The sequence below is a fragment of the Amborella trichopoda genome, chromosome 7 (genome assembly GCF_054954075.1).
Source record: "Amborella trichopoda isolate Santa Cruz 75 chromosome 7, AtrichopodaSantaCruz75HAP2 v2.0, whole genome shotgun sequence".
In the NCBI taxonomy this organism is placed as follows: domain Eukaryota; kingdom Viridiplantae; phylum Streptophyta; class Magnoliopsida; order Amborellales; family Amborellaceae; genus Amborella; species Amborella trichopoda.
The window spans coordinates 10,740,355-10,801,302 of NC_142342.1; the positions used below are offsets into that span (position 1 = coordinate 10,740,355).

Here is a 60,948-nt window from a genome sequence, read left to right on the forward strand (position 1 = left end):
CACCACACACCGAGTCACCAACATCCAATGGCACGGGATCAGCGGTCTAGCTTCAATCTCGAACCGGAAAAACAAATTTCGGCCATACTTGAGTAAGCACCCTTAATTTTCTACAAAATTCTAACCCCTAGAATTTTCTAGGCTTATCCCTAAATTTCCCAACCCTTGATATTTTAGAACATGAGAGAGAAAATGGTTGAGCTAGGGTTGGAGCATACTGCTCTAGGGACTTTAGGAGAGAGAGGGTTAGAGAAAGTTTGTGAGAGAGATAGATGTGTAGAATTGAGGGGGAGAACACCCCTATTTATAGTATAAAATTAGGTTTAGGGTTTTTCATAGTTTGCCTCTTTCTGGATATTGAATATGAACCGTTGATCAAATTGACTTGTGGGGTAAGAGATCTTAGTCATCCACTCCATAGTTGGGCCATCAATATTATGGAAGGTGCATGAACCATTATTACCCTTTCCTTAAACTATTTTCTCATCAATATATTTAAATAAATTAAATATATTAAAATATCATGCATTCCATAAAATTGTATAATCCATCTCATATATTCCATAAGAATATCCACTCCATAGTTGGGCCATCAATATTATGGAAGGTGCATGGACCATTATCTCCCTTTCCTTAAACTATTTTCCCATCAATATATTTAAATAAATTAAATATATTAAAATATCATGCATTCCATAAAATTGCATAATCCATCTCATATATTCCATAAGAATATTTCAAAAGATATCAATTTAATATTTGCTATCTCAATTAGATAATATATGGTCAAAATATAACCTATAATATTTGACCACATGCAACAAGATCAACTTTCCAAATTTAAATAGCTTGATCACAAAGTAATAAAGGGGCATGCAAGTGGTGGGGTGTGCCACCCATTTGTGGCATGTGTGGGCCCCATCCACTTGTCACATGGTGGGCCCACGTGCACTATGGGGCCTCATGAGATTTTATAAATAGTTTAAAATTAACAAAATAATTTTAAAATATTATTTAAATTTTATAACTTTGTAAAATCAATAACTTTATTTTTATAAGTCCAAAAAATTATAAATAAAATATTAAAATACTTACAAAATTCAAATAATAAATCTAAAATAATTTTTATCATAAAATAAACACAATTAAATTAATACGATAGGAAATGGATCCATAAGGTTTAGAAAATCAACCAGCGATCATGGGGCACTCCATCTTCAACTGCGGACTACATACCACACTTGCTTTATCGAACCGACCTAGTGTATCCCATGACCCACAGTCCAAGCAGGGGGCTAATTAGCGAGTCACCAAAGTCTGGTCGATGAGCCAAGGGGTCGCAATCCCAGTCTGTGGATCACAGGTCCTTCCCTAGAGACCAGTCAAGGTCACCATGACTTGATATGACCACAACTCTATGGTGCATAGGGGTATCTCTCGCACATACATATGCTTTATCCCAAAGGGTGGATATTTGATTTTTCCAAATGATTTATCGATATACAAGTCGTATGTTGGAACATGGATGAAGTTTTGGCCCCCGTCTCTGTAAGCCTATCATCACACGCAAAGGTCACACACTCCCTCAGTACACTCATCCAGACATAAGCTCCGACCTCAGCAAGGGATAACCCAGAACCCTTCTCGGTTATTCTTTATGCCTATGTACCTTGGGTTTTCCAACAGACTGACCTAGATCAGCAAGCACAGGCCGGTATCAACAAACATCATTTGCTTAGTATTGTCCTCGAGAGACCACACTCCTACTGAATTTATGTTTCACTATATATTTTATTTTACAAATACTCATAAAGCATTTAAAGGCCACATAAACCCAACAGAATGACCAAAGGAATTAAGAACAGAATCAGATAAGGGAACCAAGAAAGAAAGGTGAGAGGGTGAGGAATTAGTTTTATTGTCAAACACCACATGTCGGGATACCCAAAGTCTTTTGGTCACAAGGTCATAACACTTATATCCTTTTTGATGATCAGGGTAACCGATAAAGCAACATTTGAGCATCTTTGGAGATAACTTATCTCTTTCAGTTGGTGGTAACAAACAATACAAGTGTAGCCAAATACACGTAGGAAGGAATGATCAGGTAGTCGTGTAGATAATTTTTGGAAAGGTGTTTCGTCAGATAAAATGAAGGATGGCATGATGTTAATGAGAAAAATTGATGTGCGAACATCTTCTGCCCAAAATTCTTTTGGGACAAATGTAGAAAAACGAAGGGATCATGTGGTTTCGAAGATATGATGATTTTTACGTTCGACAACACCATTTTGTTCTGGTGTATAAGGACAGGTTTTGTGGTGTTGAATGTTGTGATTAGCCAAAAATTGTTGAAGCAACCTACTGGTATATTCCCCTCCAGAATCTGAGCGTAGAGCTTTGATTTAAGTGAAAAATTAAGTTTCTAAATAAGAATAAAACTGAGTGAAGATTTTAAAAAATTCAGTGCGATTATTTATAAAGAAAACCCATGTATAACGAGTATGATCATCAATAAAGGTTACAAAATAGTGTGACCCTACTTTAGATGGTATAGGTGCAGAACCCCACACATCAGTATGAATAAAATCAAACATAAAACGTGAAATAGAAGTACTTCGAGAAAAAGGTAAAGCATGAGATTTAACGAATTTACAAGTTGCACAATGTTGGACATCAGTAAAACTGTTATTTCGCATAGTACCAAGCACATTGCGGGAAAATAACGAGAAGAAGAGATGTGACCACGACGTTGATGCCATAGAGATGTGTCATCAATAGTAGAAACAGCATAGACAAAAGAGATTGGCATATGCAGATAGTTTAGGTAGTATAAATTTCCAACTTTACGCTCAGTCTCAATCAATTGCCCTCACTGTCGATCCTGTATGTGGCAAGAAGATGGAGAAAAAACAACGTTAGAGTTTGAAGGGTAATCTGACCAACAGACAATAAATTCATGGCAAGGGAAGGAACACGATACCTAATTCTCTCAGCACGCAACAATTTAACTTTGCTATTTAATTAAGAACTTAATTTGAATTTTAGCCCAGTTTCCAGTGAGGACGAAGAGGCATCGACTTAAAAATTAAAAGAAGAGAAATTTATATTCACGTCACCCTGAAACAATATACCTTAATTTTCGTTTAATTAGAAACGAACTTTCAACATTCATAAACCTAGTCCACAATTTTTTTTTTTCTAAATTTTGACATTTTATTTACCAAAATAGCCTTTACGGTAGTCGTATTACCGTAATGACTACCGCATTACGGTACTTTATGATAGGGCATTCACGGTAATACGACTACCATTAAGATTATTTTGGTAAAAAGAGATGTCAAAATTGAAGCAAACGGTGTGGACGAGATTTTTGAAAGTTGAATGTTTTTTTCTGATTAGACAGAAATTAAGGTTATTTCTAATAATTTCCTTATTATTAATAAAAATCTCCTTGATTTTTTCTACTTTCATTCTTTTAGGGCAAACCTTCTATGCTTCTCCTACTATGCTTCTCCTTCTGCATAAAACTTTGAGGGCAAGCCTTCTATGCTTCTCCTACTGGATAATTTTTACGGCAAGCCTTTTATGTTTCTCCTACTACATAAAACTTATGTACTTCCCCCTATCCAACCGTCTATTTTGAATGGACAACTAAGATGGCCCAAAATGCAATGCCACGTATCTATACTATTTTATTTTAAATTTTTTTCTACAAAATATTTTGACACCAAATTTTAAGCATCCACTTCTCTCTTGAATTCGCACTTGAAGAAAAAAAAACGAAAAGGAAAAAAAAACAATAAGATAAAATAACCAAAATACCTTGAAAATTTCAAGGGGTATTTTAGTCATTATATTTTGTTGAAAAAAAATTTAATATTTTTTAGGTGCACTCCATTGAGAACATGGCACATAATAAATTTTATATTCATACAATTTGTAAAAAACAATAAATGTAAAATACTCTAGGGCATCAGATCTAGATCAAGTGGTCAGTGCCTAACTTGATCTATAAATTGGATGGCTGGATAGGGGAGGGGAAGTATATATCTTTTATGCTATAGAGGGGAAGTATAGAAATCTTTCCTATTTTTTTAAGTTTTCTTTTAACTTTTTTATTTTTCCCAAAATAGCCCCACTACAAATCATCAAGGTTTGAAGAGACAATGACTGAGTCCAAGTTAAAAAGAATTTTTATACTGTGACTTCAAACTTTCAAGTGAAAACAACTTCAAATCTTCAATCGCTGAATCCATTTCGACAACTCTTGATTTTGGACCTTGAAAACCCTATGTTAAAACTTGCTGATTTTAATATTAGAAAACCATCTAATTGATCATCTCTAGAGATGTATGGATATAGAAAAAGAATATTTTAAATCTAAAAAATAGTACCTTTTGTAAGAAGTGTTGTCAAATTCACTCTGCTTCGGCCGAAAAGACCGAAGCCTTCGGATTTTAGGCCTAGACCAAAGTGAAGAGAAAATTGGTGTTGCCGCTTCAGTCAAATTTGGGCTACTTCGAGTCTACTTCGGGCAGATTCGAACGAAGCTTCAGCCTAAGCAAAAAAATATGTACTAAAAGTATATTTTTTATTTTTTAAAAAAATTTACTTTTAATTTTTTTCATTATTTTTATATATAAATATCTAATTTATTTATATTAAATTAAAAAAATCCAAAATCTACCCTCTAATCGGCCGAAACACCGAATTGCTTCATTTTTTTCACCAAACCAAACAAATAAGACTCCAAAGCGAATCTAACAACATTGCTTGCAACACATTATCTGGACTGTCCATTTAAGATTTTCATGCCTTTATAGATCTGATTGATTTGAACCATTTTTTAAGTTTAAAATTTTGCTATTAGAGATGAAAATAACTTCTCGGGCCATCCTAAAATTTTTAACACCAAAATTGTATCTAACGACAAAGTTTAGAAGCATGCCTTATTTTGATTATTTAAGGTTGTAATCTTATGCAAATCACACATATAGTGCTTTATAGATAATGTCATCTAATTATTTAACTCTTTTAATGATATTGGTTATTTTTGGCTAAAAAGTCATGGTTTCCAGTAAATTATTTTAAATAGAGCAAAAAGAGCTTTTCAAAAAGCTAAACATTTATCTAAAACTACCTAGAAGTCCATCTCATATAACTTTATAATACATACTACCAAACAACAAATAATTCATTATCAGGATTAACTTTATAATACATACTACCAAACAATAAATAATTCATTATCAGGATTAACTTTATTGAAACAGTTAATTATCAGATACAATGTGTGCATCTAATCTCACCCATAGTATATAATTCTATGTGCTAATGTTCCTACACAAGTGACCAGAAAATTATAAAATTATGTTATCATTCACAGTAAACGTTTTCCCGCTTCACCAAGGATGTGAGGTTGATAATTAAAGAAGACTCGAAGAGAATTTTGGGGAAGCTGATTCCTCTCACCATCTCACATTTATAAAAACGGAAAATGTTTTGAAAGGGATGCATTCCTATCAAAATAAATAACGCCTCACATTAGTTTTGGTACTGAAAAACCTTTAAATCGATCATCTTGATCTAGACCATTATGGTTAGTGAGAAAAAATTTAGTATTTCAAGCCTTTAAAATAATATATATCATAACATATTATCTAGACTATCTATTTCGTTCTTAAAAATAAGTATTCATGGTTTCACAAGATCTATTTTGAACTTTAAATTTTATAATCAGTATTCAAAATTGATTTCCGAAATGCTCTCTAAATAAGGATTCTAGATCAGGCTTTAGTATTTTCCAAAAGCCTAGGTCTCATAAAAAGTGCATCCTATAAAAAATATAAAATTATTTTGAAATACATAAAATAACCAAATGCCCTTAAAATTTTGAGATTCCTAAAGGTATTTTGTCCTTTTCTGTACTAATTTTAAATTTCAACAGGTAAATAGAGATTCTTTGGTTAATTGGGATTTTGAGATTCACAAAGATATTTTGTCCTTTTCTATACTAATTTTAAATTTAAAAAGAAAATAGGGATTCTTTTTTTAATTTCCCAATTTTTAATGCTCATAGATCCTGAGAAAACAAACTAAAAACAAATACACCTGTAGGCAATCATGTAGGTCCCTGGAACCGAGTCCAACAAATACAATAAATAATGTCTACAAAGATCATTTATCTTTTGAAAGCCACTTATTATTTCTACTTATTAGATGCCAAATTAAATGTTTTGGAGTGAGTCATGAAATTGAAGAATTTTTTTTTTTTCTAACTTTGTGTCTATTCAATGACACTCTTATAACCACCCATTTTGAAATTTGAAATACAAGAATAATTGTGACCTCCTCATAAAACAGATAAATTATCTTTTTGTAGACAATCCTAAATAATGAATATCGGCGAGAATTGTCTTAAGGTTGAGAGATAAGTTCGAGAAAGGAATCAAAGGCGGCACAAGACATCCCACCCTTGCTCACAGCCTTTCGGGCGGCGTCCCTCAGCTCTGCCGCCTTCCTCCTCATCTCCGCCCCCTCTTCGGACACCATCAGCTTCCTCACCGCCCTCTCCACTCTCTCTCCTAACAATGTCGTCCCTCTCATGCCACTCCTTCACCGCCAACCCCACCCCAAGCACCCCTGTAAGTAACTGCAGGTTCACTGGCTGGTCCGAGTGCATAGGCCATGCCACCATGGGAACACCCATGGTGAAGCTCTCCATGCATGAGTTCCACCCGCAATGCGTGAAGAACCCGCCTGTGGAGGGGTGGCGTGGTATCTCCAATTGGGGTGCCCAGTCCCTCACTATCAACCATCTCCCTTGGACCCTTTCCTAGTACCCTTCTGGTAGCCCCCGAGGACCCTCCGCCTCTCTCCCAGCGAATACATCCCCTTTGTCGGCTTATCTTAGCACCCAAAGGAAGGGCTGCCCGCTGGCTTCTAATCCTAGTGCTAGCTCCCTCACCTCCACTGCACTCATTGATACAATGGTGCCAAATGCGACATACACCACCGACTGCATTGCTTGCTTGTCCAACCACTGCAGGCATTCAAGGAACTTATGTGGCTCTTGATGCTCCTTTGTAAAAGAACTGTCGGCCCCACTCCCCAAACATGGAGACCGGGCGATCTCTCTGCCATCTTGCTCAGGAACTGGCCTTCAAGGGCTTGGAAGTGTTGAAGAGCAATCCCCTGTCGAGGTGTTGGAACCTCACAGTGCGCGGCAAGAAGTCCATGAAGCTCTCATTTATAAAACCACGCAATATAGGAGGTGACAGGCCAGGCACGACAGGCTCTGGATGGTCATCTTCTTCCCTCGGAAGCATACAGCAGAGCACGCGCTGATGCAACGGTAGCTGTACGACTCGGAATTGGGGCACTCAGCAGCTGCATGAGCAGCCACAAACATGAGAATATCGTCGACAACTACCACACGACGGTGGGAGCCCGCGAGTTCGCAGACAAGGGTAGTAAGTGGGCCAAGGAGCTGCTCAGTGGCATCAAAGACAGGTTGGAGGTGGCCTGGGAACTTGTTGGGGGACTCGGGGTCCGGTGGCAAATTAGGAAATTCAGGGAAAGAGAGGATGTGAAACCAGAGATTGGGAAGGGAGGTGCAATCCAAGCCACTGAAGCGGTGAGCCGCCTGTCTTGTCTTGCGTGGGTCTCAGAGCAAGTGAAGACCACCGGCATGCCATGCTCTTCGAGCACGCAGGCAAAGGTGAGCAGCTGGTTGAGGTGGCTCTGCGCCGGGAAGGGTACCACTAGCACCACCACCCAAGTTGAGGTCTGGAGGAGCACTCATTGGGGAGGAGGATAATGTTGCTTTGTTGGCCTCAGCTGGTTCTTTGATTTATGGGGGCGGAAGATGTCATGGGTTCTAGCCCATGTATCACCTTCAATTATTGGTGTGGGACCGTTGATACTATGTCTGTCACCCATGCCTTCCAACAAGCTATGTTCCTACTGATATTGGGGAAACAACATCAGCAAGTGTCCTGATCCGGCCATAAAGTACTTTGAAATCAATTGATTTTTAGGAAAATTACAAAAAAAAAGTAGACTATACTTTTTATGCAACTTGTCCCAAAACTTTTTCTCTCAAAAATACATTTTCTATGCAAATACCCCCAACAAAAATAAAAAATAAAAAAATACCTAAACTACCCTCCCCTATTTTTACCTTACCTACAACTCTCTTCTCTATCCCATCAAAATAGGGCTCTAGCACCGTCAACAACTATCCCATCAAAATAAGGGCTCCGGCGCCGTCCAGCAATAGCGCTCCGGCACTATGTAAATGCGAAAGTACGGTCCGACAGTAAGGCTCCAACACTGTATAGAGTACGGTCCGGCAGTAAGGCTCCCACACTGTGTATAGGGCGATCTGACAGTTGCAAAGACGAGCATTACTGAATTCCAGGGATCCGACACTATGTAAAGGACGGTCCGACAGTACTCCGTTTCGGTCCAATAATTATTTTAGGGCGCTCCAACAATATGATAGTGTACTCCAGTAATATACTACTGGGTCCAAAAGTCAACGTCAAGTCTGTCCAAAATTATTTTTGTATACGAAAAAAGCTTTTCTGTCACAAAAAAAATAAAAATAAATAATAATAATAATAATAATGAACTTTTTCCCTTGGGAGTATTTGCATAAAAAGTTTGTTTTGAGGGAAAAAGTAAGAGAAAAAGATAAGTTAGAGTAAGTTGCATAGAAAGTATGGTCTTGATTTTTTTTTTTTCTTTAATTTTTTGTTTTATGAAAAAATATCCAACTCGTGTGATTGGCCTTGAGTGCTAATGTTATCCTCGTATGGGATAACGCTGCATGCATCAAAAACTCCTGGACCCTCAGGTAAAAGAGATATCTAGCATGATCTTTTTGGAAATTTATGAATTTATTTAAGAAATTAATTTAAATTTCAACCCAGTCGCTGGTGAAGACGACAACGCATCTACTTAAAAATTAAAAGAAGAGAAATTTATGTTCATGGCCCCTAGAACAACATTATTATAAAAAGGGTGCAAAAAGGGTGCAGTTTGCATACAGACCCATCCGTTGGTGTAGAGGTAAGATGCACCTTCAAATTTTATCATGGTACATAATTTTGATGTAAAATGTTCTTAGGATATCTCAAAATCTATTTTTATATCTAATTATAAAATTTTAAATGTCAAAAATGGTAAAAGTCAATGGCTTCAGACTTTGAAGATCCAAAGCCAAAACTTCAAGTCTTAATTCGAATCTTTGCAAGATCTGAACTAAGATTTATCAAGATCTTAAGTTAGGGCAGTTTAGAACATTAAAAAAGATGATAAAAAGGTGGTTGCATCCAAAAATGACTCCAAATCATGCTAATCGGTGGCACCAGTGAAGCCCACTAGTTTGCCAACAAAATGATAGGACTTTCAGCTGCCTAAATGATTCTATCATGAAGTATATATTCCGAGGTCTTAAGCAAAGCCTTTCCTGAAATTGTCTTTAGGTACTAAATTCCATTCTCTGAGTCGCACCTAAACACAATGTGTACACCTAATGTGACAGCCTCAGGTGCATTCATGATTGACAAAGAGAGAGACTCTTAGGCCAGTTTGGATGGCACATATAAGCTCCCCCACAGCACCACCCCATCACTGATGGAGGAAACAGCTTTTCTAAATGTTTACTCAAGTTAGTCCCCCTCAATGTGCAAATTTCACCAATTCACTTCAGAATTTCGACACACGAACCACCCCACGTAGTTAGGGGGGCCTGCATAAGGCAGTGTTGTCCATGATGTAGGAGCGACACAAACAGGTCCCTTGCTGTATATGTTAAAGGTCATAGGCACAGCAAAGGTAGCAGAATGTGGAATGTGTTTGATATCGAGCAATGCATATAAGCCCCTTCCTCCAGGGCAAATTGAGCTTCAAACTAAATGCGACTCCATGACAGGCCACCAGATTCACTTTCTACCTCTCATGGAACTAACATGTTATCATGAAGTAAAGATGCAGAACTCTACTGGTCCCATTACAAACCCTACTAAAAACCTGCCCTGGTTTAGGGAGCGACACAAAAAGGGTCAAGTATTATTGCCTCTCAATTACCAACCCTACTAAAACACAGGGATCCTATCGTGCGTTCTATGAATTCCCTCACTATCTCACCCCATGAAGGTTTCCTATGCTAGATGCTACAACAAAACAAATAAACAAAACTCACCAGACATCAGATTCAGCTTGTCCACCAATCAACCCCCTCCACCTATACTCTTTCTGAAGGCCTTTTGACAGAAGGGTTTTAAGACCCATCCATATGGTTCCTACATTAGGAAGCTACCTTGTGAGTGAACAAAACCAAATGAATATTTGACAATTGAGCCACATCATGTATCTAGTTTTCTCTGATGTAGATTGAAAAATATGAATGGATGTTCAAGAATATTTCACAAACTCATGAAACAAATGAAAATGTTTACCTGTAAAACTTTCCTTGCACAGTCACATAAATAAAACTCAGGTACCTCCAAGGTAACTATCAACAACAGAAAATAGTGTAAAATGCTAAATTGCTAAATGATGTATTCACAACACTATCATAGCCTAAAGAAAACATAGAAGTTGCAAGATGAACATATATCCATTTCCCAAAATAAAACTAAGTATTAAATTCTTACCACCAAATAGGAAAAACTGGGAGAAAACAGAATGTTTTCTTGATTATCTCTACATATCATAGGAATGTAACAAACTAGGAGTAGGAACTGGCTTTTTCTGAAAGCTGTATGTAGACGACAAAATTCAAAATTCTTTTCTCACTTTTTTGCTTCATTGCCCTCTCTTTCTCCATGAAAGAGACACAAATAAATGTAATGATATTTTGTTTTAGTGATGCCCTAGAACAATGAAGTGCTCGACTTGTACATCTTTGTTCCAGATACATCATTCAGATGCATTCTCCCTCGGTCAATACAATAGACAGTTGCCAAAGGTGCACATTATTTACGAATTGAATTTTTCTCCCACAGATAAAATGTAATAAGCAACCAACTTCACCCCAGAAAAACTTCATCATTACATGCTGAGCAATTTTCAATCTTCCTAATTACTTATTTAACTAACTTATCTTCCTTGGTTGCCAATTGCAAGCCAAATTGATTATGTTCTTTTCTTTTCTTCGTTGGGAGAGCTACTTCTGCCAAAAAATGCAGTGCCATCAAACCACAGCTTATTGACGAGCCATTTGATGTCAATCCACCATGTTATAAATTGTTTTTATGCATTGATTTGCGGGGCATTTGCGCATTACATGAATTATGACTATAGAGCCATCAAAATACCTAAATATTGGCTATGGAGTTCACAGTATCATGCACTAGTCATGGTCCTAGCATGAACATAGTCCTCTGGAGGCATCCCCAAGTCGCATCACTCGTGCTTTTGTGGATGTCAATAAAAATGTATCACAGGCTAGGAGCAATAATTGCCAGCCAACCACCTGTATCTGATGGTAAACTTCAAGTCATCACTGCTTCTCGACATGCCAAAGATCAAAGAATATTTCAAATTTATAATGCCAAACTTCTAATACGCAATTGGTCAATAAGTTCATATCTCAGTACCTTATCAACTTAACTGCAAAAAATGATGCAGCCTCTTGCAACCTCAACAGTCAAATACCCAAGAGATACTCTCTATTTAATCCTCATTCTGGCAATGCTCTCAATAACATTAACTTCAACCTCGCCCAATCCCAAAATGAGCATTCACTTCCCTTATTGTATGATTAACTGACCATATCTATCAATTATCGTAGGACTTCGCCCTCCCCAGCTCTTCCATCATCAATGGGCATGTCAACAAGTCTGATGCTACAAAGTCTAAGGCAAGGTCCTCTACAAGAGTCCATGGACGGTACCTGTTTCCAATGAGAACCCCAACTTGCTTTTCCAGAGGCACATACGAAGAGAAGTGCCTGTGTTCATGGACGTGCTCTCCGACAAACTAATTCGTACCTATTTCTCTTAGCACACAACAGTTCAGCTTGTTAATACTTTGTGAATCATTAACATGCCAAAGAGAATAATTCCCGTCTCATACTCACCACCTCGCTACTCTCATCATTACAAAAGAAAGTTATTGATGAAGAACATATCACAAATTTCACCAAATAGATCTCCTTTTTGAACAACAACCAAAAGCATCTCGCCAATTACATTGATTAATCGTATAACAAATGGCTACATCACTTTTTATTTGCCATCGGTCACATAGTCCTCAAACAGAAATACATCAAACCAGTGTTTAAAATTCGCCCACCTGGGTGCCTATGTGAGCTAGGGCCCTATGCCCATTGCCTGGGGCCAGACAGGCGCCTTAGACCTCTTATATATATATATATATATATATATATATGAGAAATGATCCTATAAGACCCTCCCCCACCCATGTATGTAGGACCGCAAAGGATCACCATTAAATTTGGTACGGATCTATAGAAAAGTCAAATTCCATACCCATGTGATAACTTTTCTAGAGATCCGTGTCAAATTTAATGGTGATTCTTTGAGGTCCTACACACATGGGTGGGGGAGGGTACTACAGGATCATTACTCTATATATATATATGGGTGCGGTTAGTATAGAGCCTAAGCTCTAAACAATCAAATTAGAACCTACCTTCAAATAGTGTCGAGAAATGTGGTTTTAATATTGGAAATCTTTGTGATAGCCTTAAAATACATTTTCATCTTTATTTATAAAGTTTAAAGCTTCAAAACATAGTGTAGATCAACAAATCTATGAAAACTTGAAAATCTTGAAAATTGACAGTAAAAAAATGAGTTACAAAATACACCATTTCCAAAGATTGAAATCCATTTTTTTCTCCTGTCCATGCATCGTGATGTCGAGATGATCAATTTGAGGATATTTGGGAATCAAAACAACATCATCTAGTGAAATTTTTGAGATAGGCTCTAATTTGATTGTCTATAGCCTCGGCTCTATATAAACTTTTCCATATATATATCTATATATATATATTGCCTCAGACCAAGCACGTTACATATATAATATATAGAGAGGGTTTTTGTTAGGGTACTCTTAGACCAGTGTTTTAAAAAGCACTAGATGGCACCTAGGCAGTTGGGGGAGTCCAGGCTGCCCAGCACCTAGGCAGGCGCCCAAAACTTGAGCGGCCTAGTAGAAATTTTTATTTTGTTTGGGTTTTCTCTCTCTAAAATCTTCTAATGGGTTTTAGATTTAAAATGAACCTAAAACCCATAATTTTGCCCCTTTAGTATTAAAAAAATATCCCAAAAATACCCTCAAGGAGCCATATTTCCCCCCCTGGACAGGGCACAGGCCTAGACGGCCGCCTAGGCAGGTTCAAACGGGCACCTAGGTAGGCGCCCAGGGATATCCGCCTAGTTTGGCCGCCTAGGCCTTGGTGATGCGCCTAGGCCTTTTGGACCGCCTAGGCACTGAGCAGTTCACTTTTTAAAACTATGTCTTAGACATGGTTTATTTCCTTAGTGTACTCAACATTTTTGGACTCTTGATACCCTTGCCCCTACTATGTAGTAACTTTTTTATCAAGGGGTATTTTAAGTAGTTAATCAATTGCAAAATAGAATTTCTTGATAGAATAAAAAACCTATTAATTCTATTAGAGAATAACATCATCATCCACATGAGGTGTAATATCACCCCATATAGAGCATTAATTGTTTTTTAACCACTAATAGAATGCCACTAGTTTCTTATAGAAATATCTATTCTACACCTCCTAATAACAGAAAATGTCCTTGCTCAAAAACTTTATATTAAAAAACAAGGGTAATGAGTGTTCAATGAATGATGAGTATATTAAGAAAATACTCTATGCATGGGAGCACCCTAACAAAACCCACTAGACACGCACATACCGTTTTCCTTTCATCTAACGAAGATACAATCACTCTTAGCTATCAGATGTTTAATCCAACAGCTTGGGGTGTGTCACAAAGTTTTAGAATGTTTTTTAAATTTCGGCGCTTGTCAATGGCACACTCCAAGCAGCAGATTTCAAACCTAATGACCTAAGAGTGATTGTGACATCCTTGTATCAAAAGTATGTGATTTTATTTATAGATTTCCATTCATACATACATATAAACTCACTATTGGTGCGCCTCAATCATGAGGTGCCTGCATAGGTTGGCAAGGTGCTGCCTTGGTGGCCTCTGCTGCATTTTTACCGCTGCATCCATTAACACAAAGGTTAATGGACAATTTGTAGTTTGAGTTAGGCTTTCAAGTGTAAATCAACTACATGCTATGGTCATGTAGGACCCTAGATTACAAATGCCTAGATACTGTCTAAAAAGGAATTCAAACTAACTTATGGCCCCAGGTAGCACCGATGGAAAAGCTTGAAACTAGCACTCTGATTTTATTGACATCTATCACAAGATTTGTTTCACTTTCATTATTTGTTGACGGCATGTCTTATCAATAAAGAATAACACTGTACAAGTCTTTTTTTTTTTTTTTGACAGAAAGGTTAACTTTGTATTTATAATAAAAATTACAAAATAACAAATATAAACATGGCATCCCACAAGTTGGGTGCTCAGACTACATCAGTTACAGTAGGAGGGAAGATAGAGCAAAGAAAGGAGAGAAAAGGGAAAGAAAGAATGGCAAGGAAGAGAGAAACTGAGATTATGGGAGTATATGAAAAAAGAGGACCCAATTATAGGTGCTCAAAATTCTCCCTGCTTCGGCCCGCTTCGGTCTGATTCGGTCTCTTCGACCGAAGCGTTGACCTCTTTTGTCGAAGCACATAATTGTCCTTTTTAAATACAATTATGTGCTTTAATCTGCTTCAGTCGAATTCGAAATTTTTGGCTGTAGCACATATTTGTATTTTTTTAATATTTTTTTAACATTTTTAAATTTTTATTTTTAAAATTTTTATAATAATATAGTTTTATATATAAACATATTCTTCATTTATATGACATTTTTTTTTAAATTCCGAAGTCATCCTCCGCATCAGCGAAAAGCACTGAATTGCTTCATTTTTTCCCACCTAACTGAAGTAGAATCTAAAGCAAATCTGACAACACTGGTCAAATCTATTTACAAATACATCTTTTATTTGGTGGCTACTTATAAGCCGACCCCAATTAATTGGGAAAAGGCTTTGATGATGATGATGATGTGGTAGCTATTTCTAAACATGTTAACAAGTAAATAATCATCAACTAACCGCTAATCTTTATATATGCATGTTGAGGTATAAAACAATCATCATCTAGCATAGAAACATATAACCAGGGCCACTAACCATTGTTTACTTTATTCCCTCGTTAGTATAGAAAGCTATATCACCCAACAAGAGAGAAAGAGCCTGAAGATAATTATGCATGAGCAAAACATAGATTTTGTACAACAACACCATTACAAACCAAACTGAAAAGTGATAGACATAAGTGACCTAGGGTCACATCTCAAATCAACTAAAACACAATACAAGTATAAGCTCTTAGGGCTTCCTTTGAGATTCCAAACAATGCTTAAGTGCCATCAGCGAACAGAAACTAATCTCCACCTAAGAAACATAATATTCATAGACAAATACAATGTTAAACAAAGTGAAAGAAAGTCACAAGCATTCAAGTAGTCACAGTTGCAATCAACCTAGTAAAAGCATAAGCCCTCTTTTTCAATGTTCAAGAAGAGCTCTCAAGGATCTCAATTGAATCACACAATGCTTTCAAGCGCCACCGTAGAACAAAAACTGATGACCTTGTGAAACCGGTTCACATGAGCTGGCAAGTCCGGTACCCTCCTCCAATTGCATTCAAATTTGGAACCAATCTCACATACGCAAGAAGGATACATTTTGCTATGCTCTTCATTAAAAACATAGATTAGGTTCCCAAGGCCCACACACTTCAAGCTCGCAAATTTGTCATCCTCCTCACTATCAAACAGGCTGTACAAAAGGCCTCGAGGCATCTCCCCAATCTCACCAAACTCCATTGTTTGCTCATCAACACTCCACAACCTGAACAAAGGACCACTAGAATCGTTGCAAAGACCAGCAAGAACAAGTTGGCCCACACAAGCCATAAGGAAAGAGGACACAACACCAGGAGGCCTCAATGTTTGAACCCGGTCCCAAATGTGGAGATCGAGATCAAAGGAACAAATCGAACAAGAGTATCTCCCAAAAACAAAGAACTTTCCATTGAGTAAAGCGGATGAGAGGGACTGAGATGAGTTGCCTGATTCAAATTCAGTGGGCAAAGCGGGGCAAAGCTCCCATGAATTCGAATTCGAATCATAAATCTCGACCGCCAATTTATCCTCAATATCAACCAACCCACCTATAAATCTGACTCCCCCAACTACTATAAACCTGTGCTTGCCCCCTTTTTTGAACAGACCCACTAATGGGTTACACCTAGAGAACCGAAGAGGAGCAGTCTCTTTCCATGAACTACTAAGCACGGGGGCATAACAAAATCGAGAAAAAGTCGATGAATTGCTCCAAAAGAAGAACCCACCTGAACCCACGAAGGAATCCTCCTGGTTTGGTTCAGGAAAGAGGTAAGTGGGCAATCGGGTCCATTCATTAGCCTCTGGATCAAAACCAAAAACCTGGTTATTCTTCAAGAAAATATTGTTTCGGCCATAAATGAAAAACCATGGTTTCTTTGACTGCGAAACACGAGACGCAAAGGTTTTCTCCGTGATCAAAGAGTGCCATAGCTTGCACACAGCTCTAGCTCTGATGATGGACCTTATGGGAAGGTAAGAGAAAATCAATTCGATTAGGTCTGAACTGAGAGAACCCCAATTGGTGGTTTCAGGCCTAGAGGCAGATTCCAACCACAAATCCATGGAAATGCATCAAAACATTGGATCCCGAGTCAGAGAGAATAGTATTCTTATAGAAGAAAAAAGAAAAAAGCTGAAGCGAGAAGAAGACGAGACATAAATGGATAAAATTAAGCGACAGATATAGGGAATTTAATATTGACCCTGACGCGATCGCAAAGATATTATAAACCCATTTCACCTGCCTCCCTTTGGGGTAACTCTGTAACTTGTCCTTGAACCTCCACCATCAACACAGATCTCTCTCTCTCATACAGAGGCAACACATGCTAAAGCATCGGTCTCTCCTCTCTCTCTCTACACTAAAGCACCCACCTCTCATGTATGCTCTCTCCCTCTCTCTCTACAGTGGTAGCAGGTAATGGAGATTGAATTCGTGGTTGGGGTGGCGTTGTCAACGGTGGGTAAGAATTTGGAACCTTCTCCTCTTTGACCTTTGCCCCTGCTTTAGAAGCAAGCAATTCGAGCTCCGAATCGGACGCGCCTCACATCAAGAACTCGATTTCCGTGACCCTAAAGGGTCCTTGGTAGGGCCGGCAACGGGCTAGGGCTAGGTTAGGCTTAGGCTGGGCTAGCCTTGGCCCTAGCCCTAGCCAGGCTTTATTCCCTTGAAGGCTGGGTCGTTCCTGTCCCTTAGCCCTATTAGACCAGCTCGGCAAAATTACAAAAAATTAATGCAAAAAAGATTAGAAAATAAGGGGTGGGCTGGGCCTATATAGGCTTAGGCTGGGCAAGCCCTGACCTTTCTTGATCTCTTCATTTTTCTAGACACTTGACTCAAGATATAAAAAATGAGCTCGTTTTCGTATATGGTTTCAAGGGACATGGTTACATACGTAATGTCTACAAAAAGAGAAGAAAATGAGGAGTTTGAAGGTCAATTAGAACTTGTGAAGAGACCAAGGTTAAGGGACATTTACCGCCACAAAATGGGATGGGGCTATGATGGGGTGGAGTTCTCAAAAGGCCAGCATGAGTGTTGGGGTGGCTTAAGGAACAATGCAAGTTGATGGTTGTTTGTAAGGGCTACCAGTTTTTAGGCTCTTCCCTCTCACACCTCTAAACACCCAATTCATTATTCCTTTTTACCACTCTTTTTCTAAACGCCCAACATGTTCTCCACTATCACATTCTATCTCGAGAAACCCAATCCAATTCTTGCCTCGTCTCATATTCCATCTTTAGAATTCCATTCTCATTTTGCACCCACCCACATTTTCTCTAAAAACCCAACTATTCATGCCTCTCGTATTCTCTATCTAGAAACCCATCTTTTTTTTTTTTTTTTTTTGCCTCCACTCATATGTTCTCAAGAAACACCAACCTCATTCTAGCTCTACCTCACATTCTTTAGAGAGAATACAAGAAAAGAGAATATTCCCCAAAAAAAAATATATATATATATATATATATATATGAGAAGAGGGAAGAATGCATTGGGTTTTCCAATAGAATTAGATATCTCTCTAAAAAATTGGACGGTTTCCATTCAATTTTTAGACATTGTTTTTTTCAAATGCATGGATGGTGCAATTAGAAATTTGTTTTTTATTGGGGTTAATCTATTGGTTGAAGAAGTTACACCTCCGAAAATTTATCCCAGATGGGGATTTTACCCAACGGAGTAAATGGTCAATATACTCCCATGGCCGTATAATATGTTTTGGCAAAGAAAATTCCAAGAAAGGGTAGGCGTTTCCTATACCTCTAGTAGAAACTAGACAAATATAAATGCCAATGCCTGATCAATGCAACTTCATTTGAAGAAATTCTCACTTATATAAAATTTTATTTCTATTGACAATGAGAAATTTTTTACCATTTAGTTACCGATTGTAATTATTACAAAATTTGGTGGCTTTTCATTGTGTTAGCCAAACAACGGCCACTTCTGTTCACCTGTCGCATAGGAGATAATATTTCTTTTGAGGGGTCCAATGTACTGAGCACCATGGAAGGCAGCCGCCCTTAGAAGGTTTATGGGTCCAAGATCGACTGAGAAGGCCTTCTGAAAACCATCAAGGATAGCCATCATTGTCAAATTAGCCATCTTCCTTTCTTTCTCATATTTCTTCAACAGTGACAGCTGCATATGTAAAAAAGCAAAAAGCATTGTTCAGCTATGCACGCAGGCGAAAGCTGCATATTTTCTCAAATACCAAACTGACCACCAACATAGTTATCCATCAATGAATAAATATAGTAAAATAGAAAAAAAAAATTTAGAGATAGCTATATCGAAAAGAATTTACAAAAAGCACATAATATATATACTTTTGAAGATGAATATGAAATTCCTCAAGCTTTAGGAATTAAAAGAAAAAAGAAAAAAAATCATGCATAAAATCCATTTAATTGTGCAAAACAAAATGTAAATACAAAAAACTAGACATGAGCAAATAATAAACAAGACGAGAAGTTGAAAAAAGAATAAGCCACGCAAAATCACTATAAAATATATGGGTATAGGGAGGTAATGGAATGGAAAAGAGAGAAAAGAGGGATGGAGTAGTATAGTAGCATGTGGTAAGTTCTTCTTTAAAGGAACAAAAGAAATCGCAAATTATTATGGCCTTTTAAATAAATAATTGCCTAAATATTGATGAGGCATAATGGTTACCCTCAATCAATGTTACACGGTTCATGCTTCTCTGTACACCTTCAATATACTAGGTATGTATCTCTAAAATCTAAATCAATTGCCACCTCCTCTCCCAACTAATGAAGCTCTATGTTTTTCCCCTCTTTGTAAACCTCTTCCTTCTTTAGAATCTGTCTTTCAATATCTATCACTTGTTTCTTCTAACCCACCTTAAACAAGTTCCCTTTCTCTTTAAACAGAATTAAATTCAGGTCACATAATCTTTCTCTTTCTCTAAAGAAAGTACCCCATCCTTATCCTGTCGATATCCAAAATGATCTACCTTGTGCTTATTCTTCCAACCAAAACATGCCACTGTTTCATCATCAATGATTAAGCCACCTCTGTAATCTGGCTTATTTCAAAAGATTTACTTAATTTGAGTTTTGGATATTTTTTTTTCGATCTCTTCAACTTAGGTGATGTATCTAAAGGAGGAGATAGGAAACAAAGAACTGAAGGGAATTATCTAAACCTAAAACTAGATAGCCAGTTGGGCTCTCTTATATGCTAAGTGCCTTAAACTCTCATTTTCTTAAAGACTCCTGCTTTAACCTCTCTCAAGGTAGGTTCTGTTCTAGTTAAATGCCAGGTGTCTTATACCTACTGTGGTTTAATGTGTGTGTGTGTTTAGAGAGAGAGAGTTAGAGATACCATTGAAAGTTACATATTGCAAATGTGGTGGCAGTTGTCATGATTGAACAAGTAGCAGGATGGAGAAACAGCATCTGAGACAAACGGGCCCAAGACTTTGTCAAAATTACTGCAGCGAATATGTTTTTACTGTCATGGAGACTTTATTTTTTGATATAGATCTGATCTTTGATTGCTGAGATTATCAATTCGATGGGAAACCCATGTGTTGTGCTACTACTATAAACCGAAATTGTTAAAAGTCAGTCCTAAGAGAAAATAAATTGTCCTCTGCCACAAGTGATTAAGACAAACTGCAATCAGGGATTTCAGTTTACAGCAAACTTAAAGAAACAAAATCAAATATGCACTAGTATTAGCTTTCCAAATACAAAAACTTCAGAATTAACTGCAAATAATTCATTATTATGAAGGAACAAATTTAAACACATGTCATAAGTTGTAATTTAACATAAAAGTGTGCATGGCCATATGATTCGAATTTTACCTCACCAATGTCTGAACCCACTAAAATTCCTTCCGCAATAATATTTGAAAGACAAATTGCATCACCAAACCCCAAATTTACTCCTTGGCCTGCCAAAGGATGTACAGCGTGAGCTGCGTCGCCAATAAGCACCACACGATGTGATGCATATTCATGTGCATGCATAAGAGACAGAGGAAATGCCATCCTTTCGGAGACCAACTGGTCTATTTTGGGAGGCACCTCAAAACTTTCTTTCATTGAAGATATTGCACCCCCTGCCAACCATGAGAATTTATCGATGAAACCAAGATTGGAATGAGGATGAGGACCATATCCATAATCCAAAGCATGGTTTATCGCTTTCACAAAATCATCCTCATGCATTGATTTATGATTGGAAGCCTCATGGGGAGTCATTGTCCACACAATATTACTGTATGTATCCCCTATTGGTAAAAGTGCTATGGGACCAGATGGAAGGAATCGTTGCCATGCACAGTGATTTTCAGTTGCGTGTTTAACAGTGCAGATGACTGCATGCTGAGAATAGTTCCATCCAGTTGTTTTCAGTCCAGCTATTTTCCTAACACTTGACTTGGCTCCATCAGCTCCAACCTGGATCAATTTCCATCAGTCTAATGCAGTGAAAGAGTAAAGTTCACAGGTGAAAGAATCAGAGTGTAGGACAGACAATATAAAACAGGGAAAGCATAATATAGTCCATCAGATAGTCCAATGGATAGTGATAGAGTGACGAAATGGATGGTGAAACCACATATATTTCAATATAGACAGTCGGTTAATAACTGCCTGATGGAAACGGATGGTGATAGAGTGACGCCAACCATAAACATGATATCTCTATGTTGGGCATTTGCGCCATGCTATCGTGATCACCATCCATCATTTCAATGTTTACGATGGAAATCGGACAGATCTTCCGACGAAGATCTCTCGGATTTTGACACCTTAAACTGCTAAAAATAATGTGGTAAAGAAAGTAGGACAAATTGAATTCCGATCTGAGGCAACATCTGCCCAGAAACGCGTAGATCCGCTCTCAGATCTGTGGCAGAGCCAGCATGATCCAAAACATTAAAACACGAGTTCAAAGCAGCAAACTGACCAAAATTAATCAAAATAAAATCAAAATATTAAGAAGAAGAAAAAGAAAGAAAAGGTAAGAGAACAATTCCAAACCGAGCCAAATGGCCCGGGACCCCCAAGCCTTCGAGGGCTCGCCCGTATCAGAACCAACGTCCTCTTTGCCTCTCTGATTCAGAAGTTGACCAGAAGATCTCTGATTTAAAAGGGTTGTTGTGCCCTAGAGATGATTGAAGAACTAGGGTTCCTTAGGTCTAGGTTAAGATTTCTCAAGCTTAGGGTTAGGGTTTTTCAGATTAGAGTTTCATAAGCTCACGAAGTTAAGAGGTTCAAGGCCAGACTTTCTCTAAGCAAAGGGGCTAGGGTTTCAATCTTCCTCCCCTCCTTAATGGCCACGAAAATGAGGTTTTTATAAACTGAAATCGTTTGAAAAAGGGAAACTTTCCATCACCAGCCAATTGTCAACCCTAGACTACCTTTCTGGGGTCCCGGGTCTACGCGACACTGCCAGTGTCGCCTAGCCAAATTTGGCCAAAGTGAGAGAAAGTTCACCCAAAATGGTAGGGGATCATTCTTGTGCGGAAAATGCCGTTTTCGGGCAGTCTGGGCTGGGCGACACTAGCAGCATCGCCCAAGTCAGGGCTGCCCAAAACGGCAACTTTCTGCCCAAGACTGACCAATGAGTTGTCCTGCAAAAAACGGAAGATTTCGGGTCAAACTGGGTTGGGCGACTCTGTGTGTCGTCCAGTCTGGTGGGCGGCACAAAGCATATCGCCCAGTCTGAGTTGGGCCACATTAGGTGTGTCGCCCAATCTAAAAATTGACCGAAATTGAGAATTTTCAGCTCAGGTGTGCAGTTCAGGCTGTTGTGAAGCTCCCAGAAAACATTTGGGTCAAAAAGAGTTATTTTACTATTTTTGGTATTTTTTTAGTAAAACAGGGTGTTTGCCAGATTCTGGATCAAAACAAGGTATCTGCAGGGTTCTGAGTAGGCAAAATGGTTATGGATCATAAGGTAGGTTGTGTGGGCTATAGATTTGGGTTTACTAGGATAATGCGGTCCTAAGGGTTCAGAAAATCACAGAATTTGTAAAATTTAAAATGGGGACAATTGAGTGGCAAAGAAGTAGACACTCTTTGGCGTTCCCTATCCTACAAGGGGCAGGTGAATGTCAAAGATAATGTATACATTTTAAATTTCTTCCTGACATCAAGTGATCAAAAGGTGCTCCAACTAATCCTTCCAAGTCATTGGGCTCACGGAGCTCACCCACCTAAGGCATTTTCCTCCTAGGGTTTTCGGCGTGAGATGTCGGTGAATTACACAAGCTTGAAACTCGAGTTGGATTTTCTGGCCATGCCATTTAACTTCAGGGGTTTTTCACAATTTCATATTCTTAAATCTGGCATTTTCTTTGTTTTCCTTAAGGTTTTCTAAAGCTTTCTATAGGAAAAGGCTTTCTATAAGAAGAGACTTGTCTGGCCGATTCTGAAGAGAGAGACGAGGCAGCAACGCAGTAATCGCGGCAACGCGGTAATCATCATATATGGGTGTCTAAGCTCCTTCGTTTTTAAAAGTCGTTTTTAGAAATTTTGAAAACAAGGGGGAACTTTTAAAATAGAACCTAGAGCTTGGACAGGTCACGATTTTAACAAAGAAATTAAAGTTTTTGAAAACACAAGACATATAGTGAAAATTTTAAAAAAGAGATATTTCGAAAACAAAGCTGGTTAGTTGTAACTCCTGCAACCATAGAACCTTCTAAGCAGTTTAGCATCATGCAGTGATGGACCATACACTCGATCTTTTTACGTCATATGGGGCTAGACGGAATACACCTGACTTTTTACATCATACGAGGCTAGATGTCACCTACCTCGACTCCTTTAAGTCGCACGAGTTTAACGTTGAGTTGGATACACCCGACCTTTTACGTCATACGGATCTTTTACGTCCTACGGGGCTAGGCGGAATACACCCGACCTTTTACGTCATACGGGGCTAGACGTTAAACTCGATACACCCGACCTTTTACGTTACACGGTGCTAGACGTTTTCTGAATACACCCAACCTTTTACGTCATACAGGGCTAAACGTTTTCTGAATACACCCGAACTTTTACGTCATACGGGGCTAGATATTTTTCTGTCTCGGCACTTTTATGTCTCACGAGTTTACCGTTTTTCTATCTCGACTCTTTTATGTCGCATGAGTTTGACGTTTTCTTAATTGAATTTTGGTTAACAGTTTAGGCTTGTGCCACCGAGGAGCGTTTTCTTTTTGACTTTTTGAAATTGGGTGACAATTAGGCTCATGCCACCAAGGAGTGAGTTAAAATTTTTGAAATTAACTAAGATGTTTGAAAACATTCAAAATTTTTTTTTTTTACAAGGAACCAAACTTGTTCCCTTAGTTTCCAAAAATGACGGGGGGCATTTTTTGAGAAAACATTTTTGGGCGGCACTGGTGTTGCCGCCCGGGCGGCACTGGTGTTGCCGCCCGAGCGGCACTGGTGTTGCCGCCCACACAGTCTAGGATTTGGGTGACACAGGTGGTGTCGCCCTGAGAATTTTTATTTATTTATTTTTTTTTTGGGTGGGCGACACTTGTGCTGTCGCCCTAGAAAAACAAGAATTTTTTTTCTTTTTTACTTTCTTAGGTGGGCGAATTTTTTTTTTTACTTTCTTAGGTGGGCGACACCACAAAGTGTCGCCCTTGAAAAACAATTGTTTTTTTTTTTTTTTTTTTTTTTTTTTTTTTTTTTTTTTTTTTTTGTGGTACACGTGTCACCCAAAAAATATCTTTTTTTTTTTTTTTTTTGTAGTAGTCGTGTCGCCAAAAAAATTTTTTTTTTTTTTTTTTGGAAAGACAAGAAGGGGAATTTGAGCTAGGCGACACAGCCTGTGTCGCCCAAAAAAAATTACCTTCACTTTATATCGGCTGTGTCCCCCTTCTTTCTCACTCTAAAACTGTTTCTTTTCCCCTATTTTTATTTCTTATGTTCACTGTCCTGTCTACCTCATCATTTTCTTTTCAAGGATCCACTTCCTCCTTTGAACCTCATTGTTTCACTCTCTCTCTCTCTCTCTCTCTCTCTCTCTCTTTAGAATTGGGTTGGAACCATTCCAACTTCCACATTTCATCTATTCCCAACCCTTCTTCCTTCATCAAAGCCCCATTTTAAACCCACAATTTAGCCTCGATTTCCACGGTAGTGTGAAGATGGAAAGCGAAGGGCGTCAATGGACACTCGGATCGTGCGATATTTCTAAATCAAAGGGGCAAGAGAAGGTACAAGCTTCAAAACCAAATGAGAGGGTGATTTTGGCGAGATGAAATTGTATGATTTTTTTGCCCGAATTTTGAAAAACTTGTTTGAATTACATAATTCACTTAAAAAGCTTTAATTGTCATGTTTTCACTTTTGGTAGAAAATTTGTTTCAATACCATTTTTTTTTGCTGCAAAGAATACCTGAACATGACCATGATGTGTTTGTTGAAATGCTTTAGTGAAAATTGGGTTGTCCTCTTTTTGGGCGGTTTTGAAAGGGGCATGCCATTGATTTTGGCTCACTAAAAATGATGATTTCCTTCCCCAAATTTCGAAGTAGAAGATTTGTAAAGCTTTCATGGGATATTTTGATTGTGGTTGGGTATTTTTTTGAAAGATTGTCCGAACACGTGTGGGTTCTACTCTTGAAATTGCTTCTGAGGTGCTTATAAACAATTTGGTTAAATGCTTGAATAGTCAAGAGTTGGGTTGAATCCTAATTTCTTAGCTTGGAGTTTGTGTCTTCAGTATAGGCCTTTTAGCTTGAATCGTGCCTTGAAAAAAAATATAGAGGGGATTCCACAATCCCATAAGATCAATAAAATGGGAAATAAAATTCTGGATATCTCAAAATTCCATTTTTATTCATCCATTGAAAATGGGTTTATTACAAGCACTTATGCAATCAACTCTGATCCCTAGACCGAAATTTCTACCGTCCAAACAGACTTCAATGAAAATAAAACTACTGAAAAATAACGGTAATCTCACTACAACACAGGGGTATTTTGGCCCTTGCCCACTGTCCGAAGAAAGAAAAGGTGGTAAAGAAACTTTTGACCTGAACCCAAGAACAAATAAACTTTCTCTAGCACAAGAAACTAGGATTTAACCCAACTCTTGACCATTCAAGCATTTAACCAAATTGTAAATAAGAACCTCAGAAGCAATTTCAAGAGTAGAATCCACACTTGTTGGGACAATCTTTCAAAAAAATACCCAACCACAGTCAAAATATCCCATGAAAGCTTTACAAATCATCTTCTACTTCGAAATTTGGGGAAGGAAATCATCAATTTTACTGAGCCAAAATCAGTGGCATCTCACTTTCAAAACCACCCAAAAAGAGGACAACCCCCATTTTCACTAAGGCATTTCAACAAACACATCATAGTCATGTTCAAGCATTCTTAGAAGCAAAAAAAAATGGTATTGAAGTAGATTTTCCACCAAAAGTGAAAACATGACAATCAAAGCTTTTTAAGTGAATTACATGATTCAAACAAGTTTTTCAAAATTCGGGCAAAAAAATCATACAATTTCACCTCACTAAAATCACCCTCTCAATTGGTTTTGAAGCTTGTACGTTCTCTTGCCCCTTTGATTTAGAAATATGGCGCGATCCAAATGTCCATTGACGCCCCTCGCCATCCATCTTCACCCTACCGACGAAATCAAGGCTAAATTGTGGGTTTGAAATGGGGCTTTGATGAAGGAAGAAGGGTTGAGAATGGATAAAACGTGGCAGTGGAATGGTTCCAACCCAATTCTAGAGAGATAGAGTGAAACAATGAAGTTCAAAGGAGGAAGTGGATCCTTGAAAAGAAAATAAAGAGGGAGAGAGGACAATGAACACAAAAAATAAAAAGACGAGAAAAGAAACATTTTTAGAGAGAGAAAGAAGTGGAAACTGTGTGTCGCCCAATTCAACTTCCCATTCCCGTCTTTCCAAAAAAAAGTATTTTTTTGGGCGACACAGGCTATGTCGCCCACCACCAAAACAAAAAATTCTGGGGCGACACCACAAGTGTCACCCACCTAAAAAAGTATAATAATAAAAAATAAAAATAAAAAAAATTGTTGTGTTTCCAGGGCAGCACCACAAGTGTTCCCCACCCAAAAACTAAATAAATATAAAAACAAATTCCCAGGGCGACACCACCCGTGTCAACTAAATCCCAGACTGTGTGGGTGACACCACCAGTGCCGCCCAGGCGACACCACTAGTGTCACCCAAAACTGTTTTCTCAAAAATGCCCCCACTCAAATTTGGAAACTAAGGGGGAAAATTTTGGTTCTTTCAATAAAAAAAGAATGTTTTCAAAATCTTAGTTAATTTAAAAAATTTTAACTCATTCCTTGGTGGCATGAGTCTAAACTGTCGACCAATTTCAAAAAGTCAAAAAGAAAACGCGCCACGGAGGCACGAGCTTAAACTACCAACCAAAATCCAATTCAGAAAACGTCAAATTCGTGTGACGTAAAAGAGTCGAGACAGAAAAACGTCAAACTCGTGTAACGTTAAAGAGTCGAGACAGGAAAACATCTAGCCCCGTATGACGTAAAAGGTCGGGTGTATTCAGAAAATGTCTAACCCCGTATGACGTAAAAGATCGGGTGTATTCAGAAAACGTCTAGCCCCATATGATGTAAAAGGTCGGGTGTACTCCGTCTAACCCCGTATGACGTAAAAGGGTTGGGTGTATTCCGTCTAGTTCCGTATGACGTAAAAGGTCGGGTGTATCCAATTCAACTTCAATACGACGTAAAGGAGCCGAGGTGGGTGACATCTAGCCCTGTATGACGTAAAAGGTCCGATGTATTCCGTCTAGCCCCGTATGATGTAAAAGGGTCGGTTGTATGGTCCATCAATGCATGACGCTAAACTGCTTAAAGGGCTCTATAGTTGCAGGAGTTAAAACCGCTAACCAACCTCGTTTTTTGAAATATTTTTCTCTTTTCAAAATTTTCACTATATGTCTTGTGTTTTCAAATATTTTAATTTCTTTGTTAAAATCGTAACCTGTCCTTGCTCCGGGTTCTATTTAAAATATCCCTCTATTTTAAAAAATTCTAAAAAGACTTTTAAAACAAAGGAGCTTGGACACCCGTATATGATGATTACCGCGTTGCTGCCTCCTTTCTCTCTATGAAATCGGCCAGATAAGTCTTTTTCTATAAAAAATCTTTTCCTATAAGCCTTCGGAAACCCAAAGGAAATCAAAGAAAATGCCAGATTTAAGAATATGAAATTGTGAAAACCCCTAAAGTTAAATGTCATGGCCAAAAAATCCAACTCAAGTTTCAACCTTGTGTAACTTACCATCTCACGCCGAAAACCCTCGGAAGAAAATGCCCTAGGTGGGTGAGCGCAATGACTTGGAGGGATTAGTTGGTGCGCCCTCTGACCACGTGACGTCAGAAAGAAATTTAAAATGCTTGCATTATCTTTGACGCTCACCTGTTCCTCGCAAAGAGTGTCTACTTCTTTGCCACTCACCTATCCCTCGAAGGACAAAGAGTGCCAAAGAGGGGCAACTGTAGACACCCCATTTTAAATCTGGCAAATTTTTTTCTGAACCCTTAGGACTGCATTATCCGAGTAAACCCAAATCTATAGCCCACACAGCCTACCCTATGATCCATAACCATTTTGCCTACCCAGAACCCTGCAGATACTCTGTTTTTTCCTAGATTCCTGCAAACGCCCTATTTTACTAAAAAAATCACCAAAAATGGTAAAATAACTCTTTTTGACCCAAATTTTTTCTAGGAGCTTCACAACAGCCTGAACTGCACACCTCAAGCTGAAAATTCTCAATTTCGGTCAATTTTAGCTTGGGCGACACACCTAATGTCACCCAACTCAGACTGGGCGATACGCTTTGTGCCGCCCACCAAACTGGGCAACACACCGAGTGTCGCCCGACCCAGTTTGACCCGAAATCTTTCGTTTATGGTAGGACAACTCACTGGTCAGTCCTGGGCAGAAAGTTGTTGTTTTCGGCAATCCTGACCTTGGTGACACTACCAGTATCACCCAGCCCAGACTGCCCGAAAACGATAATTTCCGCACAAGAATGATCCCCTGCCATTTTGGGCCAACTTTCCCTCTCTTTGGCCAAATTTGACTGGGCAACACTGCCAGTGTCACCCAGACTTGGGACCCCAGAAAGGGGGTTCAGAGTTGACAATTGGCTGGTAATGGAAAGTTTCCCTTTTTCAAACGATTTTAATTTATAAAAACCTCATTTTTGTGGCCATTAAGGAGGGGAGGAAGATTGAAACCCTAGCCCCTTTGCTCAGAGAAATTTAGGCCCTGGACCTCTTAACTTCGTGAGCTTATGAAACCCTAACACTAAGCTTGAGAAACCTTAACCTAGACCTAAGGAACCCTAGTTCTTAAATCATCTCTAGGGTACAACAACCCTTTTAAATCAGAGATCTTCTGGTTAACTTCTGAATCAGAGAGGCAAAGAGGACGTTGGTTCTGATACGGGCGAGCCCTCGAAGGCTTGGGGGTCCCGGGCCATTTGGCTCGGTTCGGAATTGTTCTCTTACCTTTTCTTTCTTTTTCTTCTTCTTAATATTTTGATTTTATTTTGATTAATTTTGGTCAGTTTGCTGCTTTGAACTCGTGTTTTAATGTTTTGGATCATGCTAGCTCTGTCATAGATCTGAGAGCGGATCTGCTCATTTCTGGGCAGATCTAAATTCGATTTGTCCCACGTTCTCTACCACATTATTTTTATCAGTTTAAGATGTCAAAATTTGAGATATCTATGTCGGAAGATCAGTCCGATTTTCATAGTAAACAGTTTGGCATTTTTTTAAGGAAATCAAAGAAAATGTCATATTTAAGAATCTGAAATCTCACGTCGAAAACCCTAGGAGGAAAATCCTAGGTGGGTAAGCTAGGTGAGCGCAATGACTTAGAGAGATTAGTTGTTGTGCCCTCTAACCACATGACGTCAAGGGCTTTCACAACTTCAGATTCTTAAATCTGGCATTTTCTTTGATTTTCTTAGGGTTTCCTGAGGCTTTCTATAGGAAGAGATTTGTCTGGCCGATTCCGAAGAGAGAGACAAGGCAACAACGCGGTAATCGCGGCAACGCAATAATCGCGACAACGCGGTAATCGCGGCAACGTGATAAACATTATATACGGGTGTCCAAGCTTCTTCGTTTTTAAAAGTCTTTTTTATAAATTTTGAAAACATAGGGGGAATTTTAAGAAAATCACCTTTCAGCACGTAACTAAGGAAAATAATCCGTTCGCCGACAGCCTTGCGACCCTTGCCTCTATGGTTGATATTCCTTCAGAAATCACCATGTTGTCATTCTACATCAGCAACAAACATGACCCTTCTCCACCAAGGATCGAAAAAGAAATAGAGCAAGAAAATGAGAATGGGGAAGTGTCTCTTGTGGCTTCAGATGCGTTAGTTAAAGTAAAACCATGGTTCCACGATGTTCTGTCCCTGCTGAAAGATGGTTTATACCCGAAGGAGCCACCAAAAAGGATAAAGAAACCTTTCGAAGGCTTTCTATGGGATTCTTAGTAAGAGGTGATCTCCTATTCAAGAAGTCCGTCGATGGCATCATTCTACGGTGTCTCGATCAGCTAAAAATCGACCAAGTACTGACAGAGTTACACAATGAAGGAGGTCATTCTGGGGCAACCACCTTAGCTCAGAAAATTGTTGGAAGTTCGTTAAGAGGTGTCGCAAATGCCAACTTTATGGTGACCTCATCCATGCACCGTCTGTACCACTCAACTCAATACCGCCCGTATGGCCCTTTGTCATGTGGGGTCTTGATATCATCGGAATGATCTCACCCAAAGTCTCAAACAGCCACCATTTTACATTAACGGCTATATAGTACTTCACAAAATGAGTAGAGGCTGCATCATTTGTTAAAATTGGAGGACATGTTGCCCGTTTCATAAAGAACAACATTGTATTCAGATTCGGCGTTCCTAAGTCGATCATTATTGACAATGGATCTAACTTCAAAAATGAAAAGGTCACGAAGGTATGCAAAAAGTTTTGGATAACGCAAAAATTCTTCACCTTACTACCCTCAAAGAAATGGACAAGCAAAGGCCACGAACAAAGGACTTCTCAAAGTTATAGACAGAATAATAGAAGGTGACAGAGATTGGCACGAAAAGCTAAATAACGCACTATGGGCCTACTAGATACCCGAGAAGACTCCTACTGGCATGACCTCATACTCATTTGTGTATGGTATGGTCATTAAAGTTGAGATACCGTCTCTCCGAGTGCTTACTCACAAAAATTCATGAGGAACAAAATATCGAAGCACGAATCGCTGCCCTCGTTACTTTGGATGAAAGACAACTACGAGCAACACAAAATATCATCTTACCAGTGTAGAATCGAGAGGGCATACCAAGGAAAAGTTGGTCCTCGACAAATCAGAGAAAAAGGGACATGATACTCAAAAAAATCTTTCACACTACAGCAAATCCACACCCTTCAGGCAAGTTCAAACCTAATTGGGAGGGGTCATTCATGGTTACCCGAGTGCACGCAGGCAATTCTTACAAGTTCAAAAATCAGGAGGGGTACGAACTCAACGACCCCTTAATGCGATGCATCTCAAAGAATACTACCCGTAACGAGCTCAAAAGTGTGGTGAAAACCTGAAAAGGCATCAAAAAAACAAAAAATATGGACGTGTGAAAACCTGAAAAGGCATCACGGGTAAAGAAAAAAAAAAGAACAAAAAATTTTCGATTCAAAACCTCAAGTATAAACAAGTACCTGTGGGTTAAAACAGTATTGCACAAGCAAAACACTCAAGTACAACAAATACTTGCAAGGTCCAACAATACTGCACAAGCAAACCCTAAGACGAAGACACCTCAGAAAGATGTATGAGGGTGACATGAATGGAAAACCGAAATGACTTCGACGAACCCTGGAAGAATGTCGAGACCTCTCCAAAATGGAAGCTCGGCAAGAATCCAAAGAACTCTTCATGGACCAACGAAGCACAGGATAAAAGCTCCAAAGGTGAAAGGACAACTTCGAGACCTTTGAGTTCTCACGATCCCATAAGGAAATCCTTTTATCATCTTTGGATAAAACATAATAAAGAAAATGTCCACCAAAGGGGTCACAAGTGGTTAAACTGTAAGACCCACGCTTCAAAAAAAAAAAGGAGAAAACAAAAAAAAAAAATCTTAAAAATTTCATTTCAAAACTTTTCTTTTCATAAAAAAAAAAAATTCAAAAAGAAAATGCCCCACGGTGGGCTCCAAACAGTTTATGATGAAAATCGGACAGATCTTTCGACGAAGATCTCTCGGATTTTGACACCTTAAACTGATAAAAATAATGTGGTAGAGAAAGTGGAACAAATCAAATTCAGATCTACCCAAAAATGAGCAGATGCATTCTCAGATCTGTGGCAGAGCCAGCATCCACAACATTAAAACACGAGTTTAAAGCAGCAAACTGACCAAAAAACTTAATCAAAATAAAATCAAAATAGTAAGAAGAAGAAGAAGAAAGAAAAGGCAAGAGAACAATACCAAACCGAGCCGGATAGCTCGGGACACTTGAGCCTTAGAGGGCTCACCCGTATCAGAACCAACGTCCTCTTAGCCTCTCTGATTTAGAAGTTAACCAGAAGATCTCTGATTTAAAAGGGATGTTGTGCCCTATAGATGATTGAAGAACAAGGGTTCCTTAGGTCTAGGTTAAGGTTTCTCAAGCTTAAGGTAGGGTTTTTCAGATTAGGGTTTCATAAGCTCACGAAGTTAAGAGGTCCAGGGCCTAACTTTCTCTGAGCCAAGGGGCTAGGGTTTCAATCTTCCTCCCCTCCTTAATGGCCACGAAAATGAACTTTTTATAAACTGAAATCGTTTGAAAAAGGGAAACTTTCCATCACCAGCCAATTGCCAACCCTGGACTGCCTTTCTGGGGTACCGGATCTGGTTGGCATTACCAGTGTCGCCCAGCCAAATTTGGCCAAAGTGGGGGAAAGTTGGCCCAAAATGGCAGGGGATCATTCTTGTGCGGAAACTGTCGTTTTTCGGCAATCAGGGATGGACGACACTGGCAGTGTCGCCAAGGTCAGGACTGCCCAAAATAGCAACTTTCTACCCAGGACTGACCAGTGAGTTGTCCTACCAAAAATAGAAGATTTCGGGTCAAACTGGGTTGGGCGAGGTCTGGTGGATGGCACAAAGCATGTTGCCCAGTCTGAGTTGGGCGACACACCTAGTGTCGCCCAAGCAAAAATTGACCAAAATTGAAAATTTCAGCTCTGATGTGTAGTTCAGGCTGTTGTGAAACTCCCAGAGAAACTTTGAGTCAAAAAGAGTTATTTTACTATTTTTGGTGATTTTTTTAGTAAAACAAGGTGTTTGCAGGACTTTGGGTGAAAACAGGGTATCTACAGGGTACTGGGTAGGCAAAATGGTTCTGGGTCACAGGGTAGGCTATGTGGACTATGGATTTGGGTTTACTAGGACAGTGTGGTCCTAAGGGTTTTAGAAACCACAGAATTTGCTAGACGTAAAATGGGGTGTCAACATTCATCAGTAGTCGTGACCATTAGACCATGGTTTTCTATAGCTGATTCAACTCCAGTATACTTTCTCATAGAAAGATTTCTCATCCCTCTCTTCATGCTTGGACAAAGTAAGCAACATAAATAAGCATAACATGCAATGAAGGGAAAAGAACATAAACAAGCATAACATGCAATGACGGGACACCGAAGATTACCACAAGTTTTGTGTAGAGAGTATTTCCATCACTTAGATCCAACTTTGCTAAGCATCCGTGACGTTTGGGGTCTCCAGAGGTTCGGCTTGAATAATTTGATGTCTCGATATCTAGCATATCAACTGCAGAGGGAAAGTGTGACTGTAGTGACATAGAGGTCAACTTAGCTGGGTAAATTCTCTCACCAACTCCTGCATCCTGTTGACATATAATTTCTTTGAAAATCTTGCAACAAACTTACAGATGCTAAAAGAAGGTCCTAAACAAATTGCAGAAGCTCAGTGTTGAAATAAGCATTGATTAAAAATATAAGTACAGGTCCGCAGAACTATAAAAAATTCATGCACATATTATTCATCCACAGAATAACAATTATTAATAATGTTTATATTCCATCATTGCATGACAAAGCGAATACTAAAGAGAAGCAATAAATCTACATAATATATACTTGTCTATGTTGCTAAAAATTTCATCAAACGACAAGATGTTATACCAAAATTCGGTTAAACAAAAAATTTTTGAGTCAGTGTCAAGAATTTTCATTTATCCAATACCTCTTATCTCCAAAAATTTGGCTTGATAAAAGAAAACCTATAGATCAGAAAGAACTTCGACTATTAGCAAAATTCAAAACCATTTCTAACATTTACTCTGACATTAAGATTTGCTTCAAGATTTTCTTCTATATTAGGAATGAGAATACAAACAGATGTGAAACAGATGTACCAAAAAAATAAATGAACCCTAGGGCTCATATACAAATTGCACTATAAGTAAGTGACAAATGCCATTACAAGTTACAACAGCAAAAGGACAACGGTATTTCCAGTATATAATTATAAAGTAGCGCTTGCATTGAACTATAAGCAGGTTGAATTGGTGTAATGTCTGAGTCTGGTCTGGAAGATTGAAACATTTATGGATGGAAAATCTTCATATTAATGGTAGTAGCAGTAACCAAATACTCAGATTTTCCCAAAGAAAGACCACTAGGATAGAGAACAGGTTTAAGAAGACCACCAGCATCATATCAACAATTGGATTCCATGTGAGGATGTTTGTACAAAAGCTTATCTCAGAAAAATTAGGCCTTTATATCATGACAAAAGACCACTTGGAAATTACAAGAAAAAGACGTGAGCTTGAGCTCATTTACGTGGAAGTCCAAGAAAAGAGCAGTAAGAAGACAACAATGCCCGATATACCTAATGAACTGCTATGCAGTATCAATATATGTCATAGTAGTCACATTTAATATACGAGAGAGAAAGACACAAGATATCAATATCTAACAGCTACTAGTCTACTACTAGTATTGATTAAGTCGAATTAAGTATCCCTCCACTGAACCTTGATTTGAAAAATGAGATTCCGCAAGCTTTCACTGCAGAGATCCTCCATAGAAACCCTCAGAAGAAGATTACGAGTAGTACAGCATAGCACCTCCACATTATATACCCCATTCTACCAACTTATATATAAAGAATTAGAAGAGAGGAAGTCAATGAGATACCTGTAAACGTGACAGAAGAGAACTCTGAAGCACCTTATTCTCCACTACGCACCTATACCACATTTAGTTAGCAATGTTGTAAAGAGAATGAAACTAAGTAGCGGGAAATCTTTCTCACCCTAGAATTTCTCTACCAACATCCTTTGCATTGTACCTGGTGTAACCCAGGCCTGTGTAGTCCCATACCTGAGAAAAGATGGACACATAAGCACTTGATTAAAATTCGTGTATTCTTTAATTATAAAGAATAAGGTATAAGGCATGAAAAAGGGGCATTCAAAAAATAGAACTTACTCCTAGGAAATCAGAGCAATGGAAAAGTAGCATTTCAGTAGTTTCTATTGCCAATTGAACCTATGAAACATATTAAAATACAAAAGAGGAGGAAATAGGACAAGATAACACAAATAGCCAAATAAATTAAAATGTTCTTGAACATCTTTGAGGATGTTTCATGGCTTCCATGAAAGGAATGTGGGCTGTGCAAGCTATTATTTTGCTCCATGTAATTATTTTGGGATCAGAAGGCCCTTGGTATTATGCAGATCCATGTTATCCTATAATGCGATTTCAAGTCCACATTTCCTGTGTCAATAGCTAGTGCATCTAAATTCCAGTGGATGCCAAGAGGAGATGGGTATTAGTTGGTGTATAGAAGGATGATATGCTTCTCATCGTCTCATGGCTAACTTCCCATATGGAATAGGACCTATGGCAAGTCAATGGCACAGGCAACTCCCACAACATGAATTTAAGAATGACCCAATTGCATGACATATGCGGCTAATACTGTAGGCAAGGAAATTTTAAGTCGAAGAATTTTTGGTGAGGTGAGAAGGCTTGTCCTTCCTGGTTACGCTAAACATTTTAGACATATCTAGGCTTGCAACTAGTTGCTGAACGAAAAGAGAATATGAATTTATTGGAAAAAAGAGAGACACATTCCAAAGTCCTTGGTTGCAAATTACTGAAGAAGCAGCAAAGGGGGAGGACACTTGGATAAGGACAACCCATAGATAATGTGCAGGTTGAAATCTGCATAGCTTCCACCCAAAATAAGGCTGCAATCCAACTTTGAGAGTGCTGTCCTAGCAAGATGTTGATCATTCCTCCTAAAATGCTACTCCACTCTAAAGCAAAGACTGACACATTGGTGACAAATGCCCTGTTGTAACAATGGAGCACTTCATAGAAGAAGAGTAAGCTTTAAATATTCATGCATACATATTTCATCAAGAGACCAAGGACATTTAGAGGACCAAAATTGTTTAAGATAAAAAATTAGATCTGTCCTTGAAATACTAAATTCAAACAAACTAGTGGTGACCAACCAAAAAAGCAACATAGTAACAAGAACTTGACAAAAGAAAATGAAGGCTAGAACCCTAAACCCCAAGTCCTTAAGATCATTAACCAGTCAAAAGATGCATAACACATAGATTCAATGCATGTCATAGATGACTATTAACTAAAATAGAAAACCAAGGAATTGTTAGTACTAAGATATTAAGTAATTATTTCACTATAAAAAGGAGGATTTGTTAAGTTCATTGTGCTCTCAGTATGTCAAAACAAAAATGCATTTCTGTACTTGTTTTTTCTTTTTTTTTTGTTTCTAGTCTAGAGCTTTATAAATTTATTAAATACTTCCCAATTTAGAATGTTGAAAACATGAAAACAGGGTTTCTCCATTTTTTGTATGATGATGACAACTATTCTACCAAAGGTATTTAGCATAAGTTGTTGATTGAGTTGGATAATCATCATAATTTTCGTCGCTTCAAAACCCTTTTTACAATGTTTTTGATAAATATCTAGGATGTTCGTACTTGTGCTAGTGTTGGGGTTTGCGTGGCCTTCAAAATCTTACCCTCTCTATTAATGCACATAAGTGATACTAACGAATGACATAAGCACAACACATATTTGGTGATGCAATAAGACAGACCATGTCACCTTGTGAAGTCCATTTGTCAACTCAGTGATCCATACAAGAAAGAAGCAAGCATAAGCTACACACATAAAAATGGAGTGAAATCCCTCGGGAAGTGGGCATGGAGCGGCTTCATATTTAACATATCAATATGTATTCATATTGTGTACCATATGTATGCTCCAATCCTTTTGTCATCTCTTTCTTCGTCTCGACCCCACCTCTATGGACCCGAGCCTTTTCAAACTTCGGTAGTGGACCACCTAATCGACCGTCCGTTGGCTGTCTCGTCTCCACCAAGTTCGCAACCCTCAGGCCACACCTTCTTTCCGGCGACTGAGCTACCCTGCCATTGTCCGCCAACGGTAAGCCTTGCACTCCCACCCCTCATTTATCTTTTGTCTACCGGCATCCCCCTCAATCCTTCACCTTCCCTTAACTCTTCCCCTCTTTCTCTTCCTTTACCGCTCAACTTTCTCTAATTCAATCCCACGCAATCAGGAGCCCTCACCTCCTTATGCAAATCTCACCTGCTCTCCTCTTCCCTCCCCTCTCTCAAATTTCTTTTCTGGCTGGTCTTGCTCCTTTCAGCCATTCCCATCTCTACCTTTGCTTCAACCCCCCTTCCCTGGGCATGCTACTTTTGTTGGCAGGCTCCCTCCCTCTCTCTCTCTTCCTTACCTTTTCCCAGCCGGTTTTAATCCCTACTCTCATTTGCCGTTATCTCCACCTGTATCTTCGGGGTTGCCAGCTTCTAGACATCTCACGATCCCCAACCATTGCCAGCCCCTTTCCCCTTTCTCGTTTCCCTCGCCTCAACAGGTTGAGGGCGCAGTGCTTCTCTCCTCCAACTTGCGGAAGTCCATGGATTCTTTGGAGCCTCGACATCCTCATCCTGTTGCAGGAGTAGAGAATCTTCCCTCTCTCTCTCGACAGGCTACGATGCCAATGGAGCTTCATAACCCCCTACCTACCTCTGAAGATGCATGCAGCCCTCTCACTCCCAGCTGCCTTAGCCTATCATCAGCTGAGTCTCCTTCTGAGGCCTCTCCCGCCTCTGTTAGCTCGTCTTTCGTAGAGCACATGGATAAAGCTCAAGGTGATATCAACTCAGTCATGAAGGTCAGGGGCATGGGTTTCAATGGACCCCAAGAGGTCCTAAAAACTTTCGTTTTTCCAGATCAAGAGACCCAATCCAGGACTACAGCAAAGGGCAAATGAGAACTAGCCAATCTGGAATTTGGGATCAATTACGGCCAGAATGTCGCAAGAAATCAGGGGACCACTTCTGATCGTCCCTCATCTCGGCGATCATCCAGATCTGGCCCCTCCTCTCTATCCCACTCATGAAGATCTTGACTCGGAATATCAAGGGATTGAGCAACCGCAGTAAACGCAGGCACGTCCATAATTTCACTTCCTCTCACTCCCCCTCTGTTTTAGCTCTGGTTGAAACTAAACTCCCTGGGCCTTCCCTCTCCCTCATTTGACAGGTTTGGGGGTCTAGAACTTGTCAGTGGGTGGCATTAGATGCTCTAGGGGCATCGGGTGGCATTTGGGTCATATGGGACCCAACCCTTCACAACTTGTTATCCTCTAGAGTTGGTCAATTTTTGGTTTCCATTTCACTCTCGAGAGTTTCCGACTCCTTTCCCTGGAAATTTACTGTCGTCTATGGTCCCAACTCTTCTTCAATTAGACCATGATTCTGGGAAGAACTGAATCTTGAGGCTTCGGTCCCTCCACATTGTTGGTGCATTGGCGGAGATTTCAATACTACAAGATGGTCATTCGAGAGAAATTCTAACTCAGTGGTCTCTCAATCGATGACAGAATTTTCTGAACTGCTCTCAAGGATAGAACTGATTGACATGCCCCTCTAGGGGGCCTCTTTCACCTGGTCAGACCACTCCATCAACCCCACCCTTTCAAAACTAGATCACTTTCTTATATCTTTGGACTAGGATGCTGAATTTCCTGGTTCACATTCTCTTGCCCTCCCTTTGGAGACCACCCAAAGTGGGCCACATCAAGTTTAACTTTGACGGGTGTTCTCTCGGAAACCCAATCCATGCAAGCATAGGTGGCTTGTTCCGCAGCCACAAACATTTCAAATGTAGGATTCAAAATCCAAAAACATTTGAAACCTCCCCTAGGATCGAGATCCCTTCAAAGTTCAAACCATGATTGTGTAACATTTTCAGTGGGATAGCAATCACCTTCCAAAGCAATCAAGATCCTTTTAGACAGAGATTGAGATATTTAAAAGATAGGTATCAAGCTTGCTTTATGGCAGAAGCAAGTTATGTTTGGGTTCCGGCCCCAGGATTGCCGGAGCAAGATTCCTATGGGTATCGCAACCCCCTAACCAAGTTCCTCGCATCTATGAGATGAAGATCTTCAGGTGTAAAATCTACTTTCTCAAAAAAAGACAAGATCTTCAGGTGTTCACCCAATGCACCACATGACCAACCATTGGAACATAAAATCATTCTCACATGGTAGAGGCAAGTACCCCTTCATAGTGAAGAAGAGACCAAATGGAACTAGGCATTAAATCACACTCCTAGCATAGTGGTCAGGTTTAGGTCTCTAACATTTAGTCCTTAAGAGAGTACTTTCTGAACACAGGATAATTTACATACCACGTTAGTGGGACTACTTTTATGCATCAGATATAAGCCTCCGCCAAAGAAATGGTAATAACTATGAAGCCAAAAGAAACTTGAAACAATTAGAATCGAAAATTAGGAAACAAAACCACGTAAACCATCTGAAAAAAATGTTACCTGCATCTTATCAAAAAATGCATGGCTATGTTTTTTAATATATTCCCAAGCACCAATATCTGCAAAAGTCAAGAAACAATGCTTTTGTCAAAGATAATGCCAGTAAAAATGCACAAAATTACAGTATTTCCAGTGAAAAATCATATGAGCCAAGCCAATAGATGAATATTTTATTATTAATAAATCATATCAAAAGCCTGGATAGATTTATTGAGTGTGAGAAATGGCACAAATTCTTGGGAGCTTGCATATAAGGAGTTTTTGGCCTGGATATGCCCCTTTCATAAGAGCAACTAAAAGAAAACAAACAATATATAATTAGTTGCTCACTATACAAACAACCCCATGTTTTGAAACAAGTTTTTATCATGCCCATGAAACCGTAAGACTGAGGTCGTCATATCACCACCTTATTTCGCTTCAATGAATCTGATCAACAGGTGAACATGCGTAGAGGAAGACGAGCACAACCCAACGTGTGTTGGAGTGGTCTCCCTCATCTGAAGGAGCCATAGAATCACCATTTTGATGGGAATGATAAACGAAACAGGACACAAAGGGTTTAGGGAGTAACTGTTAATGACAAACCAAAGGATTGTCAAATGCTAATAGCTCCAATGGGTTCAGTTTATTGGTGGCAATTAGCAGCATAAATTGAACATCACTATGAGTTGGAGTAACCTCCCACGACAGTCATAACCATAACACTCAAATTTGATGGGAATGCTATTGGAAATGCAAAACCAAACGAGCTCAGAAGTGTAAACCGTTAGGCTAAAGGAGAGAGAGATCATCAAATGCCATGTGCCCTCACAATGACATCAGGGGAACCTTCCCTTATCAGTCTGCCCACATTGTTTGAGTCTTTGAAATACTTAATACCTATGAGAGAACAAGACCCTCTCTTTGCATTATCTGGTTACTTGAGGGAGAGGAATAGCACCAATTGATGCTATCGAGAATATTTTCTGAGATGTTGAATATTGGTATAGTTGCTAGATCCCACACTACTCGGAAAACAAATTTTTCTGCAGAATGTCATGTCAAATTATAGATAGGGAAAGCCCGTGTATTGTTGTTTTTTGGATAAGTGAGAGGATGAAACCTACCTGGGATGTTGTGCTGCAGCTGTTACTACCCTAGCCATCAAGCCAGGTGTCCAAATCTTAAGAAGGTCTAGATTAGTAGGATCCTTGCAAATTAATTTTTATCTTAAAATATATTTGCTGATACTCACAGACTTAAGATGAAATGGTAATTAGTGAATGCAATGCAGTTGTGTCTTAGCAATTCCTGTGAAGCAATTCTTTGAAGTGGATTTCTTGGCTCGAGATAGGGTGTGAAGGACATCGCTTTCTGTTACAAACTCGATGCACGCCTGTTAACCTTTTCATGATATACCTTCTCCTTAGCCATTACTCCCACCCCTGTTTTGCCCAATGTTCGCAAAATCGAAACAGAACGGTTAACCAGACATGGGGCTGAGAGCGGTTTGAACCAAAACCAGACTAACTGGGGCAGTTAACCAAACTAACAGGTCAAGTAGATTTTTTATAAAACAAATGGGTCAAAAACTCCCAAAAAAATTTAAATTAAATATAAAAATACTTAGACTAAGTGTATAATATCTTATTACATATATTTATCTTACAAAAATAAAAATTGAAACAACTTTTTATAAAGTAATATTCGAATACTATAGTCCTATACATGAAAATAGCTTAGGGCATTTTTTGAAGATATTTTTGTCATGTAACATCTTCCGAGAATTAACATATTTATCCCAAACCTTACACGAAAAACTTTCTAGTTTTTTTTTTTTAAACAAATATCGCTCACATTAGGAATGATAGTTTATGCACTTTTTTGCAAATAACAAAACTAGCTTGATGCTATTAAATCAAATAAAAATGCCAACTAATTAAGACAAGAAATAAAAAGGACCTCTTCGATATGGTTAGATAAAGCATAATTCATACAAGGGTGCAGTTGGCATACGGATGCATCCGTAGCTATAGAGGTAAGGTGCACCTTCAAATTTTATCATGGTATATAATATTGACGTAAAATGTTATTAGGATTATCTCAAAATCTATTTTTATATCTAATTATAAAATTTTAAATTTCAAAAATAGTTAAAATCAAGTAAATCTATAAACATATGAAAATCTTGAAAATGTACGGTGTAGATAATATGTTGTAAAATGCACTATTTCTAAGACTTAAAATCTTTTTATTTTTCATGGTCATACATCTCGATGTCAAGATGATTTTTGGGGTGCATCTGTAGCTATAGAGGTAAGGTTGCAACCTTATATAAGCTTTTTCTTTCATACAGTACCTTTTCGATGAAGTTAAAAAAGGCATACTTCACAAAAGTACATCTCATAATGTGCAACAAAACGAAAAATCAACGCACAGCACACTGATATGTTCTACTGTTCTTATCTGTATCTACCATATCCATATCAGTGTCTTGTGCATTGATTTTATCAAAAATAAGAACAGTAGAACAAATAATTTGATCAAAAAAAAATTTTATAAAGCAAAATAGAAAAACACTTCCCATATTTATCATAAAACATAATTTTATTAAAAAACCATAATTTTATCAAAAAATAACTTTACTAAGCCAAATGAAAAACTACTTCCTACATTCATCATAAAACATATTTTATTAAAAAACCATAATTTTATAAAAAAATAATTTTGTTAAGAAAAAATAGAAAAACAGTTCCCATATTCATCAAAAACATAATTGTTTATTAAAAAAGTATAATTTTGTTCGAAAGATAATTTTATTAAGCAATATAGATAAAAACTTCCCATATTGATAAAAAAACATAATTTTACTAAGCAAAATGAAAATTTTTTAGAAAAATCAATTTCTCAAATGAGGGACGATTTGAAATTAAGATCTTTGTAAAACTCTCTCTCTGTCTCTCTCTCTGGAATCGAGCCAGATCAGAATCGGCCAATGACCGATCCCGAGTTAGTCAGCCGATTTTTTAAAATCGGCTGACCTTTTAAAGACTATTTCCATAACATTCCAAAAACTTGATAGAAAATAAAAAAAATAAAAAATAAAAAAAAATAAAAATAAAAAAAGGAAAGCAAAAAGAGAAGAACCAAGCACATAAAAGACGGTGTAGTGTTTCATTGAACATAAGGCAACCAAAATTTTTACATGCAATTAAAAAACAAAAATATCCCATTTCCATCATTACAAATATAACTATATCAACTTAAAAAAACATAATTAAAAAAATCGAGCAACATTATCATGCACTTATCAAAAAGAAGAATCAATTTCATCAAAAAAATAATTTTATCAAAAGAATAATTTTATTAAGCAAAATAGAAAAACACTACCCACATTCATCAAAAAACATAATTTTATTAAAAAATCATAATTCTATTAAAAATAATTTATTAAGCACAATAGAAAAACACTTCCCAATTTCATCAAAAATAATTTTATTAGAAATAAATAGAAAAACACTTCCCAATTTCATCAAAAAACATAATTTTCTTAAACAAAATATTTGTTTTAGCAAAATCGACTTTTCAAAAACCCCAAAAATGAAGCAACATCTCGAGCAAGAAACGACCCTCAATGTTTGGATAATCGAACAAATAAACATACATGCATTGTAAAGGTTTCGATCATCTTTCAAACGCACCAAATATCATCAAAAAATATTTGGTACTTTTAATTTAATCGAAAAAAGGCAGAAATTTCAGATCTATGAAATTTTCATGATATGGTGCAACGAAAAAATTGATATAAAAAAATTTACTCAATCATAAATAAACATATCAATTTTATTTGAGATATGAAGCCTTAACGATTGAAATCCACAACTGAATTTGATAAAAAACAACCAATAAATGGACAAAACATCTGCGTTTTTGGGTAGAACACAGGTTGTCGGAGCAGCAGGTTTTCGGGTAAAAATAAACCCTTGATTTTTTGTTTTCTGAACAAATTAAAACTTGAATCCAGTAAATACTTCGAATAGCAATCAAATCCCTAAAATTTCTTCAAGAACCATTAGGTATTGAGGAGATTATTGAAAGAATGGCAGAAAATTTCAAGAACCTAAAAAATCCGCCATTTCAATCCAAGAAACTCTTTTTTTTTTCAATGCTTAAATCCAAATTGCTTGTTTTATATTTCATTATATAGTGATTTAAACCATTAAAACACAAAACAAACCAAAAAAAGGCTGCAAACCTAATCAAAAAAGGTGAAAATTTGGATTCACAATTTTCCTGCTACATAAAATGGTATCTATTTCAAAATAACGCCGTTATTTATATATTACCGTTATTTACTCTAAAACGACGTTATATCGACAAACCGGTCCGGTCAGCTGAAAACCGGCCGCTTTTGGTACCGGTTCTTTTTGAAGATTAGTAACACAAAACTGGCCTTAACCGGAGTCAGTACCTTGCCGGTACCGATCTAACCGGCCGGTTTTGCGAACAATGGTTTTGCCTCCCTTCTCTCCTTCCCCTATATTCACATGTGCCATCTCTGTTTATCGGCACAATGTGCAACTAGATGAACACTTTTACCCTTAATTAAGCCCAAAAAGAATAACGCCCATCCCCCTTTAGTACATAAGTTACGTTGCTATGAATTCTAACATGATCAACATAAAGAAAAGTCTTATCCCTAAACATTAAGCATAAGATTCTATCTTCAACGCCACTCAAATTAATTTTTCATAGCATAAATGTAAACTTCTTAATGAAGCTCCTGAGTACTTCCTCCCTATACTTGAGGTAGTTTTTCTATTTGCAGTAATGATTTTATTTTATTTTTAATAAGTTAACTTTTCTATCAAATAGTAAAGAGAAGTACAATCAAGAGCAAATACAAAATTTAGGGCACCCCAGTGAGAGACTGCCATGTACAAAGCCTCAATGGGCCCAAAAAATGCTCTACATCAAAACAGGAAAAAATGGGATGCTAGCTAAAAAAGATGCCAAAAGTCCCCGTGGAACTATTAACCCCTGCTCCTTCCCTGGCTAGAGTGTCGGCACCATTATTGGCTTCCCTGAAACTATGTCTGCAAGTTACATTTAGGGTGCTGGTAATGACAGAAATTTGGTCGAAGATATGGGCAAGTCTCCAAGGGCATGGGACCTCACCAGAGGCAGAGGTTATAATGTTTCTGGAATCACCTTCAGCAACCAAATCTGTGTTTCAGCTAGGGTCGAATCTTCGAAGCCCCTCCAGCAGGGCCACAGCCTCAGCTGTGGTGGAGTCGTAAAACCTATAGGTGAGGAAAAAGAGAGGAGAGTGGAGCCCTCAGAGTTCCTGAAAATGCCCCCAATACCTGAGGTTCCCAGGTTGCCTCAAGAGCAATTGTTGAAATTTAGTTTTGTTTGTCCAATATCAGGAGGCCCCCATAAAGAAGCTCATAGGATCCTTATAGGTCTTAGGTTCAGGAGGGTCTCCCAATTGTGATAGAGAACAGCAAAGGAGAAGTCTCTAAAAAGCTTGTGGTTTTTGGCCCACAAGGAGACTTGTTTCGGCACTTGTCGATCAGGTGGGGATTGAGGCTCTCTCATCTCTGAAAATTCTGCAATGTCTTTTGAGCCAGATCGTCCACAGGGTGGCAGCGATCGCAGCCCTCCATACCATGCTGCTAGATTTAGCACATGGAGTGTGGAGGCAAGTAGAAAAGAGATGAGGGATCGACTGAGGAGTGACCCAGCACCAATTAAAGGGGTTAAGGACATCAGACCAGAGCACGAATGGTACATTGCAGTGGATAAAGAGATGAGCATTGGTATCTTCGGCCTTCAGACACATAACACATCTATTAGGTAGGGCGATGCCTCTTCTGGATTTAGTCGAGAGTTAGGGCTCTTTCATGAAGAGTGACCCAGCTGAACATTTGAATCTTAGGTGGAATGAAAGGGAACTATGCTTTGGCAGCAATAGAACAAGAGGTATTAGGGAGAGAGGCTGGCGAGGTAATAGTTCAATAGTAAGAGGCGACAGAAAAGACCCCGGATGGAGTGGGGACCAAATGATCTTATCTTCTCCAGAAGGGGGGAGGAAGAACGTGTGTAACAAGCCTGAGAGCTCTGTAAAATCTGATATCTCATTGTTGGTGAGGGGCCTCCTAAAATTAGGGTTCCATGTTCTTGTGGGGCCAGAGCGAACAAAATTGTCAGCTACTGTTGAGCTTGGGTGTAGGGCGAGGTGGAAGAGAGTTGGGAAGTGTAGGGCGAGGCGGAAGAGAGCTGGGACGTGTAGGGCAAGGTGGAAGAGTTTTGGGAATTAGCCCTTCAGTGGGCTACAGCCAACCCAAGTGTCAGATCAGAAGAGGAACCTGTTACCCATTCTTGGGCAGTATCGAACCTGGTTCAGGAAGAGGTGGCGGCCATGTAGTAGGGACCTCCAAAAACCAGAAAAATTGCCACTAGTTCTGCATGAGGGGAGCCAAGCATGATCCTCTCAGCAATATTTGCGGTAGATCACCTCTCTCCATAGGTGATTAGGTTGAGTGGCATAGTGCCACCACTATTTTCCCAGCAGAGCGATGTTGATGGATCTTAAGTGTCAGATGCAGGGACCTCCTAGAGTTTTGGGAATTAGTCCTTAAGTGGACTATAGCCAACACAAGATGTTCCTCATGATGTTTTTCAATCTAGCTGGGACAGAAGCAAACATATGGAATAGAGACATGAAGAATGGAGCGATATTTGCTAGGGTTGCCTTGCTGAAGGCAATCTACCAGCTGACAATAAGAATCTCCCTTTCCAAGAAGCAAACCTCCTTTCAAATTTGTCAATAATTGGACTCCAATGGCTGAGTCTTGGCAAACCAAGACAAAGAGGAAGTCCGAGATAGGTGGATGGAAGTTGTTCAACCATGCACCCCAAACTATCAGCTAGACCATGAACTAGTACATTGTCAATACTAACACCCATCATCTTAGATTTCTCCATGTTAACTCTGAAAGTGGCTAGTTCAAAACATTGGAGAAAGAGGAGTAGCCAGCCAACTTGTTGAGAGGAGTTGCAAAAAAAGAGAGTGTTGTCAGCATACTGCAGTGAGAAATGGTAGGGCCCGACCTCCAATACTGAAACCTGTGAGGAAGCCCGATCCATATACTCTAGAAATAGAAGCGCTAAACACCTCAGCTACTATTGCAAAAAGGAATGGTGATAAGGATCACCCTATTGCAAGCCTCGCAAAGCTGGAAGAAAACCTTTGGGGAGCCGTTAATGAGCACGGAGAAACAAGGCTTGGAATGCACTGTTGAATCAATTTTCTCCATGTTGTGCCGAAGCCCATTCTAAAGAAGGTCTCATCTAGAATTTTCCAATCTACATAGTCATAAGCCTTTTCCTAGTCTAGTTTGATAACCAGGGCTGGAATTTTGGAAAAATAGGTACAAATTGCAAATATCGGGGTGCAAATAGAATTCCCTTTTCCATGATTACAATGGTTTCTAATTGAATTTCAGATCTGTGAAACACCTTGGTGGGATTCATTACATAAAAATATGTATGGAATAGCATTGTTTATAAGAAAACTATACTTACAGGCACAATAAACTATATGAAACATTAAACAGAAATTGTAAGTGCTTCCATACCCTTGAAATGAGACAGAGTTGCAGGTGTCACAGTGCTAACTCTTGGATCAGGAATACTGTCGTTTGGAATGTGTTTTCTTGATCCCAAGGCAGGATTGCTATCGATTATTGCAATACTTAATGATTTTGTCAATGGCATGCTTGCTGAAAAATTTCACGACAAGAAATAATATAAGAGTTCGAGAAAAATTGCAGAGACTGTTAATGTACGTAGTCTTTCCCAATAAATAAGGAATTAAGATGCAACATGTGGTTAATAAATATCATACTAACATTTCCGGAGTCCTGTTTCACATTATATTCAAAATAATTGAAGTTTCCCTAAATGAAATAGAACATTGTCCTTTACTATTTGACAAATCCCATGACTAGAACAAGATTTTGCGATGTCTGATCAATCAAAATTGCAAGAAACACAAATTAAAAACCATAAATGTTCCCCATCAAAGCTCCCAAGCAGACAGAACTAAATAAAAAACGAACAGAATTTCTCTTTCGTGAACACTAACCATGAAAACCAGCAAATACGACTGGTGTAACTTTCTGCAGTAAACCAATGGTAAAATGGAATAAGCCGATTGGGAGCATACACAACTATCATCATTCCAAAACCAAAAATACAGATAAAATCAATTTCTGGCTGAATTACTTCAGAAATCATTGCAGAGAGAAGATCTCCTTCAGACATCTCCTTGATTGGAAAAGAAGTTATCTTATATTTGTTTTCCTCCCAAGAACCATAAGTAGGATACCAGCAAAATTCTGAATAATCATATAGCTTTTCAATTTCCAACCCATATCTCTCTCTCTCTCTCTCTCTCTCTCTCTCTCTCTCTCTCTCTCTCTCTCTCTCTCTCTCTCTCTCTCTCTCCCTCCCTCCCTCCCTCCCTCCCTCACACACACACACAAACACACACACATTATCATCATCATTACTCTGCACCTTGTGATACAGCTTTACGTAAATTTTTCTGACTTAATGTTAGCTTTCAAAAGAAAATTATGTAGGCTTTTTTAATGAAAATTAGAAATCCTAGATTATTTACAATTGCATTTTATGGCACATTACTCATAGCAAAATCCTAAACTACAAAGAATAATGTTCTGCATTTACAAAAAAAAGGAGGAAAGAACTCCCTACTTTTAATAAATTGATAGTTGCACTGTAATAGAAGAGTTAAGCAATATAGAGATGCTTACAATAGACTATTACGGTTTGATAGAGACCATCATAGGCCATTACGCTCAGAAATAGACAACAAGCAATTCAAAATGGACAAATGGACACCTAGTACAGCAGGAAGCCAGCCAAAGTGGCTTCAACCAAAGAGATTGTTTGGCCATCATCTATGTTTTTAGGTTTAAGATGGGTTCCAAAAGTTTGTCTCTTGCTATGTCCACATACAAGGACAAGCCCAAGTGGATGTCATTCTAATTTCCTCCTATGTGACCTCATCAACATTTTCAAACACCAGTTTTCCTTTACACTTTTTTTTTTTTTTTTTTTTTTTTTTTTTGAGAGATCTGTTTTCCTTTTCACTCTCTGCCCAGATACCTTCTCGAACAGTGTAGATAAAGCTTTAATTTCCAGTTCTCTAAACAAAGCATAGCTTCTCTAGCATATTATGTGGATTAATACCATCATCCACAACATGTGAAGCACAGTTTCTCTAGCATATTATGCCATTTCTGAGACAAAACAAACCATTAATGAAGCCCAAATTGCTCAGTCTCCAAAACACATTTGAGGAAAACATATCATGTAATTATAAGAAAGAAATGTTTTCAAAGCACAGGATGAGAAACTTCAACCTTGGAGCTTACATATGAACCAAGTAGTTGGTTACTAAATCCAACATTATTTAAGCTTCTCTAGCATATTATGTCATTTCTGAGACAAAACAAACCATTAATGTAGCCCAAATTGCTCAGTCTCCAAAATACATTTGAGGAAAACATATCATATAATTATAGGAAAAAATGTTCTCAAAGCACAGGATGAGAAACTTCAACCTTGGAGCTTACCTATGAACAATAATAGTTTGTTACTAAATCCAACATTATTTAATCTCTTTTTTCCAGTATTGTCAGTATATAAATTACTTATTACATACTACGGGCAAATATGAATGATACATCCATTATAAATAACATGTATACAAGGACCGGACTAAAGCAATAATATATAGGTTCTCTACTCAAACACCCCTAGAACTGATGCAATGGTATGCAAAATGTTTTTCACAAAAAACTAGTAGGATGTCTGAATCATGACCTCGGAAAGGATATCATCCAGCTAAAACACAAAATGACGTAAGGCAACGTGATCTCTAATGACCAAATCTCCCAAACAGAATACAATTGTCTTAAATATGCTTCATAAGCTCAAGGAACATTCACATAATCTGTAACTTATTGGTGTTACCAACATATGAATGTTTATGGGGAAAGATGGGGAAGCAAGACTCAAAAGGAATTTTTGTGCCTATAGAATCTCAAAACAAGCTTACGGCATTTTCTAATGCTCTGCTTCTTTGGTGAATTCAGAAAGAACACTTCTTTCTTTCTACATTTCCAGGATTTGAAAAACTGTCCTAGAAGGACCTAAATTGCTATGGGCCAATGGCAGTGTTCCAGGCCATGGTACATCTATAGAAACTAGAACTACATAGTTGACCAACTCCGGGGAAGATGATGACAGAAATTATATAGTACAGTCCTAGTCATAGTTACCAGAATCTCTCACCAAAGGTTGCGATTCCGATTCAGAATCCCGATTCGGTGATCCCGACAAGGAATTTTCACCAAATGCATTTCTGTGAAGTCAAGAATCTCGATTCCTTATCTTAGGAATCTCGATTCCTTATCTTAGGAATCTCGATTCCAACACGTGCAAAATATGATTTTCAATATTTATTGATTGTCAATTCCACAATTGTTGAATCTTGGTTTTACATTTGTTGAATCTGGATAAATGTAGAATCTAGATAGCACATATAATGATACTCTCTCTCCAAATTAAAAACACAAACATAGGGCCATGAAATACAAAATAAACAATTCAGAACCTATGAGAAACATCACATCAGAAACTCGATTTTAAAGATATCGGAATCTCGATTCCATATATGAAGGCATCTCAATTCCATATGGGGTTCAATTCCGCAATTGTTTAAAGCTTGGTTACGTACTTATTAGGAACTTTATTTCTTTTCTACTAAAATTTTGTTGTTGGGTTTTTTAAGAGGTTTGCAATCCTGCCACTATGAGGAAGCTCGTTGTACTTTGTGGATCAAACCATCATTTAAGCTCACAGAAGCATCCGAGGGAACAAGTATAGGACTTCCCCCCGATCATTCATTCTACCATCAGGTGCAACAATACTCGATTTTCATCACTACAAGTTGTCGTTATTATTTTAGGGTTGAATCACACCATTGATGCTAATGGGTTCCCCCTTGAGAGGTTTGAATTTTGATTTTTGGTTGGCTAATAGATTTCCATCTTTTTTTTTCTCTCTCTATTGGTTTTTCTTGTTGGTACTTGTTTCGATATGCTTATGGTTTGGAGGTAGCTGATGCCTTTTTTCTAATAGATTTTAGGGTTCTGATTTATTTTTTTTCATTTGGGTTCAGATTTTTCTTTTTTGGGAGCGTCAAGGACAGTATTTTTCTGGTTTGTATTAGGGGAGTGGATCTCCCAATTTGTACTTTTAGATTTACTTTAAAGTTTGTTGAATATGAAGAAATGAAGCTGTAAATCTTGATATATTTTGTTGAACATGAGAAATAAAGCTCTAAACCTTGAAATATTATGTTGGTTTTAATGGTTTCCTGTGTTTAATCCCTGGTGAAGGTCGTTTGTACATAACTATGAACTTTCCTTGTCAAAAAAAAACTGTATGTAACAATGAAGTTTCCACAGGTGAAGAATGAACGGGAAATTTTACAGTCTGGGCAGTCTTACAATAGTCCATTGCATATGATCTTTTTATTCTTGAATATTGAGTCATCTGAAAAACATTTTGTGGATAATTGATATCAGAACATCTTTAGTTGATGCATCGGATGGATATATCAATTTCTGTTCATAATCTTATGATACAAGAGGGTGGGAGGGTAACAGTGATCTAAATGTATAATAATTTGAATTGTCCATTTTGTTGTTCATACTGTGGTTTAATTATTTTCAAAAAATTGTCTTCACTAGATAGATTTCAAAATCTAATCAACAAATCCAGGTTTTACAAATACATAAACCAAACAAGGGATTTACAATATCCTGGGTTGATCCAAAAACTATCCAAACAGTATGGCCCCCAAAACTCGGTTCTGCATGTCCTAGGATCCAAACAACAACCTATAAGAGATAATTGCCACGTCTAAGGCGACCATACGTTCCTATGCCTTTTTTTTCTTTTTGTTGGCCAGACACAGGATCAGCCTCTTCTACATCTGTTTGCTGGTAGCTGCAAATAAATCAGACCACACTGTCATTTGATCATCAAACAGAAATTGGAATGGCATAAAGATTGGAACAAATGATCAAACCATATTAACATATCAATACACTGCCAACCAGTAATAGATTTATTCAGTTTTCAATTGCTATGATCTGTTCTATTTCATGATTATGATCAATGATGTGCACCAAAAATTAAGGTGTTTTTCTCCACAAAGGCTGATTCTTGATTTCAATCATGTTCAAAAGCATTAATTATAACAGTTATTTCCTGATATGACACTATTTTCTAGACAACAGTCGTCAGAACTTAATTTCAATAAAGTGAAAGTTTGTGCAATTGAAAAAAGATCAATGGGTAATAAAACTTACCTAGAGTACAAGCAAGAGCCATGCCAACCATGCCTCCTCCGACAATGGCAACATCATACTGCTCAACATTATTTGTTTCAACAGGCTTATCTCCACCCTCCTAGAAAGTTCTTACAGCAAACCCATCAGTTTCTGGAAAAGCATATTGACCCAATCATTTGAAAGAGATTTTAAAAGAATTTCATAAACAATACATATATAGACACAAGAGACTTTGGTGTTGCATAGAGAGCTTCACAATGATCTTCAACCCAAAGTTAACCAGAATGTAATGTTCTCTATGAACTTGTGAAAACAGTTCATATTTTTAAAGAAAAAATGAGATGAATAAAAGAATAGGCTTTCCTATGTAGCCTCACCTAATCAAGGGCAACACGTGTACCAGAAAAATTTTGACGGTGTAATTTTCAATAATCTACCATAAGCAATATGCAACCCAATGATTAGGAACTAACCTCAGCCAAGGGACTCAGCCGAGACTGAGTGGACTCGGCCGAATCCTATACAAGGCCAAAAGCCCCAGATAAATTCACAAAATAGAAAATTTTGAAAAAAAATCAAATGAATCCACTAGAAGTTAAATAAAGTCAAAAATAACTTTCAAAATTCCAAATAATTTTTAAAAATTATACAAAAACGGATTTTAAAATAATTTGACTTATAATTGGGACATTTAAAAAGAAAACCCAAAAAACTAAAATAAAAAAATAAAGATTATGCAATAAAATCACCAATCTTTCCCAAAAAAATCCAAAATTATATAAAAAAAATTATAGAACCATCCCATAACATTGAAGCCAGCGATACAACTTTCAAGTGGACTATCTGTTAGTTGTCAAACATAGGTACTTGACAATGAAAATCCCTTCTCATCCTCACATTTTTATAACTTTCCAGGGTTCCAGAACTATCTTCCGAAGTAAATATGAATTAAGATTATTAATACAAAAATATCTACAACATATAAAACAACATATAATTTACATTTGTAACAATTTCTCCATTAAATTTACAAATACTTGACAATCTAACAAACAGAAATGCCAAGAACGAATACCAAAAAATAAAAGGAATAAAGGTCATAAATGTAATCGGATGTACATGAACATTTTCAGCTTGATGATTCAAACTAGCTTTGGCAGCATCACTTGCATAACTCCTCTTCAATAAAATCCATGTACGGAAAGCGGATGCACAATTCCAGGCACGCATCCTGATTTATATAAAATCAAGACAAATGATAACTCATTCAGAGAAACTCCATGTTCAAAATCATTAAACCCCTCCATGGCTACTACCATATTATGCTTTATCGATCATAACCTCTCACAAAAATGCAAAAGCTTCCACAATAGTGCAGTCATAGAACAATGGAGTTTAGATACCAATCAGCAACTGATCAAGAAACAATTCGTAATGACAGAGAGTAACAAACTTATATCAAACAAAATAACGAAAACTGAAGATCATGGATTATGAGATGGGGCAAAATGTAACTAGAAAAAGAGGTGTGAGAAAATGTAAGCTGACCTGCCAATCGTTCTTACTGAAGTAGAGAGGGAGGAAACCATTGTTCTGTTCTCTTTTGATTTGGGTTAAATAGTTGATCTGCGGGTTAAATAGTTGATGTGCTGTTACTCTCTCTGCAACTAAATTCAATCATCTTACAACAAGTTCCATAGAGCAAACGAAAAAAAAAATGGAATTTGCAACTTTTGGTGAGTACAAGTAAGCTTCGAATCTCACTTTTCCTAGGAAAAAAACCGAGTCAGGTTTTGAGCCGGGGGGAATTATGTGGACCTCACTGCACCATAGTTTCTTGTCTCCCGTACTTTTCAAAGGTTATTGATGAGATGGGAATGGTATATTTATTAAAAAAATGGAGAAGTGTAAAATGAGTCCGTTTATTTTTAGTAACACACTTAATATTGACAATTGAATGTGAAATTGTGTAGCCACATTTTCTTTTAATCAAGCTTAAAGTTTGAAAAAATAAAATTGAACTTTGTGACACACTTGAGCTATGAAATTTCACTGTCCGATGGTTATAAATAATGTGCCATCCATGTACCAAAGGCAAATAGTCTCTTAGTAATACAATTCCTTAAAAATTGGTATTTTTATTTTAAAAATTATTTTAATAGATAATTTAATTATAATAAAGTTTAAATTTTATGAAAACATAATAGTATTTTTGAAATTAGTATTTTATAACTCCATTTGTAAAATTCCATCATCTTTTAATAAAAATTTCAACTTTACTTGAAGATGATAAAAGATCCATTATCTTTTAATGTTATTTACACAAGTACTTTACTTGAAAGCTACATACCACAATTAACTTTTTCAAAAAGAAAAAAAAAAAAAAAAACCGTAAGTCCACCCTTCGCAACTCATTCTAACAATAAACATTTGTAATTTGAATAGATGTAAAATTGTTGATTTTTCCTTTTTTTAAATTTTAAATTAGCTAACTAACTCCTGCATAATGTATTTTTGTGCAGCCACCCCTCCAGAGAAAATAATTTCATTTTAGTTGAAAATGCCCCTATATTTAAACCTACAGTTGTCTTTTTTAAAACTTAAAATTAGAAAGTTTAGATAGAGAAATCATCTTAAAAATTTTGAGAAAGAAAAATTATCTCAAATTTCATGTTTATTGAAAACAAAGTTATTTTCTTCCTTATAAAGTAACTCAAAAAAATAAACAATAATTAGGTTAGTCATCTAACTTAAAAAGTATTAGGGGAATCATACCTTAAAAGAATGAGCAGGGGTTATATATAACTTCACCAAAAATTGTAACGTCCCCCTTGCCAAAAAGAACCCATATAGGTTCTTCTCTTTCAGTTTCTCCCCTTGGTCTCTCCTCGCCTTATTCATGGTTTGTATTTAGGCATGGAGATTACCGTTCAGTCTGCTTCTCAGTGTTTACAGGAATGAAATGGGAGGACTTCTCGATTTCGGAAAGGGGGTTTTACTTGATCTAATTAAAGTGCACCTCCAAATTTTATCATAACATGTAATTTTGATGTACAAAACTCCTAGGATTATCTAAAAAGCTATTTTTATATCCAATTATAAAATTTTAAATGCCAAAATTTGTTAAAATAAAGTAGATCTATATTTTTTTTGACAATAATACTATCACTTCATTGATTTGTAAAATATAAAATTAAAGTGATTGAAATAATCATTTCCCCCAAGCCAACTCCTTTTCTGCGAAAGCATTTGCCATCTCATTAGCTTCTCTAAAAACGTGTTGATACGAAACATTCATCTGAGAAGTGATATCCACAATCTCCATCCATTTCTCTCGCAGCATCCACAGAGATCCTGGTCTCCCTATTGCACCAATTTATGATATTAAGTGAATCACCCTCAACAATACAAGGCACATTCCTGAATATTTGTAAAAGAATGTGAAGTCCTTGAAGCACCGCTTCCATCTCTACAAAATTGGCGGTATTCATACCACAAGACCCTATGTAGCATAACACAATGTTCCCATTTGAATCCCTTATGAAGCCTCCAAAGCAAGCCACACCTGGATTTCCAAAGAACTCCGATCAAACTTTAATTTGAAACTTTCAACTGCCGGCAGTATCCACACTCCCCTATCCCAAACCTTTAGAACCTTTTGTCTAATCAAATTTGCAAGGTTCACAGAGACATCCACTTTCGAAATACCAAACCCTTCTTTAGTGATCGACAACCAACTCCAACTATATTGAATAATTCTTCTTCTAACCACATTCTCACGCACCATTTTTCCTTTAAAAATTCGAAGATTTCTCTCCTTCCGCAACTCCCACAATACCGATGCCTTAACAATTTGCCAAAATTTCCTACCCATAGATGTTAATTGTCAACATTCCCATTGATTCAACATGTCAGTGTGAGAGTTTAGGAATACCATAGAAAACCCCAACATCTGTAGTACCCAACTCGAAATATTATAAGCAAAATAGCAATGAAGAAAAAGGTGATCTCTACATTCTTCCGCTGCCCTATACATAAAGCACATATTAACTAATTCTACCCCTCTTCATCAAATTATCAATTGTTAGAGTCTTTCCTTGAAATAAAATCCATAAGAAAACTCTAATCTTTAAAGGAAACAATCAACTCCATAATTTGTGTAAAGATGGGCAGTTCCATATCAAGCGGTCATAAATGTGCAACGAATATGCGAATCTAATGCTCAAAATTCCATCACTTTAAGCTTCCTAGACAAGATCATCATCTACCAATTGAGAGAAACGACATCCTTGAAGAAGCTTTAGCAATTTAGCATATTCAGTAATCACAACATCCAGAATCCTATTTTGTGTCAATTGAATTCTCCAAACTCCTGTCACACCATCTCCATCAAACATTTCCAAAATTGTAGCTTCTTGACTTGATGAAGACGCAAAGACATGTGAAAACCGAAATTTAAGAGGACACTCACCTAACCATTTGTTATATTAGAATGAAATTCAAATTCCCTTTTCCAAGTACCCATGTTGAGCCATTTAGTGAAAGAAAGACCAATGTGATCCTACCGGGGAATTTTTTTTTTTTTTTTTTCTTCTTTTCACCCATTTTCTTTTCTTTTTCTTTTGGCAAACGATCACTTACAAGTGGTCTTATTACAATAACTTTTGTTTCAAATAAAATAAAACTAACAAATCCAAGATCTTAAAAACCTTGATGTTACTAAACCAATTTTCTTCTAATCAAAGAAAATATCCATAATTTTTATGCTTGGGAATATAAAGACAATATAATTAAATATAGTAAAAAACAAAAGGAGAGTACCAGAGATTACCTCAACCGAGCTTATTACACTCCACACCGAGTCACCATCATCCGATGACGTGGGATTAATTATCAACCTTCAATATCAATCGAGAAAGCAAGTTTATCCCAAGCCACACTAATAGAACATGATCCCCTTTGATCACAAATTCAAACCTAGGTGAATTCTCTTATCAACCTAGTTTGAGAGAGATGGATTCTCGTTTTAGTATACCCTAAAACCCCTAGCCATAAATCCATAGTTGAGAGATGGGAGAGATAATAACCTCATAGCCCTTTTTTACAATGTGGAAAAGAGAGATCAAAGATGAGAGAATGGGCGTACCCCCTTTGGGCTTTCATGAGAGAGATAAATTTTGTTAGGAGAGAGATAGAAAAATAAGGTGTAAAGATTTTGGGTAGAGACAATCTCTTTTATAGGCTTTAAACAATATTAGAGTTTCTTAAGGTTTTTCTTGGCATGCATCTTTTTGTGAGATTAAATATGAACCATTGATCTTGGATGACTTGTGGGGTGAGATATTTGAGCCATCCATACCATAAATGAGCCATCAACATTATAGAATATGCTAGAACCTTTATCCCCCTCTTTCCTTTGACCATTATCCCTTCATTATAAATCAAATAAAATAATATTGATCATAACATTGTGTTTTATCCAAAAATATGTGTAAGCCTTATCAATCCTTTTAAAAGATTCACTCAAATCTTCTTTAATCACTTATCCCGTAAAAGATAATAAACCCCCTAAAAGTTGGGCATGCCACCCTATGGGAATAGAAAGCACCAAAAATTAGGGCGTGTCACTCATGTGGTGTCTTTTGTTGCCCCCATCAATTTAGGGCATGGTGGGCCCATGTGCACAATGGCCCCCAATGTTATTTTTAAATATTTAAAAATCAATAAATGACTTTAGAATTAACTTAAATATTTAAAACCTTAAAAATCAATATCTCTGCTTTTATAAATCCAAATTTTATAAATAAAATATTCAGAGATCTAAAAAAATTCAAATAATAATTCTAAAATCATATCATCATAAAATAAACAAAATTAAATTCATTAGATGGGATAAGGATCTATATGGTCTAGGAATAAATAATCTGGGGCACTCCACCTTCAACTGTGGACTACGGACCACATTTGCTTTATCAAATCAACCCAGTGTTTTTCATGGCCCACAGTCCATGCAGGGGCTCATTAGTGGGTCACCAAAGTCTGGCCGATGAGCCAAGGGGTTATAATCCCAGTATGTGGAGTTTAGGTTCTCCCCTAAAGACGGACAAAGGTAACCTAGACCTCATGAGACTACAACTCCTATGACGCATAGGGGTATCTCTCGCACATGCATACGCTTCACCCTAGAATGTGGCTTACTTTCTCGAAACAATCTATCGATATGCATGCTGCATGATGGTACATGGATGAGGCTTTGGCCCCCATCTATGAAGGCTACCATCACTTACAAGAGTCACACAATCTCTCGGCTCACTCATCTAGGCATACTCCGACCTCATCAAGGGATGACCCATTAAAACTCTTATCGATTTATACTATATGCCCATATAACATGGGGTTTTTCCAACAAACAGGCCTAGACCGTCAAGCACAGTCCAGTATCAGCAAACATCGATTGCTTAGTATGGTCCATGAGAGACCACACTCACACTGAGTTCATGTTCTACTATATCATTTCATTGTACAAGCACTCATAAGGCCTTTAATAGCTACACTCACCCATCATTTAGCACAAACAATCTACTGCCAATAATCCCTTTCCATAAAAGTCATTGATATGTTGCTCTTCTTCCCCTTGAAAACCATTGAGTTGTTGAATCTACTCCATATTTCAATACGAACACTTCTCTCCACATTTGATCCCCCCAATGCATGGATTGCCACCACCACTTTCCTAAAAGCTGATTTACCAATTTCACTCTCTGAATTCCCAAACCGCTATCCCCTTTAGGAGTGCTAACTCTCTCCCAATTGACTAAATGTTATTTCTGTTCCTCTCCATAGCATCCCCATAGAAAATTTCGTATCAAATGTTTCAAGTGCTTGCATACTGAACTAGGCATCACTAACAGAGACATTAGATATATAGACAAATTGGATAATAATGCTTGAATTAACATCAATCTTCCTCCTAATGATAAGTGTTTGGTTTTCCATAAATCTAATTTTACATTAGCTTTTTGTATAATGGGATCCCACACTGACTTAGGTAACTTAGAATCTAAAATTGACACACCCAAATATTTTATCAGAATCCTTTCAATATTGCAATCAAGTAGATCTATAAACATATGAAAATCTTGAAAATGGATGGGCTAGGTAATATGTTGCAACATGCATTATTTTTGGGACTCGATTTTGTTTTTTTTTTTATATTTATAAATCTCGATTTTCATATTTATACATCTCAATGTCGAGATGATCAATTAGAGGGTTTTTCAACATTAAAACGACCTTTTTCGATGGATTTTTTAGGTGCATCTTTAATTCTACATTTTAAGGTTGCAACGTTATATAATTTTTTTCCATAATTCACATACCTCTCCACATGACACTGGAAATCTATTATATGACAAAGATTACAAGGAAATATGATACTTCTACTGTTTGGGTAGACTTTAATAGTAAGGAAATGGAAAGAGATTATCTGAGATTTCTCCAAAAATCATGAAAGCGATTTCGCGCTGTGAGGGGTGAAAAATCTATTACGCACCTTGATGGGTAATCTTTGGGAAATCTTTCGGACGCTTCTATCACTACCCTATCCCCTGTTTAAACAAATACCAGCATGTCGTACCCTCTCTCCCGTAATAACTGGTTTGCATAAGGTGCTCTCTCCCTCTCTAAGCCCACCCACTCTCTCTCTTAATAACTGGTTTGCATATGTTCCCTCCTTCTCTAATTACGCCCCTCTCTCTTGAGCCCTAATAACTGGCTTGCAAAATGTGCTTCCTCTCTCTTTAACCAGTTATTTTGGTGTGGATAAGCCTTACTCTTTAGTCTTCTCTAATTATTTTGGTATGGATAAACCTTAGCTCTTTAGTCTCATCCAATGCCTCAAAATTTCCTACTGCAACTACCAAACCTTTTAGTTTATTAATCAAACTTCTTCTCATTTTTTAACTTGTACCATAAATATTTTGAATTTGGTATCATAAATTTATTGCTTATTTGAAATTATATAGAGACATTTGAAAGACTTCTATAAAAAATAAATAAAAATAAGGCCTATCACAAAAAAAATATGTTATTCCAATCATATTATTCCAATGACTTATCATGTTGAAACCAAAGTCTAATCATGTTAGAAGACATGTGATTACATGTAAGTGAATGCAAAATAAGTAGGAAATGGTGTGATGATGACTTTAGAATGATACAAGTTATTATTAAAAAATCTTTTTGGAATGATGATGATGTTATTATTAGAAAATCGTTTTGGAATGGTGTGATGATGACTTTAATTCCTCATTTCAATGGAATTTTATTACAAAAAAGAAAGAACTGATAGTTTATAGACAAGTGTGGTAAAATGTCGGTAATGCATTTCCCATATTTATTCCAAACATAGCCAAACACTAGCATTTCCCATATTTATTCCAGACATAGCCAAACACTATTATTCAAATTTTATTTCGCCCTATTCATCATTTGTAGTGTAAAACCAAACTTAAGAAAAAGGACCAAAGTCCATCTTGCACTCCAAGGGCCGAACCAGCTCCAAGTAAACCAAAGGATAATGAACTACATCACTAACCCCAAAACTTCATTTTTTTTCTATACATCCTCTAAGTGGATATTAAAATTTTTTTTAATGAAAATATCCCACTAAAAGCATGTTTTCCTTCTTTCTTTTTTT

General features: G+C 37.5%; 2 protein-coding genes and 1 pseudogene across 10 annotated transcripts; all 3 read right to left on the bottom strand.

Moving 5' to 3' along the window:
* Window positions 1-6,158: 6,158 nt before the first annotated feature.
* Window positions 6,159-7,669, bottom strand: LOC148781250 (zeatin O-glucosyltransferase-like; annotated as a pseudogene).
* Window positions 7,670-15,384: 7,715 nt separating this feature from the next.
* LOC18444041 (F-box/kelch-repeat protein At3g24760) lies at window positions 15,385-17,202 on the bottom strand. The gene has a single exon (XM_006854219.4). It carries the CDS (start codon window positions 16,885-16,887, stop codon window positions 15,742-15,744), a length of 1,146 nt encoding a protein of 381 aa, XP_006854281.1. The 5' UTR covers window positions 16,888-17,202; the 3' UTR covers window positions 15,385-15,741.
* Window positions 17,203-18,643: 1,441 nt separating this feature from the next.
* LOC18444040 (FAD/NAD(P)-binding oxidoreductase family protein) lies at window positions 18,644-54,145 on the bottom strand. Of its 9 annotated transcripts, none has more exons than XM_011628725.3 (11): window positions 54,015-54,145; window positions 53,799-53,917; window positions 53,370-53,481; window positions 52,269-52,368; window positions 47,436-47,579; window positions 39,811-39,869; window positions 35,207-35,274; window positions 35,089-35,140; window positions 33,573-33,770; window positions 20,667-21,263; window positions 18,644-18,970 (listed from the first exon to the last, which is right to left on the bottom strand). In XM_011628725.3, the coding sequence occupies exons 2-11, from the start codon at window positions 53,837-53,839 to the stop codon at window positions 18,755-18,757; spliced, it is 1,587 nt and encodes a 528-aa protein (XP_011627027.1). In that variant the 5' UTR covers window positions 53,840-53,917; window positions 54,015-54,145; the 3' UTR covers window positions 18,644-18,754. The 9 variants fall into 9 exon arrangements, with proteins under 9 accessions (XP_011627027.1, XP_088727382.1, XP_020529169.1 ...); XM_088871256.1 differs by having other exon boundaries at window positions 52,269-52,400; window positions 53,799-53,911; window positions 54,015-54,113; XM_020673510.2 differs by having other exon boundaries at window positions 53,799-53,876; window positions 54,015-54,112.
* Window positions 54,146-60,948: the final 6,803 nt, after the last annotated feature.

Coding starts and splice junctions, on each gene's coding strand:
- LOC18444041 (XM_006854219.4), bottom strand. CDS start 16,887: ATGGATTTGTGGTTGGAATCTGCCTCTAGGCCTGAAACCACCAATTGG.
- LOC18444040 (XM_011628725.3), bottom strand. CDS start 53,839: ATGGTTTCCTCCCTCTCTACTTCAGTAAGAACGATTGGCAG. Junction 47,580..52,268: donor GGCTCTTGCTTGTACTCTAG/GTAAGTTTTATT, acceptor GAAATTTTTCAG/CAAGCATGCCATTGACAAAA. Junction 35,141..35,206: donor GTTGGTAGAGAAATTCTAGG/GTGAGAAAGATT, acceptor AATGTGGTATAG/GTGCGTAGTGGAGAATAAGG.